This window comes from Pinus tabuliformis, chromosome 1_2 (assembly GCF_031772625.1).
Source record: "Pinus tabuliformis cultivar Carrire ecotype Pingquan chromosome 1_2, CPIR1, whole genome shotgun sequence".
Classification (NCBI taxonomy): domain Eukaryota; kingdom Viridiplantae; phylum Streptophyta; class Pinopsida; order Pinales; family Pinaceae; genus Pinus; species Pinus tabuliformis.
The window spans coordinates 726,073,651-726,145,739 of record NC_142298.1 but is presented as its reverse complement, the minus strand read 5'-3'; the positions used below and the strand labels follow the sequence as shown (position 1 = coordinate 726,145,739).

General features: G+C 35.3%; 1 pseudogene; it reads left to right on the top strand.

The window, feature by feature from the left end:
- The first annotated feature begins 25,176 nt into the window (after positions 1-25,176).
- On the top strand, positions 25,177-31,235 carry LOC149207811 (adenine/guanine permease AZG1 pseudogene; annotated as a pseudogene).
- Positions 31,236-72,089: the final 40,854 nt, after the last annotated feature.

The following is a 72,089-nucleotide window of genomic DNA, read 5'->3' as shown; positions in this document are numbered from 1 at the left end:
GTAGAATCTTTAAAAAGACCCACCCCCACAGTCTCATAAGGAGCATCAATGTGCTTGACATATGGAACATTGCCATCTAAGGAGGAAGAGGAAAATAAGGACAACTGGTCGACACTGACGATTTTCCCTTGATGGGGAAAACAAATCAAGTGAAATAGGGAGTAGGCTATAGCATGCATGGCATGGGTCCAGATTCGTCCGAGTAGAAGATTATAATTGAGATTAGCATCAATAATCTCTACCTTGACTTGTACTATCTTTCCCTCCAAAGTAATGGCAAGGTTAGGTAAGACACCAAAGGGTCGCGAATCACGCCCGTTGAAAGCTTCCAAAATGTTCGTGGATTGGTTCAAGTTAGGAGAACCAATGGCTTTCCTGTAGGCGATTGACATGATGCAGGTAGAAACACTTTCATCGATGACAATCCTATGAATGGTTTTCTCATTGATGATTACCTGAATGAGAAAGGAAATCTGATGAGGCAGGCATGGAACATGGTTCTCTAGATCAAAACATATCAAATTGGAATCGGTAGGATCAATACCCCCAATAGCTGACAACAAAGATTTCCGCTGAGACAGACAACTTTGGAGCACCTCGAGAGCCGACATAGCTGATGGCGCCTGAGCCAAATCCTCAACAATATTATAGTGCTGAGTGGCTCAAGCATTGGGATTGTACGAGGATTTCCTTAGCACACCTCGAGAGGGTGGCCGAATAGCAGAATCTGGGTTAGGGTGCTCAATATGAAGAGGGCTAGAACTCGAGGTAGAAGAAGAAGGGGTGGCCTCTTTCTCTTTCCCGGCTGTTGGAGCAAGAGTTTGGTAATATTTTGATCTAGTAGCCACATTAATAGGCATACTCATCATGAACAGTTGAGATCCTAAGGAAGCAGATGATTGAGGTTGGTTTACCATTTGAGTCTGTTGAGACGGAAACAACTGTTTTAGGACAGGTGGGGTCTTTTTTAGAAAATGACTAACTTCAGACCATCGGTGACAATCCTTGGTATAGTGGTCCTCCTAGCAAATGAGGCACAAATACCTAGGCTTCCTTTGTGAAGAATCACTAGCAGACGATTTAGGAGGACCCTGTTTTGAGGCATCGACTTTAACATTGACTTTGCCTTTCTTCTTACCTTTCAAGGATTTGTCCGCTACGATAGAGTTGCCAATGTGGACCTCTAAGGTTTTACTAGGGCTAGGTGGATTCTGCTAGGAACTATTGGAAGTGGTGTTTGAGACTGACTTCTATTTGGAAGAAGATTTAGCAGGGGTCTGGGACATTGAACCAATTACTCCATCAACAGGAGGTGTAGCATGTGACTTCGATGTCATGGGATCGCATGATGGCCGCAGAGCATCGGGTAATAACTCATACAAGGTCCCAAACTGAGAATAAACGAGATCTAAGTATTGGGCACCAGCAATGGCTTGTTCTTCAGTAACACATCGACCCATAGCTATATCGCGAGAAATCGGAGAGATGAATGACTTAGTGAACCATTTGGTGAGAAACTAATCAACAATCTTGAATTTGATCAGGCAACGTCTACATCTCCATTCTTTGATGTGAACAAAGATGTATGTCACAGTATCTTTATTAAGCGATGTGAGAAATTAGGTGCCAATTTCATAGTGAATCGGCAACTGGAAATGTGTGAGAAAAGCCATGGCTAAAGAGTTGAAGTCATGGTAAGTACCTCGAGGAAGCTCGAGGTACCACTTGGCTGCAACACCTTTGAGGGTTTTTTGGAAAAGACAAAGATGAATAGAATCATCAACGTACAAATTCAAAGCTCACCAGAGGTGATATGTCATCACATGGGTTTGAGGATCTTCTTTTTCTTTTCCATCAAACATAGGAAAATCGCTCGAGATCTTGGATGGAATTGGAGGCTAGTATGGCGAATGAAGAATTGGGCCATTCTTAAGGAGAGACACATCTGAGAACTCTAGTGTGGCCAAGAATGGAAATTGAGTATTAAAAGGCATTGGAGGTTGATAAGCGGGTCCAACCGGAGGAGCCCATCCCTGCTGGTAAGGATTTTGGCCCCATAGTGGGGGATTTTGGCCATATGGCATTTGATTTTCCCCCATTGTGGGTTACCTTGGCCATAGGGAGGATTTTGACCTTGGACACCTTGGAATTGTCCGGTCATAGGTTGTTGATAAGCAACATACGGGTTGATAGGTTGTTGAGCCTATTGACCTTGGACATATGGATATTGTACCTGTTGTCCCTGAGCATATGGGTTTTAAATCTGTTTCCCTTGAACAAGAGGATTTTGGACTTGCTCTCCTAAGACATAAGGATTGTACACTTGCTACCCTTGGACATAGGGATTATGCACCTGCTGAGCTTGGGTAAAAGGATTCTGTACCTGTTGACCTAGCACATTACAAGTTTGGGCCTGCTATTGCAGGACTTGACCCTGCCCTTGTCCTTAGAAGGGTTGACCCTGTTGATATGTATGTAAGGGTTGTTGCTGCCTGGGTTGGCTCTGTTGCTGCAAGGGTTGACCTTGCAGCTACAAAATCTGTCCCTGGGGCTGTAGAGATTGGCCCTGCGAAGACATAGGTTGGGAGGTTTGCGAAGCATATTGCATCTTCTGTTGCATAGTTTGCTGCAACTGTTGCAAGGGTTGCCCCTGAGGTTGTTACAATTTTCCTTGCTACGGTATCACCTACCCATGTTGTTGCATTGGTGACCTTTACTGCAATAAAGGTTTCCCTTGTTGCTACAGAGGCTATTTTTACTGTTGCAAGGGTACTTGAAGAGTGCCTCGAAAATTTTCGAGCTGAATCTGGTGATAGCCACCCTGAAAAGTGGATGAGCTAGGATGAATGTACTACCCATATTGAAGGACGTTAGGTGGATTGACCATTCCTAGGGAACCATAGGGAACGTAAGGGGTTTGGTACTGAACCTGAGCCTCATAAGGCTGCTCATACTAGAAATTGCTTGACCCATATGGACCAACAGGATTTTAAACCTGTTGGTACTGGACATTGCTTGATCCAGCATGACCAACAAGGTTTTGAACAACGGGAGAAGAAGGTTGGTTCATGCCAACCATGTGAGCCTATGATCTACTCACATTGGTGGTGCTTGACACCATAGAAACACTCAGATTCTTCCCCCTAGATGATGGTACATCGTGGTCACTTACTTGAGGGAGCAAAGAACTGACAGTAACATTCTTCAAGACTGCCACTTGAACCGAACGGGTGACTGTAACAGACGATACAAGAGTGTTCAGAATAGTGGGTTGCACTGGGACTGAGGTAATGTCCTGTTGGGAGGTTGGGTTCGAAATGAATGGACCTGTAGTAGGCATGGTGCCAGACACCCAAACAGGTTTATGGTAAAGTGATGACGAACTAGGTGTATCTGAAACGAATTATGCCAAAGTCACATAATTAGGTGACAGTTCCCAATACACACTAATAGGAATTCTCCCTGTATAGGGGAAACCTTTAAGAGGAAATTGATGTTCTTCTTCCGTGACAGTGTGTGGAGTAGAAACTTCTGACTCATCCTAGGAGGTAAGTGGAGCATCGCCTTTGTGTTCCATAGCTCAGAACAAACAATGATGAACGACCGAAGAAGTACGAGGGGATAATTCCAAAGAAACACCCGGCTGATCATACAGATTGTACGGACGTTGTGGTGATATCACAACAGGGTCGAAAATAGGATTCATAGGATACATAACTACTCCAAGCTGACCGTGAGTAGTCAACGAACTCTCAGGAGTTTGGATGGGAGTGTCCGAAGATTTCGGGCCAATATCAGCAGGTGACCCAGTATATGAAGTAGGAGGAGGATGAGATGACAAAGGTTGAATGCTCAGAATGATTCTGAGTTCAACACCTTGGTCCTCGTGTGAATCTGGTAGTTCAAGAAAAGGCTCCTCAGACAATCTTTCAGAGGGAGGAGAGGAAGAGGAACTAGGTGAACTAGATGGTTCAGCCAAGATGACATTGTCTTAGTTAACCGGAAAAGAGAGATAAACTTCAAGGCTTTAAAATTTTCTTTAGGGAAAACTCACAATCTGGTCTAGAAAAGACTAACAGGATGTTATGAGATCATGGGCAATCAATTTTTTAAGATGCATAAATAAACTGGTGCTCTTTCATATTTTAAGAGTCGAGAAAGAAACGAAGATGACTCTATCACTATTGTTTGGAAACGAGCTCGAAAGGACAACTGCTCGATTGATATTTTAAGTTTAATGAGCCAAAAAGATTAAATGACTACTCTGGATGATCTAGGTAAAAAGGATTACCAAGCAACCATGAATTGCATAATACCTCTGGAGAAATTGAGAAGTACTGGCAGACGATCTCCCCGAATGTTGTGTTCGGTGTATCACGTTTGCAAGGCAGCTGACTCGGCTTCCTATGGATAAAGGATTGCAGCCTAGAGGGCTCTCCCATGATATACTCAATGGTACAATGAGCGCAAATACGTACTAGCATTGTCTAGTGCCGAAGATAACAACAACTGCTAGGTTTAAAGATGCTCGAACACGTCTCTAGCCTAGACCTTCTAGATGTGATCGTTATGTTTCAAATGCACCTTAGGTTAATTGAGTTCATTTTAATGTTTATCTTGAGTTATGTCTCAGTTTTCAGGCCTTAGCAATGTGACTCAAAAAACCCTAAATGCATCTAAATGAGACAGTACCCTTTCAATTCGATGAATTGTCTACATTAGAGAGGGTAGAAAACACACAATCATATGAAGATAAGCAAGCAACCAAAAACAAAATGCTTTTTCACTAATTGACTTTTTGAGAAAATAAACTAATGAAAAATACATTCCAATTCCTAATTTCCTGACAAGTATGCTCTAACAGTCCTTTCAAAGCCAAAGAGAATTATTTTTCTTTTGAAATGCCAATGCAATTTTAGTCTTCAATGATGCTAACTACCATAACATATGGTTGCAACAAACTAGAATTTTATACTTTTCATGAAATGACAAAATGAATTTTCTCATAAAACACTTCAACGAAATTTTTTTCGAGATAATTAAATCTCAAGCAAATGAAAACACAAAAAAAGGATCTCTTTCAAACTAATTAAACAACGAATTCATCAAAAAATAAGATAAGCAATGTGATCTATGCCAGAAAAGAAATGTTTAGAGATGCAAATGAAAATTTTTCAAACTCGTGTAATGGAGGTCAAAGCCGTAGAAGGACCATAAACGAAACACGATTAAACACACCAAGAACTTGACTTACTGAGTTCACCATCAACCAAACAGATGACAATCTAGATGTCCTAGTGCCACTAACCATCCAATGACCCATGAAATCAAGCGAAAATATGACAAATCAACAAGCAAACAAACCAAATGAAAAGCAACTTTCTAGTCAGGGAGAAGATGGTCTAAAAAACTTACAGGATCAAAATCATGAGGGAAAAACACACTGGCCAAGATTTGGGGAAAACCCTAATATTCACTTACAGGAATTTGCACGACTTCCTAACAGGAAACAAGCGCCAGAAGGGGGTTAGTGTGACTGTTTCTCAGGATATCATGCGGATTAGTGCAAATGTTAGCAAATTAAGTGCATTGAGAGAGGATGCTAAGAAAAAAATAAAAATTTTCAAAAGTTGGGACCATACTTTCTACTATGAATTTGAAACCCAGATGAGTGAGAAAAAGAAAACAAAAAGAACTAAAGGGAACTGGTGAAACTAGAAAATTTCACACAAAACCATGGAATTCCAAGCAAATAAACAGAAGGATTAGTTCCCTAGCGGAGTCATCGATTTATGGTGAAGTAAAATTATGAGTGCAGACACAAACAATTCCTTTAGCCCGATAATGGGTCTAGCCACAACCGATACATTTTATGGAAGATTCCCTTAGCGTAGAACCAATTAAGAGGGACTACCTCTTAGTATGCTTATCCCGTTTGGTGATGACCTTGCTTTCTCACTTCAACTATCTCCTATTTTCTTCTTCGAACACCTGAAACAAGTAAACAACACCAAACAACAACTCTGATAATAGATGAATTGTAATTCAACCTACTTAACAAGTCAAGAATCATTAAGCCATAAACATGTGAGATGACACATTATGTAGGAAATCAATCAATAGTTGCATATATATTGAATCAATATTATATTACAACCATTGTCTTGACGTTGTTGTTCTCCTCCAACAAAACCAGGTTCCCACACACTTCTGTTAGCATTCCATGATGGCCTCAACAATGATATTTTTAAGGCTCTTCCCTTTAGGCTTCACACTAAACCAAATTCACACTTCTCCCTCACACACAACTAGAGAGCTACAACTATGAATAGCTTGTTGTTTACTCCAAACTTAATTAACACTACCACACCAACATTAACACTTCAACACTGGCTTGTGCTTGCGAAAAATGGAGGTTTATATAGCATGAATGGATGGGAGATGGTTCCTCTTATCAAAGCAGAAGGTCTTATCTCTTGAGGTAGTTCCATCCTTATAGGGGAAAGGGGCCCAAATTGATCTCCTCAACTCCATCTGGCCTAACCATTTACTAGACTTTCGTTACGAAGCTTCTAGAGTTGGAAGCTTCGTCTCCTTATTTAAAAAACTTTCCAAAAGAGGATCGGCGTGACTAAACCAAAGCTCAATCGCCCCAGTCGGTGCTAGGGATAGTGTTAATCCCTACATATCAGCGTGATGAGGACAAAGGTCATTAGCGCCGGTCTTGTAAACTAGGAAAAACAGAATATTTGTGGGAAATGGTGCAAAATGGAATTGTTCTACTCATGAAAAGGGACACAATGGGAGTTTCTTCATGAAGGGAAGGCATGTAGGGTTCACTGTAGCGATCCTCCAGGATCAAGGTACAGGGACAGTGAAAAAATGTTGTGTAACACTCATAGCAAGACAATGCTTCTGGGAATCTAAAAAATTGACATCAAAACTGCTTTTTTCCACTGTAACTATTTATATAAAATATGAATATGATCCTACATATATTTTTTTTTTGAGCATGACAAGCTACAGGATTTTATTCAAGGCATCCTTACTTATTTTACATCAAATTACAACAAACCATAACTAGGTTGTTGGCTGTCAAACATATCCTTATCTCACATAATAAAAATAAAATATGGTTTCTATAATAAACCTTCAAATATCCATGAAAGTATATCCAATGGATTGCACAAGAGTTGTATGGCACCAAATAGAAAATTAGATAATTTACTTCTAATGCATGCTACAGGAAATACAACTCCACCACAAAATATATTCAAATATAGCATGTAGCACAAGGAAAGAATGGATTAGGATTTCAATGCAACCCAACCAAATATAGAAAATGAGTAGACTAATGGACATTTCCAATGACTTAACCATATGCTCAATAATTCCTCTACTCAACAGATTTCATCCTACATGTGGCCATTCAAATTGATATTGGCAATGACAGAGATCCGAAGGAATTTCATGCCAAGCATATAAACTTAATCAATAACCCATTTCCACCATACTTCAACAAACAACACAGGCTCATATAAATCCTTGTCATAGCCCCCAAGTTACGACCAACGCCAAGTTCCACCATGATAGTTCTTTAGAAGTATTCCTAGCCAACTAGATATATACATATACAAACATAGAAGCTACAACCAATACAATAATCACTCCATCACCCTCAAAGTGCAAGAATAAAAATGGTTCACATGGCTTCCAGAGCGTTCAAGACGTGGGTATGGAAAATACAACCATATAAAGGTTATTTCCCCATTGCCATCCAAAGCACGGGTGAAATAAAATGGTTAAAGGTTGCCAGCAATCTCAAGGTTGTGGTATGTGCATGGACCAAAGGATAAGTCAACAGTTCGAATGGTAAGTGGAAGAGGGTTTCCCAAGTAAAAAAAAAGGCAAATAGAAAAGTCTAGGGAACAATCAATTTCCACATATGGTTTGACCAACGGATGCCAAATTTTCATGCAAGAAAATGGATGCTATACTCATCATATAATTCCCATGCAAGATGGTTAGGTATAGGCCTTTACATGGCTTGGATCATGGGTTTGCAAATATACTTTAATAAAGTGATAAGAGGTCAAATTTGTAGAAGAAGAGTTGAGAATAAACAAGCTGACTGAGGGAAACAACACACCCATAAAACACTTCAAAGTCATGCAGCAAAGAATTCAAAATGCAAGAGATAAATGCCATTTTAAGAGATGGAGAGCCTACCTTCTTTTCTTTCGGAGGTGACTGGACTGCTTTCCCCTTCTTTGATGAGTTTTCCATGGTGTCCACTACCTTCAATCATGAAATTGATACCCGAAGTGGTTGTGTTTATATGTGTTAAATCATACCTCAAATAACTTCTGGTTTTGGGATAAAACAAGAGAGGGCCGAGCTAAACAAATAAAATATAGCCTCTTCTCTTCACAACTAACACCTTCCCCCAAATGGAGCTATGCCTAAAACAACCACCACGAAAATGGGTATCAAATTTCTGCTCTCCTCTTTCTTCAAGTGTTCTCCTCTTTGTTCAATTGTTGCTTTTTACCATCAATATTTAGTTCCTCTCATGAAAATGAAAGAAGATACAATGCATAATATAAGACATGAAAGACCATGAATACTTGAATATAAAATAAAGTAGACTATAACATATTTCTATGACATATACCTCAACATTGGATAGTGGCCACTATGCAGCTAGATGACCTATATAAACAAAGCAACCAAAACGTCACCATAAAAAATAACACCTTAGGAACTTAGTATTCAACCTTCAACACAACCTTAGGAACAATAATACCAACTAAGTTACATGTTAAAAATCTCAAGCAATAGATAACTTGTGAAAGCAATAGAAAAAAAGATCAGTGTAAAAAATATCCTTATTTCTTGTTCTAAAAGAGTCATGTTCCTTAAATTTGGATATTCTTCTACCCATAGTAAAACTTCCTCGCTATTATGACCTATGTTTTTAGGATCAAGAGATTGATCCAACATCATATTGGATTGTGGAGGCAAAATGATTGAACTTTCCAAGATGAGTACCTCACTTGGTTGAATGAAGGTTCTAGTTGTGAGTAGTGACAAAACCCTAGGGAAGCAGAACACTAAGGCCTATGAAAATATATCACCACTTGTCCATTGAAAGAAAAAATTTCAATCCCACAATTGCCTATGGGAGTAGATTTTGTTGGATGTTTATCACACTCTGAGATATGATTGTCTAATACAATGAGAGTTGTACATATATTGTCATAGTGCCTATCACAGTTAGACCCTATAGTTGTGTCCTATAATATTAATTATATTATAGTATTTAATTTTAAATTATGACCATCAATTAATTATTAGTTTGAATAATTAGTCTGAAATTGTGTTTTAAGTATTTATGTACACATGAAAATATTAAGAAAAAAGGGTACTTTTTGTGACTAGTTAGTTTCGAGTGAATCTAAACACAAAAGAAATTATGGTGCCTTGGTGTTTCTCTAGCATTTATTTTCTCATTGTACCAATTGCTACCATGTCCTCTACTACTTTTGGTGAATTCCTGTTTGATGATTTCCAATGCCAATGTAATGGACATTTAAACTCGATGTTTTTTCTGAGCCAAAGGGAAGCCCCACAAGTATCAACCAAAAAGTAGCCTCAAATATATTATTGGGGACCAAAATGAAATAATTATATGACAAGCCAAGAAACAATGCACATTAATCATATTCCATTTAATATTAATTAATAATTTCTTTGGATGATCATGTAATACTAAAGTGTCAGGTAGGGACATTTAAAGTTAATCATCTATCGATATCACCTATGAGAGATCTTAGTAATTAATACTTCCTATTACACACATAGTAGATCACCAACTTCAAGGATAGCAATATAAACACAACAAAAATGAAATTAAAAGAAATGCTATGAAGTCAAATGTGACTAATCTTGAGTCAATAAAATACCAAGCCCTTCACATTATCAAGGAATTCTTAGGCAATAAAACATAAAATCCTTCCATTGCATCATTTTCACCTTTTCTTTAATTTCTTTAATTGAGAACATAAGTTTCAGAGAATATATATATATATATATATATATATATATATATATATATATATATATAGAGAGAGAGAGAGAGAGAGATATAATAATAATAGTAATTCAAAAAGGTCTCAAAATCCTAACAAATGCTCAAGTGATTATTGTATCAATTAAATAGAAAGGTAATTGTTCGATATGCTTTTAACTTGTCGAATATATTGAAGAATATGAATCTTTCACATCTCTTACTCCTAATCAAATTTTAATCCATGGGTTCCAATCAAGTAATCAATTTCTCTCCAAGATAGTTAAGAAATCACTTTGGAGGACTTCTAGAAGCATTGGGATAGTAGAAATGGAATTAACTAGGAGGAAAACGAAGCATTTTAATGGGTGCTCCAAGAAATAGAATTAACTAGGAGGAAAATGAAGCACTTTAATGGGTGCTCCAAAATATTTGAACACATCTGAAAATGATTTTATACTCCCTCCACACATTTTAAGACAGACACCATTCAGTTGCATCTCATTTATTTTCCACCTTTCTGTAATATGTAATTCTTTGAGCAAGAATAGAGAATTCATAAATATTGTCATGAAAGAGGTCCCTTCATAATCCTAATAATTTGGGCTCTAAAAAATAAACAATTTCATGTAGTGAGTAAATCTTACATTGTAGATTTCAATTATTAAAATGACAACTTTATTCTTAATCTCATTACAACAAAAATAAATTCAACCGTAACTAGTTGGGATCTAACAAATCAAGAATTTCATGTAGTAAAGTAAACTTACATGGTAGGTCCCAATTATTTGCAATAACAACTTTATTCTTGATCTTATTACACCATATATAAACTCAAGAGTACATACATATTTCCTTATCTGAGACAAAATTTGAACACATTTCGAGATTTCATAGAAATATAATAATACGATTTACCTATAGGATATGAGAAAGTTATCTACATCTAGCACCTGTCACTGGAAAATAATGTTATTGAGACACCATCTCATGGCATTAGAATCATGTAGATAGATAGTGTTATAGAGATACCTTGCAACACCTGTGCAATGCCACCTTCAAGCTTCAAATTCATTAATTCATTTACTTTAGTAGCAAATTCTAGTGGGATTTCACTAAATACAACCTGGAAAAAACCATTTATGATAGTTGTCATTGCGTTCTCTAGATCTGTCCCCCTCTAGAAATATAATAATTGATATTCCTCAAATTTTTAGGTACTTGCTTCATGTTCAACATGGAATATTGGGTTCTTCACATGGAAAAGGTTGTAAATACTAGATGTATAACGGAAACAACCATGCAATTCAAGGTTTCTCCTAAAGTCTCTTGGGTGAATTATAAAACATGATCTACTTAAAACATGATATATGATAGTAACAAAAACCTACCCAAGATCCCACTTCAGAATTCAAAATGTTACAAATAGGATATGTCTTAAACTATATCAACCATTTAACTGCATAATCACACTAAAATAGACAAATCTTTAAAATGTTGAAAAGTCTGAAAAAAATGGAGTTGGAGTATTACAATTATGTCAGGGTAGATATAGCTATGTAAAATGTAACTTCTATCTAAAACAGGTAAATGTAACTTCTATAGCTACACGAAATGTAACTTATATATTAAAAAATGGAGTTGGAATATTATAGTTACGTCAAGGTAGATATAACTGGGAATGTAACTTCTATATAACATTCTAAATATCGTTTTAGCATTGAATTGGTTCCTCACCAACCAAGGGGAAATTTTAAACTTGTGTGAAAATTCTTACTCATTCCCCTGCCATATTTCAGATATTTTATTTGTGTGCAGATTTAAGTTAGTGTAATGTAACTTCTACATATTTGACAATTTAAATGTAAAAAATTACCCAGATTGAAGTTATACAATTGACATATGCACAATAAGATACAATATGATATGACATTTACATGTTATATCAAGGCAAACATTTTCTCATCTCATTAACTCTTATCTTATAGTTGGTGATGGATATAGCCTTTAAAATTATGAGTTATCCTTGTCATATCTTATATTTAATGATGGGTATAGATTTTAAAAGCGTCAACCTTGTTTGTTATTTTATGCACGGCTAATTTAAATGGAAGTGCTCATAATTTCATTCAATATTATCTTGTACAACTGAAAATAAAATGATGTGGGGGTGGTGTTTCTAGTGATTTTCAAACTTGTTTTAATTACCTAAATTTGGCCTATTTAAAATAAACCTATTTAAAATAAACAAGGGTGGTGTTTCTAGTGATTTTAAAACTTTTTCTAATTACCTAAACTTAGCTTATTTAAATTAAATAGTTGCACTGACCTGTTCAAAATGCAACAAGATGATGGAGCTTAGTGGAAAGGAGTCGCCTTCACTACGTGGGCCCGCAGGCTATTTTTGGCGCAAAGTCTATTTTTAGACATATGGATCATGGTCTATGAGTTGCAGGATGCTGTTTATGGATGATTGGTCATGTTGGGAAAAATAGATGGACTTCTATTTTTGGTTCACAACGGTGTGATCAGAGTCTATTTTTAGACTACCAGGCTAAAAATAGAAACAGTCAAATATTATTAGCCCTTAGTAATATTTAGACTATAAACATTATCTTATTCTCTTGGAGCACTTTAGTTCAAGCTACGGATGTGGCACATGCAACTGACAGAAGGAATCATGTGGTTTCTTATGTGTTAGTTGAGCTATTGAATGGAGGACTTCAGTTAGAACTCACGCATGTGAGTTCTGTGGAGTTGGATGTGGAGTTGATGGAGTTGTGTTCAGTTTGACTTAGTTGAACTAGTTGTATTTAGTCTAACTAAAGAATACACTAGTGATGAGTTGTGTGAATTGATTGTTAATTAATTCACTAATTATTAACTCATAAAGCAACTAAAGAATACATCAGTTAACTCAGTGCATGGACAATTCAGCAGAGACAGGTGTTAGACGTAAGTGAAAGGGTGAGTTGTGACTATTAGTTGTGCACGAGATTTGCACATGCATGGGATTGAGTTATGCCAATGAGGACTGTGCAGTGTGGGCCAATTTCAAGGCAATTGTAGCCTGTGCTCACATGATTTTCACTTGGCATTGTACAGTGGATGCAGGCAAAGTAGCGGAGGAGATTTGAACCTATGACTTGTTCGGATCTAAGCTAGTTTTGTGTGTAACAGGTGGAGATAGTATTGAGTACTTGCGAGGACTATAGTACTATGTATTGTTACATGTTCTCAATCATTATAATATACAGATAGTGTGGGGTTTTCAGCTATAAGCTTTCCCCGGGATACATACTGTGTTAATGTGTGCATGCGATTGATGTTTCATTGTTTTTAGTGCTGCTAAATTATTGATCAACGTAGAGGAGGTTATGTATTATTCATGTATTCTGCAATAGTGTATAATCGGGATAATCTCTGCGAATAAGTGTCATATTATTCAAAATTTCTACATGGTATTGGCGCTGGTTGATTTGTAGAAAAAGTTCTACAGGCTTATCAAAGCGAGGATTGATCATCAGATCTATTATTCAGAAAGTGTTTACATTTTATTTCTTCAGGCAGAGTCTGTAATCGGGCCAGGTAGCTTCTGAATTCATCCTTCTTTTGGAAGGTGAGATATCCGGTGAATACCCATACAGTCGATCTCTGTACAAGAAATACTTTGTTCTCACGAATTCTAGATCGGAGGCGGTTGAGTTTGGAGCTGGTGGAATTCGAATTTGAAACAGTGTTTTCTTGGTATCAACATGGCAATGTCTTTCAATGCATTGCGATTGGAGTATGCTCTTGAGGGCAGCTCGAACTATATTGCATGGAAGGACAGGATGGAGGCATTGTTAGATGATAACAGGCTGAAGGAGTTCATAGAGGCTGAGGTCCCAAAGCCTACTGATACTGCGCAGGTTGATGCTTGGAAAAAGAAGACAGCAAAGTGTCGAAGGATTCTGTTGGAGGGCGTGAAGGATCACATTGTGTCCAACCTGCATGGAAAGGATTCTCCATACTTGATGTGGAAAGTGTTGACAAATCTACTCCAAAGCAAGAGCGATCAAAGGAAGCTGGTGCTCAAGGATAAACTCAGAAACATCAAATGTGAGAAGGGAGACAGTATGCCCAAGTATCTCACGAAGTTCACCAAGTGCAAGGATGAGTTGGGAAGTGTGGGGGTAACTATTGATGATGAGAACTTGGTGAGCTTGGCTCTACTTGGTCTTCCAAAGAGTTGGCATTCCTATCAGAACTCTATCAATGGTCAGGAGAAATTGCCAAGATGGGAGAAACTTTGGTCGGATCTTGTGCAAGAGGAGATCAGACGGAGCACCAGAGACAGTTCTTCATCCATGCATGATGAGGATAACTGTGCCTTAGCGAGTAAGGTGAAGAAGGGGAAGGAGAAGGGTTTTCTTTCTGAATCCAGTTCTTCCAATGATGGGAAGAAGGTTGACAAGTCGAAGGTGAGATGATTTTGTTGTCATGAGTTGGGCCATTATGCTACTAATTACGCAAAGAAGAAGTCCAAGGAGGGATCTAGGGAAGGATCTGAAGGTGAGGCACTTGCTTCACAATTTGAGTTGGATTTCACACTATTCGCATGCATGGTTTCATCCATGGTGGGAAGTGGTTGGTTTCTTGACAATGGAGCTTCTTTCCTTGTGACCGGCGACAAGAGTTGGTTCAGTACTTTGGAGGAGAAAGATCTCCAGATACTCATAGCGATGTGTAATGATGAGAAGTATAATGTCTCAGGTGTATGCATGGTTATTTTTCAGAGGGAGCATTGAGCTCACCTTACCTTGACCAATGTCAAGTATGTACCAGGTCTGAAGAGAAACTTGGTGTCGATCGCGATGCTGGAAGACAGAGGCTGTGATGTAGTCTTCAGTAAGGGAAAGTTTTTCCTTATACACATCATCACTAGATAGGTGAAGCAAATTGGTTCACAGGTCAAGAACTTGTATGCTCTTGAGGTTCAAGATGGATGCGAAGCCTTGAGAAGCGAGGCAACTGATGGAGACTTGGTGGTTGAGAGGGAGCGTATATTACCTCTCAACATGCAGATCTAGAAGAAGTCTTAGACGATTGTGGAGGAGCCACGATTGGTGCAGCAACTTCAAGAGGTTGTGGAGCAGCCACAACAAGGGAAGCTGAGAGGAGATCGAGTAGAGACATCTACTCATGCAGAGACCTCTAGTAGGGGGAAACTTCGAGCCAAGTGGGCTGAAGGATCGCATGCAGCCATACCTCCAGGTAGGAGGTGGGGTGATGTGGATTGATCGTCCTAAGGAGGAGTGGAAGGATCCTTGAGGTACCCAACCTCTTGGATGAGACCTTGCTACGGGAGCCCCGATGTGGATTAGCAGGAACTAACTAATTGGGTAGAGATAGATGCGGATGGAGCGGAAGAGAGAGAGACAGTGTAGGGAATCCCACGACAGCGCATAACTAGCAGGCTGCAACAATGCGAGAGGCACAAGTGTTTTGCATAGTGCTAAGTGGTATAGAGAGGTGTGCAATGGTGCGAGATGCATGAAGATGTTGCAATAGCGCAGATGTCAGAGAGGGAGCACTTGCTAGCGGCAGGTAGAGCTTCAGCATCAGAGTATGTTCCTAGCCCAACATAGTGGTCAGTTGGGAGTGTTTTTGTTCCAAGTGTTGTTAGAGCAAGTGGACCGGGAAAATGTGTTGCATGCAGATCATTCCAGAGTTGTAGGATACGGGTTGTAGATAATCCATATCTTGTTGAGAGGGAGTGCTGAAAATGCAACAAGATGATGGAGCTTAGTGGAAAGGAGTCGCCTTCACTAAGTGGGCCCGCAGGCTATTTTTGGTGCAAAGTATATTTTTAGACTATGTCTATTTTTAGACATATGGATCATGGTCTATGAGTTGCAGGATGTTGTTTATGGATGATTGGTCATGTTGGGAAAAATAGATGGACTTCTATTTTTGGTTCACAGAGGTGTGATCAGAGTCTATTTTTAGACTGCCAGGCTAAAAATAGAAACAATCAAATATTATTAGCCCTTAGTAATATTTAGACTATAAACATTATCTTATTCTCTTGGAGCACTTCAGTTCGAGCTACGGATGTGGCACATGCAGCTGACAGAAGGAATCATGTGGTTTCTTATGTGTTAGTTGAGCTATTGCATGGAGGACTTCAGTTAGAACTCATGCATGTGAGTTCTATGGAGTTGGATGTGGAGTTGATGGAGTTGTGTTCAGTTTGACTTAGTTGAACTAGTTGTATTTAGTCTAACTAAAGAATACACTAGTGATGAGTTGTGTGAATTGATTGTTAATTAATTCACCAATTATTAACTCATAAAGCAACTAAAAAATACATCAGTTCACTCAGTGCATGGACAGTTCAACAGAGACACGTGTTAGAGGTAAGTGAAAGGGTGAGTTGTGACTATCAGTTGTGCATGAGATTTGCACATGCATGGGATTGAGTTATGCCAATGAGGACTGCGTAGTGTGGGCCAATATCAAGGCAATTGTAGCCTGTGCTCACGTGATTTTCACTTGGCATTGTGCAGTGGAGGCAGGCAAAGCAGTGGAGGAGATTTGAACCTGTGACTTGTTCGGATCTGAGCTAGTTTTGTGTGTAACAGGTGGAGATAGTATTGAGTACTTGCGAGGAGTATTGTACTATGTATTGTTACATTTTCTCAATCATCATAATATACAGATAGTGTGGGTTTTTCAGCTCTAAGCTTTCCCCAGGATACATACTGTGTTAATGTGTGCATGCGATTGATGTTTCATTGTTTTTAGTGCTGCTAAATTGTTGATCAACGTAGAGGAGGTTATGTATTATGCATGTATTCCGCAATAGTGTATAATCGGATAATCTCTGTGAATAAGTGTCATATTATTCAAAATTTCTACATCACCATCTTATCTTCAAGTCAGTGGCTTTTCTTGAGGGCATCTTCATGACATCCACCATCTCTGAAAATTATGAAATATTAGTAGTATCTTGCACTAAAAATTCAATGTTTCCATAAAGTATTTTATTGTGCTTTTTTACTTTGGGTCACAAATTTATTGATATTTTATGATTCATGGTTTTTATTTCCATGCTAAGGTTGAATTCATCATGCTTGTTAGGATTTTTAGTTGTTCACACATCATATTTATCACTTCTAATTGCATGAAAAACAAAGAGTATGCACAATGACATGTAGTAACATGTGGGTGTCTATTTTACTCAATGATATGCTTGGTTTTTTAACCCATTCCAATCCCATCAAAATGAAATTAACAAAGACAAGGACACAAGAAGGACTACCAATAAATGAAAATAGAGACTTTAGAATGCAACTCAAATTGTACCTGAATGTAATGATAAGTATTTCCAGTTGCCTGGTTACTAATCAGTATCGAATCACACTGTGAAAAATTCCTTGCATTATGAGAATTTGGTTTCACTTGCACTAATAGTTCCTTGACTTGCCTATAGATGTAAATTTAGAAACAATTTGACTCCTGAAATTATTCCCTATATCGATCATCTTTGTCCCCCCTATTGATAGTTATTTTTCAAGGCAATAGAATAGAACTCTCCAATTGCATCGTTGCCTTTCAAAATAATGTTTAAGTATTTCTAGGTGATTATCAAACTAGTCTCTACTCAGGTCCATGAAATCCATGATTTGTCTCCATTGCACAAACCTCTTTTCGTAATAAAATTATAAATCCCACGTCTGCATTCCTTGTCATGACATACAAATTCTTTACAGTGGAATACTTTATCATTTCTCCCTCAGTGCAATAGAGATCCACTACCATGGCATCGAGATGATTGGTGTCATAAAATAGTGTAATACATCCTGTAATATATGTCACATAACTCCTCTCACCTCACATAACTCCTCTCGAACTGCCTAGTCTCCATCTCATTCATCCTGAAATAAGTGGATATTTCCATGGGTGACAAAGTTTGCTTGGGGATTTAATATAAAAATCTATCACTAAAAAAAATTACAATGCAGCATAATAGTTATCAGTACGAGGAAAAACCCTGCCAAGCTACTTCCTAACTATATCAATATACTACATAATTACCTCTTATAACAAACAAAAGGTAACCTCAACTACCTATAGAGTCTACTATGCATGGTAGCAATGAAAACACTGTCAAAAACAACATCTACAACAACTTTGATCAATCTCTTCTTCTAGTCAAGGGCATGCCCAACTTTTGAAAAGCATCAAGAAGGTCAGGGTCCACCTCAACTAGGCTCCTCTTCTTCTTCTACTGTCTTTGTTTAGGTTTAGAATAATAACAAAGGCCTTGGAAATGTATGGGTGGGTAAAAGTTATCAGACCATTTGGGTTTTTCCATTTGTAATTAGTGTTTGTAAGCATTGAGTTTAAATTGCAAAATCCATGCAAGTTCCTTCTTTTTAGATAAAATTAAGCTAAGCTTTGGAGAGTTCTAAGGTTTAACGGATCTAAGTATATTCTACTTAAAATATAGTAACATGGTTTAAAGTTGTAGCCATTGAGATTAGATTCTAAGGATGAAACATAAAAGATTTTATGTTCATGATTACAATAAATTTTAATTTCACGTAACAAAGTCTGAGGAAGGTCTATTATTTTCATCCTACTAGACAAATTGCTTGCATCACTTGAGCCCTTTGAATTTGAGGATGGTAGATTCCATTGCAAAAACAATCAACCACTAAAAAAAGGTGAAAATGAAAGATAAAAATTTCATGCATTCTAACCCTAGAAAAGTTAGGGAGGAGCAAACTGATTTGTACAATAAGGACATGCAAAATGCTTACTTGTCCATTATATTTTGACGAATTATTGGCTACAGTCAATATCTTAATTATCATAATCATTAAACCCTTTGCACAATAAATACATGAAAATGCTTACCTGTGCATTTTATTTTGATGAATTGTTGGCGCAATCAAGATTTGCATTATCATAATCATTAAACCCTCAACTCTAAATGAAATTTATGATTTGACCATATAAACCATCGAAATCGTTTACCCATATGAACAAAATCCATCTTTAGTAAAAAGGAAAAACTCTCCAGAGTCCAAATTCATACCCATGTACAAATGGCCAAAATCTCCACACCCAATGACCTTGTCCTTCCTCCATCTAATCGTTGATGCTATCCTAACATGTATCCCATGCAAACTCCATCTAGGGTTCGAATCCCATATCTGGGGTTCGAATCCCATGAAATCCATAAATCTCGTTGATGGTCTTCCTTCTTCTCGCATTTCCATGTAGATATTAACAAGGAAAATACAATGTTACAATGTGATGTTGTAATTTGTGAATATTTTATTTGAACCTAGGGCTAAACTGGAGATGAAAAGGAAAAGAAATATTTATAATATAAAATAAAATATATAAATTTCAATTGGGTTAAATGATTTACTTTTAATAAGAATTTGTCATTTTTGCGTCACTAAATTAAAAAGAAAATAAGAAGTTAAAAATGATATTGGGATGAGCGTAAACATTTAAATGTGGCCTCAATTAGTAATAAAATGTTAAATTAATAAAAATAATCAAATTGAATTTGTTATATTTTTATTCTGTTATTAACTTGTGAATAGGCTTTGTAACAATACCATGGGCCAATACCAAGGCTTATCAATACTACAAGTCCAAAAACCATAACTTATTTCAAAACCAAAATATTTTATAACAACATGACAACATTCTTAACTGTATATATTCACCCCCACTTTATGGTAGATATTATTAACTTGTAAATAATAGATTTTGTTACAATACCAAGGGTCAATACCATGGATTATCAATACCACATGCCCAAAAAACCTAAATTATTTCAGAATCAAAATATTTTATAACAATATGAAAAGATTGTTAACCATGGATATTCAATCTCACTTTACCATGGATATTAACTTGTAAATCGGCTTTGTTCAATTGAATCTAAAAGGGAAAATGTTACGAAATTAAATTAAGGTTTTAATAAAATTAAAATAAGATTGGTCTATGCAGTTTCTCTCTCTCTCTCTCTCTCTCTCTCTGTGTGTGTGTGTGTGGATCTATGTTGGTTCTTTATATATATATAAAGAACCAACATAGATCCATCTTAGCTAAGGATCTAAGGGATGAGAGCAATCAAATTGAATAATTATAATAGATTAAATATACTGCATGATTTTTTAAAGCTTTTCATTATTTTATTTTCATTGACATGATTAATCCAAAATATAGGTTTAATATTTTACAACCAATTAAGTTTTTTAATTTAGATAATTTCTTAAACACAATACAATGTGATCAAATTTAAGACGTTGGGGAGGGGGTGGAGAGAGGGAGGCAGATAGTGAAAAATTTGGAGGGCAGAGAGAGAGAAAGTGAGAGTGATGGGGGGGAGAGGGAGTGAGGTGGGAGAGAGGGAGCAAGAAGAAGGAAGAGAGAGAGAGAGAGAGATGGAGTTCAAGTGGGAGAGAGAGGCAGGAAAGAACGAAGACATAGAGAGATAGAGGTGGAGAGAGAGGACTCAGAATGGAGAGATGGAGAGAGAGTGAGGGAGAGAGGATAGGAGGGAAGAGAAAGAAGAGGAGAGGATAAAGATATGGAGAGAAGGGGAGGGGAGAGAGATGGAGACATATTGATGGAGAAGGATAGGGAGGGAGGAGATAGTGATAGAGTTGGGTGGAAGAGAGAGAGAGAGGGAGAGTGATTTGGGGTGGGAAAGATAGAGGGAGGTGGGAGATAAGGGATAGAGAGGAAGGGAGATATAGATGAGGAGAGAGAGATGGAATTGGAGGGGGCAGGAGAGGGAGGGAACAAGAAAAACATAGAGGGAGAAAGGTGGAGAGAGAGTGGGGTGACAAGGGAGTCATTGAGAGAGAGTGAGGGAGAGAGGAGAGCAAGAGGGAATAGAGAGAAGGATATAGATAGAGAGGGAGAGAAGGGGACGAGAAAGATATAGAGAGAGGAGGGGAAGACAGGGAGAGAGATTGTGTGTATGTTTGGGGGGTGAGATAGAGAGAGGGAATAACAAAGAGACATAAATAAAAATATAGATATTATATAGCATTATGCAACCAACCTACATCCATATTAACCCTATAAATATCAAGTGTTGATAGGGATCCAATCTCTTGAGGTGCAAGCCTTTCCTCAAGTTTTGCACTATAAAAAAATTTTGCAGCTGCAGAGATTGGATCCCTCTCGACACTTGATAGATCCGAGGTTAAGATGGATCTAGGTTGGTTAATATGAATTAAGTAGTTTTTATTTGATATTATAGTCTTAAAACATAAAATTTCTCTTCAAATTAATTTCAAATTGGAACTAGATCCAGCTAGTTTCAATGAGTAGAATTTTAAAAAATAAATAAAATAATTTTTTATTAAAAAATATATTTTTAAAATTACAAATTATTAGAGATAAATAATGCAAAGTTGACTCACATATACACCATGTGAGGATGAAGAAGTGTTTAAGGAAGGATAACCTTTCAACCAATCTTTAACAACCTTTCAATCCCCTATCACTTGTAAGTTTAGATTGCTTGAAACAATTAAGATGACTAATATAAAAATTTGATTCATATTATTGTAGTACTTGTTAGGTAGTTGTATTTTTGTTCTTAGACTAAATTAGTCATTCATGTTAGTCATTTTTAGTTGTATTATTTATTATCTAGTCACATATTTTAACCCGCAACTAAATTAGTGATTTATGTTAGTCATTTTTAGTTCAGTCACTTAACATTGCTCATTTTTCAATTGGAAAAGTTGCGGTGACTAACTTTTTTAGTCACCTAGTCACTAATTTCCCATTTTCTACTAGTGTCTAAAGTGAGCCTCTAAAAGAGAACTAGTAGGACTACTCTAATGGAGACACATGCGAAATAAAAAGGCTCATCTAACATCAAGAGAAATATTTCACAAGGATGTGATGATCATTATAAAGGAAGAGTCAATCTCCATGAAGCTCTAGATCTATTATGGGTTATTCATTTCTAGTTAAAATTAAGCATGATGACCCTTATACATTGAGAACTATGCTTGAAACCTCTTAAAAAACTAAATTATGAGAAGAAGCAAGGATTAAAGCCAAAACCAATAATAAACAAAAAAATTACTCAAGGGGGGAAGAAACACCTGCTCCGATACCATGTAGAAGTAGCATACCTTACTCAAATATAAAATAAATAAATAATTCTTCCATATATAGCAATGGAAGAGACCCAATGTTAGTTAAATATAGTTGTGACAATTAGGTAGACAAGAAGTCCTATGTGAACTTACAACTCATATCAGTTGGCTTACTAGAAAAAGGAGCATTGGAATATACCAACACTATCAATCCCAATTGTAGCTAGCATAACCATCATCCATTTTTATTACACTATTATGATGTTCTTATGGTGAGGTGTATGTATGATCTTCACAAGCAACTAAAAGTTATCAAATATTTGTGTTGGAGTACAAGTATGTCTATTAGTAGTAACTTGAAGGTAGTGGTTTTGTATAAATAATTGGTCTTCATCACAAACTTAACTAGAACAATAACATTGAGAAAATGATAAATGGAAGATGAAAATTTTATTATGGACCTGAAAAAAATACCAAACCAATGAACCTTTGACTATTGAATATGAATAAATTTATACTTCAGACTCTTTTGATTCTTGTTATCTCATATGGTTTTGAAGTTTGAGGTTGCACTATCTCTAGGGAATTATGGAGACAAGTAGAGAAAATATAAAAAAAAAAATTGTAACATATAATCTCAAAATTAAACAAAAAATATTATATCCTAACCTCCTCATAAAAGAAAGTCTTTCCCTTGTTAAGAGTATGTCTTTGACTAGGTGCCTAATGTACAAGCAAAAGATAAATAACATGAAAGACAAACGAATTTATATGATTCCTTCAAACTCTAATCAAAGTCACTTGCAATGGCTCACATAAAGATAGATAGTCTGGACTAAATCATTAGGGTTAAATGAAGAGGTGTCTCTATAGAATAATGATACTATTTAAAATATTTTACATATAAATCTAAGAAGAAATTGTGGTGGAACAAGGAAATAGAAAATAAAAGAAAATGAAAATCTCTAATCTAAATGATCAAAAAAATTTGATCATTTAAGCTAACTTAAGGAATAAAAAGAAACATTGCTAAAATGAAAAAAAATTACAAACAACATAATGAAATAAAGCTAATCCCTAAAACATCTATGTGAAAAATATTTATCATTTTTATAATATTAAAACTATCCAAAAAAAAAAAAACTATTCTTAACTTATGAAAACTATAATAATTTAAGAACACTTACTAAACTTTCACATAAAATAACATTAAAATGAAAACTAATTCCAAAATCATCTCTTTGAAATTTTTTTATTATTTTTATAATATTAAAACTATTCTTAATTTACTAAATTAATATTTTGATTTCAATAATTTAAATTTGATTTTAATAGACATTAGTCATCTCTCCTTTCTTATAACATATTAAATCAAATACACTCTTTTGTAAATCACAATATGTTAAATTAAATAAAATATTGTGCAAGTGAGGGGGATAGTTAAGCTTTCTATTCCAATCTAGAAGGCTTGTAGGAGGATGATTCAAACCTTCTCTTACCCTCTCCTAGCTTCTAAGAAGGGTAATGAGTGGGTTAAGAATCTTGCAACCTAAAAGGTCTATCGGGCAATTTCCTATTCTCTTAGGAAGACCTTGGATATTTTGTAAATCACAGCAAATATAATGGCCGTGGATCTGGTTCATATTAAACAATTTAAAAAGGAGTAAATACATTTATAACACAAATTAATCCACAGAAATGTCAACTTTTTAACACACCTTTATATGCATCAATTTAGAATTTTAATCAAATATTTTGATCATTCCCAAAACAGAAATCACGACCAAAACAAAATTCAATCGACTAACGCAGTACTAAGATATTTAAAAAATGCAAATGTTTTATTTATCTTATTAGAATAAAGTTCAAACATCAAATGCACTTAATAAATATGTCGTTTAAAGTCTGTCTAACAGTATTTTGTCTAATTATATATGTTGGGGAAGTCCAAGGGTCTGTCTAACAGTATTTTGTCTAATTATTTATGTTCGGCAAGTCCAAGTGGACACTTTCTCCTTTTATATAAAGGGGCATACGTGCCCTTGATTGCTTGCGATGAATGTATGTTTACAGAAAATTAAAGGAATGAATACTCCCGCACTTGTGGTTACTGGAAGCAATCAAAATCAGCCAATGTCGTAACAGTCCCGTGGTTTTGGGTGGCTATGTTGAAAAGTTGTCTTCCATTCCTCTGAGGTGAAACGACAATTTATTAAAGCGCAGGACCGACTCAGACATAATATTAAGATCCAATTTCCTTTGAAGAGGAGTCTTAGCATTAAAAATATAAGATAAGGCCTTTAGTGATGGAGGAAAATTAAGAAGCCGCTGTTATTTATAAAATAAATTCATGGAAACATTAATTTTGAATAGATTTTAAGGTACAGAACATGACCACGAGGTATGTGCGGGTAGGGAACCTACTTCCAATCTTCATAAGGGAATACGATTTTTTTATTTTGACTACTGATAAAATAAATTCAAGGGAACCTATCAAAACGATGGCAGAGAAGACATAATTTATTCAGAATAGATATGACATAATTTATTCAGAATAGATATGAAAGGGTCCGAAACATGGCCATAATCAGTTCACATATAAGCAAGTTCCAATCTCCCCAGGGTAGTCCTTTCAAGTTGTCAATGGCGGGGACCTGTAAATTTCTGTTATAAACAACAGATGCTTTCATTCAATAAATCTGCAAGGGTGTTTGCTGCTCCTTCTTTCTGACAATGGTGGTCGTATTCTTGTGCAGTAATTCAATTATTTCCTTTTAAAGTCACGCTTCTCCAGCCTCATACAAAGGGTACATGTTTGGTTAAGGCATTGAAAACGTGAGCTCAGTTTACGTTATCAGCAACTAACCATTCTTTGAAGCTTCGGTGTTAAAGCTTTCACTGGTTTAATGAAGATGTTGAACTGTATCGGAAGTTTGTGGTAAAAATGGGAGCATGCAGACGCCAAACTGAATGATAGAATCAATCAGAATTGGATTAGAAGGTACTGCTAGTTTCCTTACCATGGCACATATTTTAGCAGTGAACGCGAGTATTTTGACTCACTCTGGGGTAACATGCACTGTTGCCAACTGTACAGAGGTATGCAATGTTCCTGCTGTATCCCCCCTTGACTGCCATGCTACATTCAAGGGTTCCAGAGGAAATTCGCTTACTGAACTAAAGCTAGTGAAGCCTGGACCTGACTGTAAGTTTCCTCCACTGAATCGAGGCTATGAACACAATGTTTACAACGTATTAAGAGAGACGTCATAGTGGCCACCTCTGTTTCGTCCCTCATAGGGTGTCTCATAATGGGTCTCTTTGTCAATCTGCCCTTTGGACTTCCACCAGGAATGGGAGCTAACGCCTATTTCGCCTACAATGTTCTAGGGTTCCATGGCTCAGGGAATGTTTCATATAAAAGTGCCCTTGCTTTCTGTTTTTCATCATTTCAGCTCTTGGCTTCAGAGCAAAGCTCGCAAAGAAGATTGCAAGACCAGTTCGCTTGTCATCTGCAGCAGGGATCGGACTGTTTCTTGCCTTCATAGGCCTTCAATCCCACCAACGGATTGGTCTCGTGGGTTTCAGCCCTTCAACTCTTCTCACAAGCTCTGCATGTCCAAGCCAACATAGCAGCCAGGTACTAATCCCCGGTGCAGCTGCTTCTGCTGACATACTCTGTACGAGCCATCGCATGCGAAGCCCTACGTTGTGGCTAGGAATAGTGGGATTCGTTATCATAAGTTATTGTTTGATGAAGGAAATAAAAGGAGCCATGATTTATGGGATTCTTTTCGTGACCGTCGTGTCCTGGATTAGAGGTACTCAGGTGACCTATTTCCCATACACTGCCCAAGGAAACCAGTCATTCGAATACTTTAAGAAGATCGCCGATGTTCATAGAATTGAAAGCACTGCAGGAGCGTTCAGCTTCGCAGATTTTAGAAAAAATGAGCTCTGGGTTGCTCTTGTCACATTTCTCTACGTTGATTTGTTGGACACAACTGGAACGCTATATTCCATGGCGAAATTTGCAGGATTTGTGGATGAGAAAGGTGAGTTTGAAGGCCAATATTTTGCGTACATGACGGATGCGGCTGCCATTGTTGTTGGGTCAGCTCTTGGGACGTCTCCTGTGAGTCCTCGACTGGTATTCGCGACGGTGGTCGTACGGGATCGACAGCTGTAAGTGTGGGATTTTATTTCTTTCTGGCACTGTTTTTCACTCTTCTTCGAGCAGCCATCTCACCTTGGGCCGTTGGCCTCCCCTCATTCTCGTGGGTGTGTTGATGATGAAGGAGGTTATGGATATTGAGTGGGAGAAGATTAAGGAAGCGATCCCTGCTTTCATGACGATGCTCTTAATGCCTCTTACGTACTCCATTTCTTATGGATTGATTGCCGGCATTGGGACTTGCATCGTTCTCCATTCCTGGGACCTGGTTGTATATGGGCTAACACATCTCAGGAAATATATCGTTCTCCATTCCTGGGACCTGGTTGTATGTGGACTAACACATGTCAGGAAATATATGGAAAATTCACATAAAGCTATCTCAGCTCTTCCACTCAGCTGTGTCCGGCATTGTTTGATGTATGATAATTCGCAATTTCGCCTGGAGAATGCCTCTTTTTTCGGACCTAGATTATGTAGTTTGTACTTATGATAGTTTTCTTTTCTTGTAGTTTGTACCATGTCTCTTCATAGTATCTTCGCATTATTAATAAAAAAAAGGCGGCACATTTCTTAAAACTTTTATCGGATATAGTAACTTTTGGATAATTGTTCGATTAAAACGCTCTGGTTGTGTCCGTTCCTTTTACGCCATTCTTAACGAAAACGGACTAAAATTGAAGTCATGATTATCTAGCAAGAGCCTTTCAATATATATTTTTTAATATTAAAATTGAAATTATATTGTAATTTTTATTTTTAAATTCCTGAAAATTTTACAATAGGTTATTTTTATAGTATTTTTTTAATTATTAATAATTTTAGTCAAAATGGTTTGAATCTTAATTAATTTGTAATTTTAAAAAAATTATTTCTAATATTTATTAAAATTTTGGTAAAATTAAATATCAAATTTATTTATTTGTTTTTTAGAAATTGAAAATTATTTTTAAATATTTCAAAATTATTTCAAAATTTTATTAAAGTTTTGGTAAAATTAAATATTAAACTTATTAAATTTGGAGTTTTAATTTTTTTATTGATAGATGGCTAATTTTATTGGTTTAAAATCAAAATTTTAGATTTAGAAATTGTTTAAAAAAAAAAATTATGAAGTATCCATAAATTGTTTAGCCAGAAATTTTCTAATATATAAATTTTTCCATAATTAATATTTTCTTTTCCAAAAAAATTCAAATATATAGATTTTTCCATAATATATATTTTCTTTCCATTTATTGTCATATTTAACAATAAATATTTATAAACCTATAATCATTTTTTGTTTGTTTTTTATTAATGGTTGTATTCTCTGTTTTTTTAAAGAACAATGGTTTTTTTAATTGTTTAATTATTTAATGGTTGTGGACCTTTTTCATAAAACTATGTTATCATGTACCAAAAGATTATTAGCAATTCCATTCCCCTCTAGCAAAATTGTGTTGCTTAAATCATACACTTATATCATCAGATTCACCTCAAAATGATTCTCTTCTTTTTACATAAAAGCCTTGCTAAACAACAACAGTACTTGTTCAACTATAAAAAAGAATGTTTGACATTTTTCTCTCTACCATGCCACACTTCAAGAAAATAATTAATTATAATTTTTATTTAACACAATCAAACCTTACTCATATATGGAGGTTATGGTTATGGGTGAATTCTATTCTTGTCGTTCACTCAATGAAGATTGAATCAACCTTTATTTTTCATTTTTTCCTTACTAAATTTACCAAAATCATTTTAAAATTTAGATGTACCCTGATTTAATTCATTTTGATTTCATCTATGTGACTTTTATTTATAAATGAGGTTATATAATTTTTTTAAAATTATATCATATGTAAGTTGATTTATATCACCAAGTGATAATCCTTAACAAGTATGTCTAGATTTCTTGGAATGCTAACTTATGATTTCTTGTACTTCTTCCTGTGAAATATGACTTACTTAAATTCAATATTAATTAACTCAATAATAATAATTAGATAAAAAGACTCAATTGTCGATTATGAGTGTATCACATATTTAATAGGAAATTTGAAATTTAATCATAGTTTACACTGAATTTTAATAGATTGATGCTTCCATCTTATTTGAAAATTCTCCCTTTTTTTAGGATTTTCCAATCAATTCATTACTATACTTAAAATTGCTTTAGAATATTTCAAGGCTTTTGTCTATTAAGTAATCATATTCCCCTCTTTGTTAGTATCAAGTAGAAAACATCCCAATCTTAAGAGATAGATTGATTTTCAGCTAGCTTGAGCTACGTGCTAGTTGTGAAATATTTTTGTCCATTAAATAACTCTATCCCCTTTGTTAGTATTAGGCAGCAAACATTCCAATCTTAAGAGATATATTGATTTTCAGGTGGCTTGAGCGAGATGCTAGTTGTGAAAGAGGATTCTCTAGTTTGAATAGTATAAAAATGATCATAGATATTTGTTTTGTCTAAAAAATTAGATATTTTGATATTGATGTTGTCAAAATTACATCAAATATGATAGATATACTTTTGTAAGATTGATTTTCGGCTGGCTTGAGCGAAATGCTAGTTGTGAAAGAGGATTCTCCAAGTTGAATAGTATAAAAATGATGATAGATATTTATTTTGTCAAAAATCATTAGATATTTTGATGTTGTCAAAAATTATATCAAGTAAAAAATATGATAGATATAATCTGATGTGTTCAAGAATTACATCATGTAGATTGGAACATAGTTGATGAAACATAGAAAAACAGGAAGACCTCAACTACATGAAATAAATTTACATGGCATGATACATCTAAATAAGTATTTTATATAATATATATACTTATTATCTTCATATTTATTCAGTTAAATATAATTAAATTTATTTGTAATTATTTAAATCTAATTTGATAATTAAAAAATATATATATTTTTTGAAAATGGTTTTGATAAATATTTTCTAATTAATAAATTATAAAATAATTATTTGATATATGAAATTTTTAATTAGTTTTTAACTACATAAAAAAATTAAATTTCTTTAACCATTCAATTTGAAATTTAACTTAAGTTATTCTCTAAAAAAAAAATATAATATTACTACATATTACTAATAAATTTTTAATAATTATTGTCAATTTTTAAATATTAATATATTTATAAATATAAATATATATATAAAAACGTTAATATTATCAATTTATAATATCTAATCAAATAATTAATCAAATTAATATATACACATAATTATTCCTTTTCAATTTTTTATCATTTTATATATATATATATATTCAAATTTAATCTTATATAATTCCAATAATTTATTAAAAATCTTTTATATATCATTTTTTTAACCAACTAAACTACCACCAGCAAAACTTGAAACTTGAATTAGGGCTTTTACTACGTGATGAACTTCGTTTACAAATTTATCTAAATCCATTTTTTTTATTACTCTCTATTCCTTGCTGAAAGCTTTACAACAAATGCTCAACAACGGTCGATGGCCCAAGAATCACAAGATTAAGCGCTAGCGGAGGACTATTAGGCCTATCCATTGAATACCTAAACATTGAATATGAAAATCTAAATAGAGTTTGCCCGGCGTGCTTTATCCATGAAAAAAAATTGGGAATCATTGGAGAAGGTTTGCATTGACAAATCGCCATGCAAATTAAACAAAGAAGTTCTACTCTAGCTACCCGTACCTAAGAATCGAGGATAAATCTTACTCTACAATCCATTCTAAATGGAAATCAAAATCGAATGGCATATGTGGCCATAGCATGTTTTAATTTAAAAATTATAAATGAAAACAAATAAAAGAAAGACTTCTATAATTAGGATTAGATTTTAATGTCATTTTCTTATTTATGAATATAGCCCATAATATAGTCTTTTAATTAGATCTCACTCGTCTAACTTATTTTTAGTCCTTGCCATCTGGCAATGGCTAGGGACTATAGTAATCCAAAAGCGTTGCTATAGCATTAGTTCCAATCCGTTCAACTATGTTATACGGTGATTAGACCAAAGTTTTCAACTGCGCCGTGTTTGCTATTGCCGGGATAAACCAAAGTCTTCGAATTTAATCTGGTTTGCCATCTTATTTGGCCTCTTCCCGAGGCGGAAGAGGCTGGAGCATAGCCTATTTTGCTTTAGCCTGTTTATTATTACTAACCGTCAACGGCTTCGTTTAGCAGTATGAAATGCTAGCAGAATTACAGAGTTTGGAAGTGTCAAACTGAACTAAAACTAATTTCTAAGTGGCTGAAGTTGCCACTTCTTGCCATCGGTTACTGCATGTTGCATGCTTCGGTGTCTGCATGTTCATAATTGTGTTACAACTCTTATACTATCTCTATCATAGCGGAAAGAAGAAAGAGCGTGTACGGTTAGTCTTATCTGATACGGTCTGGTGACCTGAGGAGTCAGGACGAGAGCGGCGAGTCAGTACTCAATACTGCGTGGAAGAGGATCATACAGTGCGCAAGAAGATCATACATCGTACAGTGAGTTGGTGGTACTTCAGTTGCTCTTAGTATTTACGCTGGCTTCTCTGGCTTCTTTATGCAAGTAGGTCTGGATTCTTTCTGCTGGTAGGTTCTTCCTCGCCCAGAGACGCACAGAGAAGAGAAAAGGATTCAGTGATGATATTACTAAATACAAACAACTATTATGTCTATCATGTATTAGCACCGGAACTCTGGCGGCTAGCACTTCGACCGTGAAAACGAGCGCCAACAGAAGGACAGGAGAAGCAAAGAAGAGTGAAGGCGAAGTGCACCTGATCCTGCCAGCTCCAACACAGCAGGTCCAAGCAATAGGCCGAAGCCCTCTCGTTCGGACCCTCTGCGGATTCCCTCCCAGTTAGCCCAGCAACAGCAGCCGCAGCAGCAATTGGAAGAGAAAAAGAGAAGAGTATTCACTCCGCTGCCCTACCGGCTTAGCTTCTTGGCATGGTGAGCTTTAAATCAATTCTTGCAAATCATTCGCAGAATAGTGCGGTAGATAGCCAAGAGCTTCCAATAGACAACCTCTGAAGAATTCAATGCGCTATAAAAGCCAGTCAGTTGAATATCTTACAATAAAATACCTACAAAACAATAAAGATATATGTTGCAGAAGGAAACCTAGGTATAACACACAATCCCAATTTGGCCCTGCAAATAAGTATGCATCCGCGGACTCAACTATTTCAGCACAGAATGAAGTACTGATTGCACCCCAGTAAGTCCCTATGAAATGTGGATGAGTCTCTGGAAACTGCCCCTTAGCAGAGGGCATAATAGCCACGGGATAACCCGATGCATCTGCTAATTCCACAAATGCACTTTTTGCCTTAGCAACCCTCATCTTTGGACCACCTACCAACACTGGCTTCACCGCTGCATTTAGAAATTCTGTTGTTACTTCCACCGTAGCTTCCAAACTTTTTGGATTGCTTAGCCTACAATTGATTACAAAGGAAGCCATGTCAAAAAAAATTGGGATTAGCTTAAGATTAATGCTTAATACTAGAAATTCATTATTTCAAATCTAAAGCCATAATTAGTTTTGGAAATTAACAAAATATAATTAGCTTCAAACTTGCTTGTACATAGAATGACCCAGTTCAAGTACTGGCTAGAGCAATAGAACACCACTGCAAACAGAAAATGCAAAATATCCACAGTATCGTGTAGCAAGATCTGGACTAACCCAGATTGAAGCACATGAAAACAAATTAAGAAAATCTCAAGATCAATATAATATATCCCATGCAAATACTTGTGGCCACGACATTTAAATTTTGCAAGAAACAATTGGGCAGATACGGTGAATGTGAATGCAGACAGACATCTTGACAATTAACCGAAAACGGAGGCATAGATCCTTTAGAAGGGCGGGACCAGATATCTTCAGGAATACCGTATCTGATGAGTTCTTCATTTTAGAACTTATCAATGAGCATTACCTGTACTTGCATTACCTGAGCTTTACCTGATCTTTGCTCCATGGCACTGAAAGTTCTTCAGCTGAGACCTGCGAGCAACCTGAACGCAGAGTTGTGGCCCTCAGCCTCCATATTCCATGATAATGACGTTGATTGAACTCTCTAACTGTATTTTTTTTGTTCATCACGAATTTATTGCAGAGAATATCAACTAATCTGCAAAAATAGGGTTGCATCTCCACAAACAAAGGAGCACCAGAATAAGCTTTTCTCTCGCTCTCCTTAGAGCATAAGCAGATTGGGTTGTTTACAGTGAAGGCGATAATGACAATGCTTACAGATTGGGTTGCTTATAGCGAAGGCCATAATGACAATGGTTACAGCGAAGGCGATAATGGCAATGCCACAGACAACTCGTTAGTCTTGCTGAAGCCGATACCTGGGCATAGCAATGACGGAGTTAAAGCGAATTTGACATGTTACATTAACCATGCATGCAGCCAATGATTTATGTGCACGGTGTTATGCTCTGGAAAAACATGCGGCCAATGAATTATGTGCACAGGTGTTATGCTTTGGAAGAACATGATAATTTGAGGTCGAGCTTCTTGCGAATCTTTGTGCTAGTATGTTGTAATTATTCTAAGATCTCACATTGAATGTCGGCTATCTTTTTTCTTTGACCTTCAAATCGATGAAAAGACTTATTTATGATTTCTTTGTGTAATTTAAATATACATGTACAACAATGAGTCCTATTTGATTTTATGCTTAATGAAGTTTGACGCTGGGTTTTAAGCCAAGTCTCAATCACTAAATAGAGATTATTCCCAAAGATTTCTTTTCCGCTCAAGTTCACATGAAAAAAAGCAGCAGCTTTAATTTTTAAAAAGAGAAAAGCAGGTTCAACGAAGCCTTCTTGTGCGTCGCAATTATACAAACATATATATATATATATATATATATATATATATATATATATATATATATATATATATATATGCAAAAATTGTAGTTTTTACTTCATTCATTATTTGATTTTATGCTAAATGAAGTTTGAAGCTGGGGTTTTAGCCAAGTCTTAATCACTAAATTAGAGATTATTCCCAAAGATTGCTTTTCCACTCAAATTCAGATAACAAAAAAGATTGCTTTTCAATCGATAACTGGGTGATCACTTCGGGGCTTGGCTTTTTGATCACATTTTCTTCTATTTATACGTCTGCAATGAAAGGCAGGCCCATCATACCCTTATTTGACCATCTTTATTACCGAGCACTCTTTTAGGACTTTAAAGCGTAATTACGTATATAAATAATGACCAACGGATACGGCTATAAAGTCGAGGGGCCGCCATCGAGAGGGAGAGGTGCCACAACACCAAGGGCAAGGGAAGCAACACGAGTAGTTCAAGATGCAGTGAAAGATGAAGAGCATAAACAGTTGCATAGACAGTTGAAGAACCAGCAGTTTCACTCGAAATGAACACGCACTTGGTTGAATACACGACTGAATACATGCACTTGGCTGAATACAAGCACTTGGATAAGTCGTAAGGTTAAGCAGGTGGAAAGTGAATTGTAAAGGTAAAGGGAGGTAGCTCATTGCATTGACGCACTCCACAAAATAACGACTTCCCGCCCTAAAGACCGGTTCGGGACTGGTCTATAGCTGTACCTGACCTCCTAAGAAGATGAATGAATCCAAGCAAGCGGTCTAGGTTTCAAACATATATATTGGAATACATGCAAAAAATTGTAGTTTTTTCATTCTTCAGAAGATCTTGGCTATCTACCGCACTATCCTGCGAATGATTTGGAAGAATTGATTGAAAGCTCACCATGCCAAGAATTTAAAGCTCACTAAAGTTGCCCTTATCGCTGCTTATTAGTAGTTTGCAATTAGTTGGCTCAACTTAGTCTCCTTTACGCACAACTTAGTTTCCTTTATGCACAGGAGACTCACTTGTTTTCAACAGATTCTCTGCTCTACTACTGAAGTTTCCTATGACTGTATTAAAGCTTAGATGCTTTTGCTTGAGCACAAGTAACTAGTTTTAACTTGATGCAGGGACTTGCTGCCTTGCAGCTTCCCTTGTTTAATTTAAAATGCAAAAATTTAGGAAGCTACTCATGTAAGAGCACCATTTTGATCTCTATAGAGATGAGTCTGTTTATTTCAAATGTTATGAAATGTAACATGTTTATTACGTTTATAATTGGAAGAGTTGAATAGTTTTAGAAATATTTAAGAAATTAAATTTGATTCTTTTAGAATAGAGGTTAGCAACTATTTTTTTTTATGGCTCAAGTAAATTTCTTTCGGCAGTGGAGGGACTATAACATTCATTTAAAATTGATACAGGGACTATAGCGTTCATTTAAAGTTGATACAGTATTTGTTTCTTTTGACTTACCATTGTATTTCATGTTTTAAATAATCTTTCAACAAAACTACTTTATCAAATGAACTTTTATGCGAGTTTCAGTTTTGACGTCTTATTGCAGGGAAGACTGCATGATTTTTGTGACTTCGATTAAAACTTAGCATAAACAGTTTTGTACTTCTATTCGATGTTATTTTAATGCTAGTTTCAACTTAGTATTAGTTGAGAAACATTTAATGTTCTAAATGCTTTCAATTAAAACATAAATTGAACTTCTAACCCGAACCCAAATACCTAACTATTGGCATGTTGGCCATCTTTGAGGTTGCAACAAACTCAGGAATTGGTTACCTTAACCCTCTGTCTCCTCTAAAGGGTAGACTCTGAAGGCCACTCATCCTTATGAGTGCACCAGACTAGAGTAGAAGAACTCTCAAGGAGGTGTTGTCTCCTCTGAAGGCCAAACTCATTCTTATGAGTGCACCGAACTGGAGTAGAATAAATCTCAAGGCTATGTCTAGGCTATGTCTATGAGTGCACCGAACTGGAATAGAAGAACTCTCAAGGCTATATCTCCTCTGAAGTCTAGACTCATCCTTATGAGACCAGATTGAAGTAGAAGAAAGATGAAGGACCGAAGTAGCAAAAAATGCAGTGCATCGGACTGGGGTAGAAGAAAGGTGAAGGACCTCATGAGTGCACCGGACTAAGAGTCTTATAGTCCAATGAGGAAGAACAATGGAGCAACAAGTCCTGTAAGTCAGGAATTATTGCATTCTCTATCAGAAACTACTGCATTCTCTGTTATACATCTGTTATACATATGGTTTTAGGTAATGCTTACAGTGTAATTCTTGTTGTATTACTAAAATAATGTATATTGGTTGTCTATCCTCAAATGGCTTTCCTCCTCAATTAAAAAATTATTAGAAACAACTTGTATTTTGTTACTTAATAAAAGCCAGCTTGTAATTTTATCAAAAACAACTTGTAATTTGTTACTTCATATGAAGCACTTGAATTAATGCCTTCTGTTAGAATTTAATTATTTACTTTGATTTACGTAAAGACAATACTTTTGAAATATTAAAACACTTCTAAAATAAAATGAAAAGTGAAAGTAAAAGAAAAAGGGAGAAATTTTGTGAAACCTTGACAAAGGCAAGAGTTTAGAGGAAGACTTGTGGAATAATAAATTTCAAAATTAATTCTTATACTAAGTTGCACTCGCAAAGGTTGTCTAATTGTCTACTACACTTTTGTTCCCCAGAATATTAATGTTGTCCATTCCATCTCTAACTATTGTTATGAACGCCTTCTCTGATGGTACTACCACATTTTTTTCTACTCAGGGGCTGTATCTATCACTGCTTGAACTTTCCTGTATTGTCTGGTATGGTCGTTGGCCACAATCACCACAATCACATTCGACATTACATTAGTATTTTGAGTAATCTTTCGATCTCCGACAGACATGTTGGAAATATAGAGGAGACAATACACAATTCACACATAAAAGATGAGCTACTACTCTTCTATTGATCACACAAAACATGATGATTACAATGAACCCAGTGAAGGGTATTTAAACCTTTTCCAACTAGCTAACTGCCTAAAATATCTTGACATGCAACCTCATGTAATCACACACTCAAAGTTGTCTATCACTTAACTCGACTTGACTCAACACTCAAAAACTCAATGATGCAATCACTCAGTTAACTGACTCTCTATTTTTAGCTAACTCCTCATGCAGGAGTAATTATCTTATTTTAACACTCCCCCTTAATTGCGACTGTTAAACTAAAACATGAATCATAACAACTCAAACATGCCTGCTGGTCTATGTCTCAACTAGGCTTACAACACCCAAGTTTCTTCTATGAAACTCAAACACATATTGTGCTAATGAATTAGTAAATATATCAGCCAATTGATCACTAGATTTACAAGGCTTCAAGTTAACTTCTCCATTGCTCACAAGTTCTCTAATAAAGTGATATCTAGTATCAATATGCTTGCTCTTCTGATGAAACACATTATTCTTGGATAGTGCAATCGCTGAGGTGTTGTCACAATATATTGTTGTTGATGCTTGTTGTTTCTACTTGAGTCCATCAAGTACTTTTCTTAACCACACTGCTTGACATGTTGCCGATGTTGCTGCTACATATTCTTCTTCTCCTGACGAAAGTGTCACAATGGGCTGCTTCTTAGATGCTCATGAAATCACACCTGAACCAAGGTGGAACACAAAACCATAAGTGCTCTTCCATCATCCAAACTGCCTGCAAAACCGCTATCTGTGTATCTAATCAAATCCTTCTTTTTTGTGCTTGAATACATAATACCGCAATCTCTAGTTCTTGCTATGTATCTCAGAATTCGTTTTCCTGCACTCCAATGTGTGTCTTTGGAGCCTCCATAAATCTGGAAATCAAACTCACTCCTTGCATGATATCTGGTCTTGTAGCTGTACCAAACAATCTTTTGAATAAAGTTGGATTGACATTTGATCCTTCATCATCCTTACTTAACTTTGTACCTGTTGCAACTGGTGTAGGAACAGGTTTTCAATTTTCCATCCCGAATCTTTTCAACAAATATTTGGAATATTTATTTTGACAAATAAAAATTCATTTTTCAGATTGCTCAACTTCTATGCCAAGAAAATATTCGATGAGACCAAGATTTGCCATCTCAAATTCTTTCATCATGGCTGCTTTAAATTCATCTATGTCAAAATTACCTATAAAAATCATGTCATCAACATATAAGAAAACAATCAAAATCCATCCATGCTCATATACCTTTGTGTACAAGGTAGGCTCAATGTTGCTTCTGCAAAATCCATTCTTGATCATGTAATTGTCAATTCTACTATTCCAAGCTCTAGGTGCTTGCTTCAGTCCATAGAGTGCTTTCTTCAACCTGTAAACTTTGTCTTCGTTACTTTCAACTTCATATCCCGGAGTTTGCTGCACATAGATTTCTTCCTCTAGAATTCCATTCAAGAAGGCTAATTTCACATCCATCTGATATACTTTCCACTTGTTCTGAGCTGCTGTGGCTAGAGCTGTTCTTATAGTATCCAATCTGGATACCAGAGAAAACGTTTCTACAAAGTCTATTCCCGGTTGTTGCGAGAATCCTTTTCCTACAAGTCTTGCTTTAAATCTGTCAATTTCACCTTTCTCATTCAACTTTGTCTTGTACACCCACTTCACATCAATGAGATTTTTGTCCTTTGGAAAATCAACCAAATCCCATGTGTCTTTCTTTTAAATAGCTTCAATTTCTTCATCCATGGCTTGTACCCAATTTTCATCTTTGATTGCTTCTTCAAACGAAAAAGGTTGGAATGACAACAATGCAAAATTTGAACTAACATCCAAATCATCATAAATATCTTTCAAACTTCTCATCTTTCTCTTCCGATTGCTTGATTCATCACATGATTGATTGCTGGGAGAATCTTTATCTATTGATTTGCTTGAGGATCCATGCTGCTCTGGAAATCTTGGAGTCCTTGTTGGTGTGTCTCTGTTTTGTGTCTTCACCTGTGATTCTTGTTGCTTCTTTTTTGCTACATCATCTTCTTCCATCAGTGGCAGTTGTTCATCAACTATTTTGTCTACAATTCCATTCCATGACTCTTGTTCCTTGAAGACAACATCTCTGCTAATTATGGTCTTCTTTGTGACAGGGTTATACAATTTTGAAGCTTTTGACTGCTCACTATAACCAATGAATATGCATTTTTCACTTTTATCACCCAATTTTCCTCTTTGGTCCTTAGGCACATGTGCATAACCTACACATCCAAATACTCTGAGATGAGATACACTGCAATACATACCTGACCATGCTTGTTCTGGTACTTTGTTCATCACACTCTTTGTAGGAGATCTGCTGATCACATAAATATCACTTGCAACTGCTTCTGCCCAATACTCATTAGATAAGTTTTTGCCTTTCAACATGCTTCTTACCATGTTCATAATTGTCCTGTTCTCTCTTTGTTACACCATTCTGTTGTGGTGTGTACCTGGTTGTAAACTGTCTTCTGATCCCATGTTGTTTGCAGTAATCATGGAATGCCTTTGAGTCATATTCTCCACCACAATCTGACCTCAATACCTTGATCTGTCGATCACTTTTGTTCTCTGCTAAGGTTTTGAATTCTTTGAACTTTGCAACAGTTTCAGACTTCTACTTCAAAAAGTAAACCCAAGTCCTTCTGTTGTAGTCATCAATGAAAGTGGGGAAGTAGCAACTTCCACCAATCGATTGTGTCCTAATAGGTTCACACAAGTCTCTATGCACTATCTCAAGATGTTGCTTTGCTCTGTATGTAACATCCTTTGGAAAACTTTCACAGTGTTGTTTTCCCAAGATGCAACACTCACAAGTACTAGAAGGCTCTTTGACGGGAGGTAATCCTCTCACCATCTATTTTTGCTGCAACAATTTTAAACCAGAAAAATGCAAGTGTCCAAATGGAATGTGCCACCAATAATCATCAGAACATGCAACTGTAAAAGAACTCATCTGACCACTGTAATTCAAAATGAGAGGAAAGAGTTTGTTCCTCGTCATCTGCACCTTTTCTATTAGCTGCTTGCTTAGGGGCTTGTCATATATAACAACTTCTTGACCTTGAAAGATAACTATGTATTCTTTCTGTGTCAATTAACCAACACTTAACAAATTATGTTTGAGACTAGGAATATAATGTACCTCTGAGATTGTCTTCGGCTCCCCTTGCTTGGTGAAAATGTTGATCACTCCTTTGCCATCTACTTCCACAGTGTTGTCAGTCCCCAACTTTACCTCTGTTTTCGTAGATTGATTGAAATTTGCAACCAAATCCTTGTTGCCTATCATGTGATTATTGCAACCATTGTCTAACAGCCACACACTAACAGAAGGTTCATGCATGGTATGACAAGCTAGGAACATGGATTTAGTACTCTCTGTAGTGACGTTAGGTCTCTAGTTCCCTTGATCAGCTATTTTCTTCCTGCAATCATGAGCATCATGACCAAATTTATTGCAATAATAACATCTCACCTTTGATTTGTCATTTCTTTGATTATTGTTGAAGCTCTTGTAGTTTCTTCCACTTGCATGTTCATACTCTTCTCGGTCATCTCTCTGACCACCATATCTTTCACTTTGTCCTCTGCCTCTCGTTCTACTTCTCCCTCGACCTCTATCTCTTGAAATAAAAACTTGACTTTTGAAGGCGGTCTCTAAAGTGGAATCCTTATTTCTGTCTATCCTTGCATGATGCGATAGAAGTGATCCCATCAGCTCATCAACTGTCAATGATGCCAAACCCTTGGTTTCTTCTGTGGTTGCTACCACAACATCAAATTTGGTAAACAAGGATTGGAGGACCTTTTCAACCACTCTTTGATTGTTTATATCTTCACCATAAATCCTTAACTGATTTATGACAGTTATGACCCGATTCATGAAAGAATCGATGTCCTTTGTCTCCTTCATCTGCAGACTTTCAAAATCTCTCCTAGTATTTTGCAACTTAACAATATTGATTTTGGCCATACCTTTATAGCTTGTTGGCAAAGTATTCCATGCTACTTTTGCTGAATACGTGGTCATAATCTTTTGGAACACTGCTAGGTCCATTCCCCGTTGAATAAGCTGCAACGCATGTGCATTCTTGTTCTTGTCATGTTTCCTTTGTTCCCTCTCTGTATCACTGAGAGCTTGTTCTTCTTCTTCGTTCTTAGGTCCTGAAAACCCAAACTTCACATAATCCCAAACATCATGTGCCTACAACGTGGTTGCCATATTAATGGCCCACACATCATAATCTTTCCCTTATAGCCACACATCGTAATCTTTCCCTTTAAACAGTGAGAACTGGGCTGGAAATTTGAAAAAGCCATTTTTCTTTTAAAAAACAATTTTTTTTTTTTTTATTATAAACTTTGCAAAGCTCTTTTTTTTTTTTTTTTTAAAAAAAACCTCTTTTAATAAAACCCATTTTTATTTTAGGCCAACAAAAAGAAGAAAAAAGAAACTTTTGAAAAAACCCTTTCCACAAAAACCTCACTTCATGATAGAGTTTATAAAAAATCCTTCTTAAAGTACCATTGATATATTTTCAAACGACCTTTCATATATTCCACCCTCAAGTTTATGTGAAATATTTAAAAATAAAATCGAAACTTTTAGGAACTTTGACGTTGCTTACGTCCCATGAAAGGTAGTGAGAGCGTTTGGTAACGCTGTCCACGGTGATCAAAACACGTGTCAGTGTTCTAACGCTCTTGGCGGAGCAAAAAAAAACCTGGGTGCACAAAACCCTTAACCTGCGTGCACAAAAACCTTCTACGACAAATCAGTATTGCACGCAATCAGTGGCTATTCAGCGGCTAAATATAGCGGGCGGCTGTGCAATTTGTTGTTCACTCGTTCGAGAGCACAGGGTTACGGGTGTTCACTGCAGCTGCGGCTGCTTTTTCAAAACAGATGAGTTTTCTACGCTGTCTGCGGACAAAACGAGCTCGGCCACAGAAAATTTTGATTCTCTTTTAACTCACACAATGCCGCTCTTAAAGCTGCAGTTGCAAATTATTTCTGTCTCAAACCTCCAATCTGTGGGTTATGGGAAAATCATCATCGAATAATTGCAACTCATCCTCAAGATCAAATAATAGGTGTCACGTAGGGAAAGCACGGATCTTGAGTGAACTGAGCATGACAGAAATTCCCTTAACAATGGCTTGAGAATTACTTGCAATCTCAGAAAATTGTTCACTGGGATTTCCTACAAGCGGCTTGCACAAATCTTGTCCTGTGTGAAAGAAAGCTCATTTCGCTTGTTGCATATGCATAGGGGTCGATCTGGTCAAGCACGTCTGTTGTTACTTTGGGGCAATGATGCAGAGGCAAGCGCATTTGAATCAGCTTCCTCGTAAGCCCATAGCAACACCTTTCTTGTACAAAATCGATTCAGGTCCAAACCGATTTGATGCACTCCATGCGAATGAACGAATGACCTAGGTTGGATGCTTGGCTAAATGAGGGTGGGGGCAGAGGCAGGGGCAGCGGCAGGTGGGCTACATGCAAGCCAAGCGTGCCTATCCTACATATTCTTTTATTTTCATTTTATTTTATGTTTATTGTTGCTGACTGACGTGGGTTAGATGATTGGTTAAATGGGGGTGGGGGCAGGTGAGCTAAATGCAGCCTTGCGTGCCTATCTTACACGTTCTTTTATTTTTATTTTATTTTATGTTTATTGTTTCTTTCCTGCATCGCATCATTTTGAATGTTATTGTTCGAATTGAGAAAATAGAAAAGTAGTCGGGTAAATAGAAAAGTTGATAACACACACGTTGAATAAAGGGAAGTATAAAAAAAGTACTAGAAATCAATGCTTTGCCCACACCTTTCTGTGCCCCACTACTTTGTTGCCCATTGTTCGTATTCTTGCAACTACCGAAGGCTCATTGTATGCATAATTGGAAAGCAAATTCCATTTCTCTGCAACTAATTATCATGTGTTTCTTACTTTTTCTGAACTATCTGATTGCTTTAGGATTGATGATTGTGTTGGTGGGGTAATCTGAGCCTTGAATATCTGATTCTCACTAACAAAAAAAGCAAAATATCTAATTATATTCTTGCGTGTTTTGAATACACACAAGAACACAAAGTTTCATAAAGATTTTGACTACACACAGACCGAAGATATACATAATGGTTATTAAAATCCCCCTTTCATTGGAATCAATAAACCATTCTCGAAGTTCGTCACTTCCGTTTCATGGCTCCAAATATCTAAACTTACATTATTACACTTGTCGGTACTCTAGAAAGCGCAGAGAAAAGGAAGATTGAAGCATTGTTTACCAGTGCAAATATGTTGTTGAAAATCAATGTAAGTATTGTAGTCTTTCTGTATTAGTTTCTACATCCATTGTCTGCTCTAAGATATGCAATATGGAAAACTGTGTAGAAAGTACACTGAGGCAGATCATAGTCAAAAATCAAACAAATAGATTGTTGTTCATCTTTGCAGATGGAAACGCTGGTATGAAAGTTGGAACGTGTACAAATTGTGTCTAGTGACGAGCCATCGTCAAGTAACAATAGAATTACAGTAATGAGTTATCTTTTCACTAAATCGGAGGCGTTAATGGATAATTGACGAGGATTAAATTAGTGACAGAGTTGTGATCAACTAATAACAACAATGTATGGTATGCAACGACACTATGGGGACCTGCAAGTGCATAGGATCATTATTATTTGGCTGAGTAGAGGAATCAGCAACCTAGTAATACAATGTTTATTCCCGCTCTTATCATTATAGATTTTAGGTTTGTTTCTTCAAACAGAGGAATTAGAAGTTGGGTAAGACCTACTATTATCATTGTAACAGTTACGCTATTTTGTTTTACTAAAAGAATGGGTAATTGGATTTGTTTCTTATCCTAAGGCTATTCAGATTCTTATCACTATAATTTAACTTTTATGTGGTTAGTTTGTTATGAATAAATATGCAAATTTAACTTTTATGTGGTAGTTGTTATGAATAAATATCCAAGAGATTTGAATATGAGAATATAGATTATATATTCATATTTATTTTAATTTTTAAAAAATAAGAATTTATTTTATTAAAATTGTTATTTAAAAATTTTAATATTCTAAATATAAAATTGTGAAAATTTTAAAAATATTAAATATATTAATTAAAATTTCCATATGAATCTATCTTATCTAAATTTTCAAATATACCCAACTACATGAAATATGGATGACATACCCCTAACACCAAAAAAGTTAAAGAATTTAGGCTTCTGTGATCCATATCAATATGAATCTTTGGCGAAAATCACATAGAGATATTTGTTGCTGACGCATTTCGAACCAACCAGTGTGGTTCATCGCCAGGACAAGTTGAATGAGCAGATCTTGCTATGTATTATAAATAGATAAGGCAGAATGTTCAATGACCAAATTTCCAGATCAGGAAACGGCTAAAATGATAATAGCTAGATTGACCAGGGAACGGCTATTTAGACTATGAAGGGCATAATTTATTTAATTAAGTTCAGTTATTAATTTCTTAATAAATGGACCATTTTTATAATGGCAAATATATGTTAGAATAAGCGAGTTAATATATTATAATTATAAAATAAATCAAGTCATAGAGAATAGTTGATTATATTTTAATAAATATAAGTTAATTATATTTTAACTAAAATATAAGTTAAGGGACATTTAAATCTTAATTTAAATTAAGAAAATAAATGAATAAATTAATTAGTTATCAAAGATGTTTATAAATATTAGTTAGTTGAATAAGTTAAAAATAGAATAATATATAATTATTTCTATTTTAAAATAAAAGCTAAAGGACCTATATTTATGAATATATATTAAAATAAATAGACTAGTATCATATTTGTAGTCAAAGAGTATCCCTATAAAAATATTAGAGAGATTACAACATTAATTAATAGATTATTAAGGGTAAAAATAGTTTAAAAATAAATAAATAAGTAAAAAATAAATAAATAAAAAATAAAATAAAATAAAATAAACATAAAAATAAATAAATAAATAAAAATAAAAATATAAAATAAAAATAAAAATAAAAATAAAAGTTTAATAGTCAAAAATAAATATTAGAGAATTCAAGTATTCCAAAAAAAAGAATAAATAAAATAAATAAATAAATAAAAATAATAAATAAATAAATAAATCAAATCAAATCAAATCAAATCAAATAAAAATATTAATATTAGTTTAAAAGTCAAAGAGTTTAAATATATAAATATTAGAGAAATCAAGTATTCGAAAAAATTACCAAAAAAAAAAATACTAAAGGGAGAAAATGACTAGGAGGAGAGGGCTGGGACCCAACAACTACTAATCTTCCAGCCATCCTCTCTATTGAGATTGTTCGGCCTTTTTTCAATCTCAAGGGCTTCCCTAAATTTCCGGTGATGAAATTGCGACACTCTAGCAATCACACTAGCTTCTTCGATGCAGACATGATGATTGGTTTTCTCCACATGCTCTGCTAAAGTGGAAGACTTGGTTCTCATATGCTTGAGGTCAGCTGCGTGCTCACTAATCCTTTGGTTAATGGAGCGACCAGTCTCACCGATATAGGGGGTCCCACAAGAACAAGGAATAATATAAACACCTTTCATGTCCTTAGGGTTGATAGGATCCTTCACAGGTCTGAGGGACTTACGAATGATGCTAATAGGTCTAAAGGTTGCAGAGACATTATGCTTCTTAAGAATCCTCGCAATCCTATCCGTGGTCCCTTGGACATAAGGAAGATGTACACCAGGAATTCGATCCTTAGGTTCTTTTCTGGATAACGAATTCTTAGTTGCTTTGAGGAAAGCCTTTTGTCCCAAATGTCTGCTATAACCATTCTCAACAAAGACATTAAGGAGATGGGACTTCTCCTCCTCGAAGCTCCTTTCATCAGAGATCCTTAAGGCACGAGTCGCTAGGGTCTTGAGAACACCCAACTTCTGGGATGGGAAATGGTGGGGACTAGCGTGAAGATACTACTCTGTATAAGTTTTCTTGCGAAACACTCGGTGGGAGAGGGAACCATTGACATTCTTCGAAATAAGAATATCAAGGAACGGGAGGCAACCATCGACTTCTTATTCCTTAGTGAACTTGATGGCTGAGGATTGATTATTGAGATGATCGAAGAAGAGATCTAACTCCTTTTGGCCGTGAGCCCAGATGACATTAGTGTCATCCACATATCGCTTCCAAAGCTTGGGCAGAACACGGGCTGAGTTCAAAGACTTAGATTCAAAATCCTCCATAAAAAGATTAGCAACAATAGGGGATAAGGGTGAGCCCATGGCAACTCCACAGGTTTGCTCAAAGAACTCACCTTCAAAACTGAAAAAGGTCGAAGTGAGGCAGATCTCAACTAACCGAGCGGTATCAGGATCAGTTAGATGGTTGATTACTTCCGTGGCCTCATTTATAGGGATGCATGTGAAGATGGAAACAACATCAAAACTCACAAGAATGTCCCCAGAGTCTAGCTCGATGTCCTTGAACTCCTCAATAAAGGAAACCGAGTCTTTAACGAAGGACCCTGTATGACCAACTAAGGGTTTAATATTCAAGGCAAGGAACTTAGCAAGAAGATAGGAAATTTGGTCATTGAACATTCTGCCCGATCTATTTATAATGCATAGAAAGATCTACTCATTCAACTTGTCCTGACGATGAACCACACTGGTTGGTTCGAAATGCGCCGGCAAAAAATATCTCTATGTGATTTTCGCCGAAGATTCTTCTCAAAACCAATAAAGTTGGAAAGTGTGCACAGTCACGAGCCTTGAATACAACAAGAAGATGAATATTTATGGAAAATTAATTTAGCGATAACCCAAATTTACCTGAAGCTTGGAAGGACAATTCTTCTCAATTATCGAGCATGTTAATTGTGTCTTACAAGGCTTTTGGTAAAACATCAGCTAACTTTCCCACTGTAGAGTTCTATAAGATCTATACCTAGTTGATTTAAATGTTTGTTACGAGGCTTTTGGTAAAAGATTAGCTAACATTCCCGCTTTAGAGTTATATAAAGTCTGTACCTAGTTGATTAAGCTCTAAATATCATGCAAATAATTGAATTTCCGCTTATCCTTTAGTCTTCAATAATCTTGGATTAGGCCTCAAAGATCAATAGTAACTAACATTTTCAACGCACTGTTATTTATTGCAGAGAAGCAATGGCGGGGTGCATCAAAACCTGTAGATAAACTTAATAGTGAACTTGTTTGTACGTGTGACGCACTGTTATTTATTGCAGAGAAGTGACCGGGTGCATCAAAACCTATAGATAAACTCAATAGTGAACTTGTTTGTGCATGTGCCTATATAGGCACAAGTTTTTGTTTTTACAAATGATAAAAGTCAATTTAGTTTATGTTGTTTCTCCTTTATTAATAAACTGAAACGTTGCAAAATTTTGTAAATGAACAAGCTATCAATTCTCAATTTTTTTGTTTGAGTTGCTTGGGTTACATTCTGAAACATATATATGCCATAAATATGCATTAAAGAAAATGTAAAAATGTGATATCAAATCAGCGTGGACTACCATTATATGCAATCCTTGTTTAGTATAAAGGTGGGAAATAATAATAACTCAATTATGCAATGTAACAGGTTTGCTATTTCTAAGCTCAGTGAATGCATCTGAAAATTTTTATGTGTATAAGTGTTTTTTCTCCTTTTCTTTCAATAAATACTATTTTTTTAATATAAATACATTTAAAAAAAATGAATAGACATAATATCACATACAATTATTTAGAAGTCTAAAACATATAATTGTTTAGGAGTCAGAACAAATATAAAGAGAGAAGTGAAATATGAATCGTGACATGGGTTTCCGTTAGTCTCAAGGGTGTAGCGCTCGTGTGTAACGATTGTGTAAGGATTGATTATGTAGAGTGCAAAATATGATTAGTTCTTTCCAACTGATGAAGAAAGTTCTGGATTCATTCCATGATTGCTAGTAACCCATCATTGGATTGTTGGATTTCAGATCGCATTAGAGTGTTGATGAAAAGTGTCAATTCTTGGCTTCGACATGTATATGATTATTGAATGGGTGACTACTTTAGGTTTGTTTTGATAATTTTTGACAGAGGTAAGACAAATCACCTGAGGATTGATTCCAACTTGTAGAGTTTAACAGAGAACTTGCAAAATGCACCTTGTGGTCATGGGCTAATTCGAATGGTGGTGGATGGAGATCCATGTGTGTTGACCATAGGTAGAAACATCAAGCTTCCTAGGCTACATGCGTCAATTTTTCGCTACACTAGAGGATATTGTACTTTAGGTTGGATACAGAATAAATAAAAGCAATCATTGAATCAATAGTAGTGGACTCAAAGGTGGTGAGCAGTAGAGGCTCCTAAAAGGAGTTTGTTTGACACAACTAGATTTATGAATGATGGGTTATCAAAGAGAATGATGTTGACCCGTAATTAAAAGTGGTGTGCCATTTTGGAGGGAATTGATCGGGGAAGACCAATAAGCCAAGTGATTAGTGAGTAGCAGTGTGACTTGACTAGTTTGAGGTCAACTATGTTAAGTGTGAAGCCAAAATTCATGCAGGATTCTAGATCCTTCTACACTGCCATTAGTTTTTAGATCGCCATCTAAAGCACATGCAGGATTTTAGATTCTTCTACACTGCCATTAGTTTCTAGATCTCCATCTAAATCACATGCAGGATTCTAGATCCTTCTTCAGCCTTCATAAATTTGTAATTTCTCTGGCGAAGGAATGCAAGCCAAGGTCCAGGCCTGTTACGTAATGCAAAGTGATTTCTATTCTCTAGTGATTGTTTTATCTATTCCCCTATTTCTAATTGAGTAATCTTGTTGTTTCTCCATTTTTCTGTCTTTGAAATTATTCTTTTCTATTGATGTCTAAGTTTCTGAGTATAAATCTGTTGTGTATTATGTATGTTCTGAACTAACAACTAGTATCAGAGCTAGGGTCGAATATCCACCGTGCAAGCTTCTCATTGCCATTGGCTTATTCTACTAGTGTTCATTAAAATGTTGATTGTTACATCTGGAGCTGTTGAAGGATATGTCCAGGAAATCAGAAATTGCTGCAAAGAAGAGAGTCCAGGAAAATGATCTTTTCAGGAAATAGCTGAGGAACTAGCTAAGTAATGTTAAGACAATTGTTGTAAGAAATAAAAAGGTTGTGGGGATATGGTGAAACGTGCCATGAAGCCTAAAACGTTGAGTGCATAAGTGCTTTACATGGAGTTCGTAATTTTTTTTTATCAAGCTTGCACGTGTACAAACCAACATATGTATGTGTGAAATGTGAAAAGGTTAAAACATTATATATGTTTTTATATTTATATAATTATATGTTGGAATTTTGAAAAGTATATTTTAAAAAGGAGTAGGAATTTTGAAAAGAGTATTTTAAAATGAGGAAGGTCATTATTACTAAATTTTAAAGAGTAGTAATTAAAGTTTTATTTTTAAATGGAGTTTTTGTTTCTGGGCATCAATATATTGAAAATGGAGACAACAGTTACAGATAAGCAGAAGTTGAGCGGGGATAATTTTTCCCTATGGAAATCACAGATGGAGGATATACTAATTTTGAAGGATCAGTATTTTCCGATTGAGGGCTCAACAAAGAAACCCTCATCAATGAAAAATGAAGAATGGAATAAGCTAGATAGAAAGGCGATTGCAACAATTTGCCAATATCTAGCAAAGAATGTGTATTTCAATGTGTCCGGAGAAAAGAAGGCTAAAGGATTATGGAAGAAGCTCCATGATCTATATGAGAATAACACGGCATCAAACAAAGTGTTCTTGATGAAGAAACTTTATAATCTCAAAATGAAGGAGGGTGCTTCAGTTGTTGAGCACTTGAATGCATTTAATATTATTACTAATCAGCTTGCCTCTGTTAAAATCATTTTAGATGATGAAATTAGAGCTATTTTGCTAATTTGTTCTATGCCAGACAACAGGGAAAATTTAATTGTAGCTATGAGCACTTCAACAACTATAGGGACCCTGAAGTTTGATGATGTCAACAACAGTTTAATAAATGAGGAACTGTGATGCAAGTCAATTGCGGAAAACCAGGGAGGAGGAGCTCTAGCTCTAGTTGATTGTGGTAGGAGAATGGATCGAGGTTGGCAAGGGTGATCAACATCAAGAGGCCGATCAAAATCAAGGAGAGGTAGGATCATCTGTTCTAATTGTTGCAAACCTGGGCACATGAAGAAAGAATGTCGATTTTGGAAGAAAGGAAAAAAGGATTAGAGACCATATAATACAAATCACAAGTCAGCCAACACAAATGAAGGTCAGACTACCGCTGTAACCACAGATGGTGATGTGTTGTTTACTGTTTTAGTAGAGGATGCATGTGTATATACATCTAGAAGTAGCTTTGATTGGATCCTTGACTCTTGGGCATCTCACCATGTAACCCCATGCAAAGATAGTTTTGTTTCATATAATCCTGGTGATTATGGTAGAGTGCATTTGGGGAATAATCATTTTTGTAGTATTGTTGGAGTGGGAGATGTCTAGATCAAGATGAAAGAAAGGCAAGATATATTGTTGAAATAGGTCACGCACGTACGAGAAATGTGCATGAGTTTAATCTCTATGGGACGACTAGATGATAAAGGCTATTCCACAAGCTTTGGAAAAGGAGGCTAGAAAATTAGCAAAGGAGCATTGGTCATGGCCAAAGGACCCAAGATAATAACATTATACACATTGAAGACACTGATAGGAAAATTAGATTTGGCTGCTATCACAAGGAAATTCAACAGATTTGTGGCATAAGCATTTGGGTCACATGAGTAACAAGGGCGTAAAAATCCTTGTGGATAAAAATTTATTGCTAGGTTTGAAATCCTACAATATTGATCTTTGTGAGCATTGTATATATGGTAGAAAAAAAGGGTTTCATTCCTTGGAGGTGACCATGATAGAAAGAAAAATGTGTTAGAATTGGTACACTCAGATGTGTTTGGGCCTGTTAACATCAAATCATTAGGAGGAGCATCATATTTTGTAGCATTTATAGATGATGCATCCAGAAAGGTTTGGGCATATCCTATGAAAAGTGAAAGTGAAGTGTTTAGAATATTTCAAAAATTTCATCTTGTTGTTGAAAGAGAGACTAACGAATTGCTCAAGTGTTTAAGAATAGATAATGGCGGAAAATATTGCTCAAATGCATTTAAGGAATATTGTAACAGGTTTGACATAAAGCATGAGAAGACTGTGCCTAGTACTCCTCAATAGAATGGTGTCGCAGAAAGGATGAATCACACCATTATGGAAAAGGTGTGAAGTATGTTGTCCAATTCCGGTTTGGAGAAGAATTTTTGGGTTGAAGCAGTTAGGACCACTTTCTACCTCATAAATAGATCTCCAACTACAGCCTTGGATGGTGGTATCCCTAAAGAAGTTTGGACTGGTAAGAATTTGAATTATTCTCACTTGAAAATCTTTGGATGTGAAGCATTTGTACATATTCCCAAAGAAAATAGAACTAAGCTAGATGATAAATTTATGAAATGCATTTTTATGGGATATGCGGATGAAGATTTTGGTTATTGTCTATGGGATCCAGTCAAACATAAAATTATTAGAAGCAGGGATGCTATATTTAATGAGTCAAAAATGTTTAAGAGGACTATAGGTGAGTTGGAGCTCAAGAAGGTTATTGACAGGTTTGAAGAGCAGTGGGAAAACATACCACCAATACAAGAAAATGAACAACAAATTTAGGAGCATGAAGAACAATAAGTTGAAAATGATGAAGAACAAGAAGAAGGAATCTTGCAGGAACCTTTACAAGAGATTCACCACATTTGGTTCACAGATCTTTTAGGCCTCATAAGCCTTCACAAAGGTATCCTCCTTCAAACTATATTTTGTTGACTGATGAAGGTGAGCCTAATTGTTTTCAAGAATCCTATAAAGTTGAGCACAGTGAAGAATGGAAGAAAGCAATGGAAGAAGAAATGAACTCTTTGCTGGAAAATAAAACTTGGGAGTTGGTAAACCTCCCAAAAGGTAGAAAGGCTCTACAAAACAAATGGGTTTACAGGATTAAGCATGAAGGTGACAAAAAGAAGGAGAGGTATAAAGCAAGGCTAGTGGTGAAAGGTTTTTCCCAAAAAGAAGGTATTGACTTCACTGAAATTTTCTCACTTGTTGTTAAAATGTCATCCATTAGAGTCATTCTTGGTCTAGTTGCTGCTTTAGAGTTAGAGTGTGAACAGTTAGATGTAAAACCTACTTTCCTTCATGGTGAATTAGAGGAAGAAATTTGTATGGAGCAGCAAGAAGGATTCATAGAAAAAGGCAAAGAAGGCCTTGTTTGTATGTTGAAGAAGAGTCTCTATGGGTTGAAATAGGCACCTCGCCAATGGTACAAGAAATTTGATTCATTCATGTTCGAACATGGTTTTCAGAGGTTGGACACTGACCATTGTGTCTATATCAAGAGGTATGATCAAGGAAAGTATATCATATTATTGTTACATGTGGATGACATGTTGATTGTTGGGCATGCTAAGAATAAGATCAATAGGTTGAAGAAAGATTTGGGTAGCAAATTTGCAATGAAGCATTTGGGACCAGCACAACAGATATTGGGTATGCAGATTATGCATGACAGGAAAAACAAAAGGTTGTGGCTGTCACAAGAAAAATATATCAAGAAGGTGCTTGACAGGTTTAATATGAAGGATGCCAAGCCAGTTGGTACACCGCTTGCAACCCAATTCAAGCTGAGTACTGAATTATGTCCTAGTGATGACAAGGAGAAAGAATAGATGAGAAAGATTGCTTATGCTTCAATAGTTGGCAGCTTTATGTATGCCATGGTATGCACATGACCAGACATTGCATATTCAGTGGGAGTAGTGAGTAGGTTCCTTGCCAATCCATGTAAACAACATTGGCAAGCAGTAAAATGGATTTTGAGGTAACTCAAGGGTACTAGTCATTATTGTTTATGTTTTGGTCATGATGAGACTGTGCTTGAAGGATTTACAAATGCAAATATGGTTGGAGATATGGATACCAGAAAGTCCACTACATGTTATTTGTATACAATTGCAGGTGCAACAATATCTTGAGTGTCAAGGCTACAAAGAATAGTAGTCCTCTCTACAATAGAAGAAGAGTACATAGCTGCAAGAGAAGCTTGTAAAGAGATGTTGTGGATGCAACAATTCCTAGGAGAGATAGGAATAAAGCAGGACAAGTATGTTTTATATTGTGATAGTCAGAGTGCCATTCACTTGGTGAAAAACCCAACATTTCATTCAAAAACCAAGCACATTGAATTAAGGTACCATTGGATCCAGCATGTGTTGGAGGAAGAACAGTTATCCTTGGAAAAGATCCATACAGATAGGAACCCTGCTGATATGCTCACTAAGATTCTACCATGAAACAAACATGAGTTGCGTAGAGGCATGGTAGGACTCAGTGTGATTTGATTCATGATTCTTATTTGGCTTCGAGTGGGAGAATGTTAAGTGTGAAGCCAAATTCATGTAGGATTCTAGATCCTTCTACACCGCCATTAGTTTCTAGATCTCCATCTAAATCACATGAAAGATTCTAGATCCTTCTACATCGCCATCAATTTCTAGATCTCCATCTAAATCACATGCAGGATTATAGATCCTGCTTCAGCCTCTATAAATTTGTAATTTCTCTAGACAAGGAATGCAAGCCAAGGTCCAGGCCTATTATATAATGCAAAGTGATTTCTGTTCTCCAATGATTGTTTTATCTTTCTGCTATTTCTGATTGAGTAATCTTGTTGCTTCTCCATTTGTCTGTCTCTGAAATAATTCCTTGCTATTGCCGTCTAAGTCTCTAAGTATAAATCTACTGTGTGTTATGTATGCTCTGAACTAACAAACTAGCAAAAAGAAAACTCTCGGCAAAGAACATTTATTTGTTGCGCATATTTGAATGGTCCTGGATCCAAGTGATTAATACACCAATCCTTTTTATCATAAAATTATATGGACCATTAATGTAGTGGGACAGAATAAAAATCCTTCTCTTGTCAAATTTTTGGAGAGACAAAGTCCATAGTGCATAACAACCAAAAGCAAGAGTAGTCATGTTATGATTTGTTTTCAGATAAAAGTAATTAAATAATTTGTGTTACAAGTTAAAAAAGTGCGCATAGCTAGCATTCCCTGCCGCTTAGTTTAGTTATTAACTTTGAAAGGTATAAAATAACTTACACATTTGAACAAGGGTTACATTTTAGATACTCTTGCTTAGTTTAAGCATCGTTAAGTTAGTGTCAAAGACATACATGAATGGGCAAACAAAGGGTTTTCAATAGCCCTACAATAATGCTAATGACCTAGGACTAGGAATAGTACCTCTAACGACTAGAGTGGTGTAGATCAGAAATAATACATATAACAACTAGAGTAGCGTGGAAAAATTAACAATAACTAGAAACTCTTAATCATTTTGACCTTGGACAATTCACCTGGTAACTTATTTCCTTATAAGGAAAAAAGACTAACTCAAAAGGTTAACTCTAACTCCATGACCTAATACTTAATCATCTAACGAATACTTAGATCTGGTAATGGGCTAACAAAAACAACTATGATTCTAAACATGGAGCAGGTAGATACACTACTGAAGTAAATGGCAGCCAAGTTGTATAATTTTTTTGTGCAGATTATGCTTTATGTCCCATAAGGTCATGGATTTCCATGAAGTAAACAAAAATACTCTACTGTATCTAAGATGCATAGGTAAAAGATGGATATTGTGAAGTAGGAAAGTTTTCCCTCTGTGGATAGAGGCAACCCCTCTAGCCCTAGAGTGGGTCTAGTCACAACAAAGACAAAACAATAATTGATTCCCTTAAATAGTCATCGTTGGAGGCCTACCTCAAACTGGTGGTTGATGAAGTTCCGTTGTGCTACTCTAGCTTCCGTTTCCTTCTCCTCAATGAGTGATCAACCTGAAACACCACAAGAAAACAACAGAGCATGTAACCGAGAACAACAATGATCTATTTACTCATAAAGTCAAGAATTCATGAGCTATCAAGTAAATTACATACAAGACATAGGAAATCATCATTGATTGTATTAATAATAAATCAAAAGCAAAGCTTACAACTAAGTCTTGACGTCACAAGCCTTCTCGGAGGGTCCAGCTAGTATGTTTCTTCAAGCATTCACTCTCAAGGATGGGTCTCCCAAATAAATAATATCTCTTTCTCACTCACAAGCTTTAATACAAGGTTAAGGGCACTCCACAACCTCTTGCAAACTATTTAGCAATCCCACACTTGTCAGACTCACACCAAAGCTATCTACCAAACTCGAATGCACCAGCAACACTATACAACCAAAAGAACTAAAATAGTTGAAAGAGCTAGCAGATCGTAACAATGATGAGTGATTTTATATGAGAAGGAGTCTCCATGAAATGAGGGAGAGGGGGATTATCCTCCAAGAAGGTAGCACAAAAGATGGAACTACCATCCCAGAGGGGGAAAGGTGACCCAAATTGACCCAAAAACCAGGTCTAGAGACATCCAGAAGGTTTACTGTTGGAACAAATTCGCCCAATCTAGATCATCATTAGTCGTGAACTAAGTCTCAGTGACGACATTGCTAGGAGGCAATGCATGCAGACCGATCGTTGCAATACATAGTTAATAGCCTCGCGTCGGGACTTGAAATTCGACCGTCACGGGAAATAGGTGTACACCTGCAACGGGGTCGCGATGAGACCATTTATGACAGAGGACCATCGTGTATATTAAGGTTTCACTCGCGACGAGGCAAAAACTTAGGGAATGAGGGTCAATTTGCAGCACTAGAGAGCATTTTGCTTAATCTTCTTACATTGGCAGGAAGATATGAACATGTTTATTTGACACATGACACAATAGAGGGACTGAGATGAGGATAATGAAAAATTATTGTGTAACAGATGCCCCCTAATGCATGAAGCTCGAGAGAGTGGGAGGGGTGAAATGCTTTATGAAATTGTTTGAACTGGAATACCACCTGGAAGAACCTGCAGGCATAAGTACAACTGATATCTCTGATAGTGAAATACATGTAGTCTAGGCATGGGCGTAGCCATCCATAAGACACATGAAACATGGTTTGTGGTATGGACGCAGTCACCCAATTGATAAGACTAGGAGAATGATAAAGGTATGGTCGCAACCATCCATGAAGACTCAGGTATGGTCGCAACCATCCATCAAAGAGTCATCTATGTAATCAGAAACCAATTCACGCAGCTCGAACATATGTGAGCTCAGTTCGGGGTCTTGAAACCCAACCAATCATAGTACAAATTCTAGCATGCGAACAGATGTGCTAAAGTCGAGCATGATAGAAATTCACTTGAGTACTAGTCAATGATGAAAACTGTTAACAAGTGCGAGAGAAACCACCAGTAATGCTAATGGCTCTCAAGTTACTGTCCAGTACAATCCACTAAGTGTGAAAAATGAGCTAAAGTCGAACACTCGTGGAATCACCCAATCGAAGACCAATGATGAGAGTCTATCGTTAGGCACGAAGAACTTGCCATTAAGGCATGCAAGCTCCAAGGTACCAAAAGGGATCTCTAGATCAATCTCTTGGATAATGAGCTGATGCCGAATAAACTGGGTTGGAAGTAATATTGAATCAAATTTACAAGAGGGGTGAGTGTTAGCTCTACGGCTAATGTCCAATTTCCCTTTTATCATACATTTTTGAAAAAGTTTTGCAGTAAACCTACTACTACAATAGGGACAACAAGCTACTCTTGCCTTAGTAGAAGTCTACTTATCATCAAAGATGTAAGTTGTTTCTCAAGTACTGATCTATTATGAATCTCGGATCACTACCAGCAATGCTCTGAAATGAATCTCTGTAGATACAGTAGTAAAGAAACATATGGAAAAACACAAACAGTTACAACAATAATTAATATATGTTTCGGAGTGCTTCTTAGATGCAGAAACAGTCTTTGTCACTGCATCTAAGAAGCACTATTGAACATATAATACCTCTTGCTGTAACTGTTTCTGTCTCTGCATATGTTTCTTTACTTCTGTGTCTGTGCAAGATAGACCATATACAAAAAAAACCAAAATCCCAACACAGGCAAGAATCTATTGCACAGACATAGTAGTAAAGAAGTGGGTCTCTGTTTTGTATTTTACATAAGCAAGTTTAACCTTATATAAATAATCCTAGCTACACTCATTGACAATAATCTTAATAAAATTACTATTTTCAAAACTGGAATAAGTCTTACCATTTTGAAAATTGTAATAGCATGCCCCTTAAGCTTTGCATTCTTTTCGATTGGGACGTCAGTATCATGTAAAAACGAGAATAGCCGTTTGGCTGAAGGCGCAATCTCAAACACTCTGTAACCAAATAAACGTTTTGCATAACTCAATGACTTTTTATGGTTTTATGGAAGAATATTTGTTGAAGGGAACAAATAGATTTCCACGATTGCTAATACAAAATTACCTTAGAAAGAACTTAAACCCTAGTTCAACAGCATTTGATTTCATGGCATTCCATGATTTCTTAACTAGGGCTTCCTACTCCTCTGTAAAAGCCCTCAGCTGTACGTTTGTAATTCTGCTTCTCCTTCCGATATGGATGTTACTACCTACATTCAACCAATATGGATGTTTTGTTGACAAAATTCGGCCAATAGAAATGTGTTATCGAAGAAATAATTACAGATTCCAGAAATCTAGTTGCAGCCAATGATGTATTCTTGAGAAATAATTACAGAATCGAGATAAGGAAATAATGGGAGAACTAGCCCTCTTACCATCCCCATCGTCCCCAATCACTATTGCAGGCAAACCCAGATCTTTAACTGTATCCCATAGCTCTGGGATAGTTATTATGAGTTTGGCTTTCGAATCTTGGACCTGTTTGGCTACTTCCATGACGGTATACACCGGATTGACAGTGGTTGCCACCGCCCCAATTGAAACAATCCCAAAGAAACACAGGGGGAAATAAATAGAATTGGGAGAAAACAAAAGCACCACGTCTCCTTTTCTAATACCCAATTGACTCAATCCACTGCCCACCGCACTTACCTTGTCTTTGAATTCCCTGAAACTCAGTTTCTCACCGAAATATTCATCTGCCAGTGCTAATCTGTGAGCGTAGGATGATGAATCTCTGAACATAAAATAGACAATTTCAGTGTTCTTGTCCTTTGGAAGATTTAAGGGTGGCCTCATGGACATGAATATTCCATCCTTCCCATAACCAGATTGGGTCAAGCTTCTCCACTGCAGGCCTGCATTTTCCTTCAGTCTTCAAGCCCTTCATTGGGAAGAATCTCTCAACAATAATATTGTTGACGGTTGTTCACAGTTGAAGGTAGGAAACCCAGCTGACAATCAAACCTATAATTGAGATAATGCAGGGCCATACTACATTCTATGTAATAGTCACATAGTATGTGTTCTGGTAGGCTGAAGCTGGTCATTATTAACATAGTCTTAGCTTTGTTCAAATCTGGTTCATGTTCCGTTAAGTGCTATTGTTTACAACTAGGTTATTGTAGTTTCTTTGGGATTATTCTTGTAAATATATGTACTCCAAAACTTGAGTCTTGTGAAAGTCTTCAATTATTTACATAGGCCTGAAATAAGAATCTTCACCTCTGTATGTTGCAGCATGTTACCAGAAACGAGAAACGGGAAACGAAACGAGAAACGAAAACGGTACGAGAAACGGAGTTTGGAGGTTTCACACTCAAGAAACGAGGAGAGAGAAAATGAAAATAAAAATAAAAAATACAGCGTTAGTTTCAATTTTCAATATAGTTTCAACTAAATTTCCAGCCTAAATTTTATTAAAAACCTAAATAATTTAAATAAGAAACTGATGCTTAACCAATTGACTATTAAATATATACATTCTTATGCCTCCTAATCAATTAAGTGTATACATTTTTATGCATTTTGCGCCTTCAGGGAATTATTGTTTCCTTAAAAAAAAATCCAAATAATTAGATATATATATATAAACAATAAATAGAATTTGCAATTAAATGTGAATTTCTTGAGCCACATATAGAATAGTGTTATACTATGAATTTTAACAATATATATGTTAAAGGAAAACAAATCAACTTAAAAAAGGGACAATAGTACAGAAATGATCAACTTTCTACCTCTAGGTTATTGAATGAATACATGAATGAAATCTACAATAAAGAGTGAAAATACAGGGTTGAGAATGACATGCAAAAGAGCGAACTACCACCGGTAAAAAATTTCCCATAAAATATATGCACCCATTAGCTAAGTTTCCGTCCGGTTTCCGTTTCTTACACGTTTTTTACGGGGAACGGTGGCAACCATCCCGTTTCTGGTAACTCATGTTTTATATACAGGATGACATAAAATATTAGATAATGGGGTAGTCGTATACTGTTGCAAACATTGCACAATTGTGTGAATAATTGCCAATAGCTGACAAAAATCCCTGAACAGAGAGCACATGCACTGTACTTCTTTTAGTGAATTGGATGGCTTTGTTTTTATCCGCCAGACTATTTCTTTCTCTTCACAGTTCACTGATGGCACCTCAGCCATCTTTTCAAACAGATATTTTTCCAAATTTGATATTGGACCCCAGCTCATTAATGGAGGAAGCTTGCATGCCATGATGATGACTGGGAAAGGGAGGGTTGGATAACTAAAGATACAAATTTCCAATGATTGTGCAGGTTGGGGAAGCCATGGGCGAAGAGGAAGCTTGCTTTGAATGGAGTCCTGATGGTCTTACTGACACTTGTGAGATTAAGGATCATAGCCAAGTAAGTCGTATGATTTCTCTTTTGTGTGTTTTGCTTTTGGAGGAAATGATAAATAGAAAGGTAACTGAGTGTAAAACCCACCAAGTTGTTGAGGTCCCAACTCCCAGACAAGGGGGGATCCTTGTATGGCTTGGGTTTCATGTGCACCCCAAATGTATTCATGGGTTTCACATGGACCATAAATGTCTTCATGGGTTTTGAACCTGTGATTAGCTCTAGGAACCTAAGAATCTAACCACACAAGATTCAACAATTTGACCAATTCATTGAAGGGACTCTCGGTATGTCCTCAATGGATGCAGGTGAAAATCATATCAGCTTTAGTTTTTGGAAACTGGTTTCTAGTTTTGTAGGCCTTGTCCATTTTATGTATTCTGGTGTCACTTCACTTCAAGTAGTTGTGGATCTAGGACAGAATCTAGATATCTTATGCTAATCTATGCACATTTACATATTATATTCATACTTGATACTGCATCTTTACATTGACAAATCTACATCTGAAAGTGGCTTCAGTTACAAACTTTACATTACAGTTGTTCTTATGTAGCAGTTTACTTTAATCTCAATTGCATAAGTTTGATTGTTAGACTCATATGAATTTATGTCAGCTGCGTATGTTAGTTTTGATGTAATTGTATTCAACAATCAATCACAGGTGGAAGCTTCTCCTAAGTGTTTGGTGGATGGTTCGGTATCCTTTGGAAGATTCTCACTTGATACATTATCATGGGAGAAATGGTCAGCATTTTCATAGAACAGGTATCTGGAAGAGGTGGAGAAATGTTCGACTCCAGGTTCAGTTGCTAAAAAGGCGGCATACTTTGATGCCCATTACAAAAAGATTGCCGCTCAAAGAGCTTTGCTACAACAGTCCCTAACAGAAGAAGAGAACAACTCGTACAAGGATATGGATGCCCTAGCTCCTGAAGTGCACAATGAACAAGTGTCTAATGGTGATCCTGCATTGTATATTGACAATAATGCATGCCATGGATCCAACATAGAGGGTGGGGTTCATGACATGAATAAAGATGAAGAGTCTAACGAGGAAGTAATCCAGGATACACCTTCTTTACAAATAGATGAAGCTCACAATGAAGAAATACCTCTAGAGGTAGAGGTATCTTCTTTAACTGCTAAAACTAATGTACCTTCACAAAATGATGAAGTCCACCATGAAGAAGTACCTATGGAGGCAGTATCTCCAATTGCTGAGGCCAAATTAGACATTAATAGTGTCCCAGAGGATCTGAATATGAATGGAGCAGAGAAGCTTGCTTTGCCTAAACAAGATAGTACCCTTGCAAAGGTGGAAACCGTTCCCAAAGGCCTAGAAGCGGGTGCAATGGGAAAAAAGAAATCTTTGAAGCATGCAAAAGAAGAACCCAGCGAATTCAAACAAAAGAAAAATCTCCCTTCTAAGGTGATCTTTCATCACGTTGTCTGTGAAATGTTATGTCTTTTCTTAACATCCCTATTTTTTTACTGCACTGGATCTCTTCTGCCTAAAACGAAAACCTTGGGTGTAATAATTTACTTAAGTACTATGTATTTCTCTTCTATGAATCTATTACAGTAGTTCATATTGATCGAGGAATGAATGCAATCAAGCTATGGGTTTTGCAGTGGATCTCTTACATTATAAAAGTCTTATTTTGTTCTTCGTCTTATTGTGTTTATCTTTGTTCAGGAGACTGTTGCTTCAAACGGACACGTTTTAAAGCCAAAATTCTTGTTAAAGTTAATCAAACACAGAAATTTACTCTGTGCCCTCCCACACCCGAGCTCAATCATGGCAGATAGAAAGGGAAAAGCTTATGTCATTGGATTGAATTCTCTGTAAGTAATATTCCTCCATTGATGATAATATTCACTAACAATTCCAATACAAAATTAACGTGATTTTCGTGACTGCTAATACAAAATTACCTTAGAAAGAACTTAAACCCTAGTTCAATAGCATCTGATTTCATGTCATTCCATGATTATTAACTAGGGCTTCCTGCTCCTCTGTAAAAGCCCTCGGCTGTATGTTTGTAATTTCTTCTGCTTCTCATATGGATGTTACTACCTACATTCAACCAATATGGATGTTTTGTTGACAAAATTCAGCCAATAGAAATGTGTTATCAAAGAAATAATTACAGATTTTGGAAATCTAGTTGCAGCGAATGATGTATTCACGAGAAATAATTGCAGAATCGAGATAAGGAAATAATGGGAGAACTAGCCCTCCTAACATCACCATCTCGAATCACTATTGCAGGCAAACCCAGATCTTTCACTGTATCCCATAGCTCTGGGACAACTATTATGAGTTTGGCTTTCAAATTTTGGACCTGGTTGGCTACTTCGATGATGATATACATGGGATTGGCAGTGGTTTCCACCGCCCCAATTGAAACAATCCCAAAGAAATACAGGGGAAATAAATAGAATTGGAAGAAAAAAACACCATGTCTCCTTTTTTAATACCCAATTGACTCAATCCACTGCCCACCGTGCTTACCTTGTCTTTGAATTCCCTGAAACTTAGTTTCTCACCAAAATATGCATCTGCCAGTGCTAATCTGTGAGTGTAGGATGATGAATCTCTGAACATAAAAGAGACAATGTCGGTGTTTTTTGTCCTTTGGAAGCTTCAAGGGTGGCCTCACGGACCTGAATATTCCATCCTTCCCATAACCAGATTTCTCCATATCAATTATGTTTGGTTGTATGAGAGATTGTGCCTAGTAATTGGCACTGAGGTTACTGTTAATTGAAGATCTCAGTTCAAGGATATGATATGAGATTTCTATGGGAGAATTTGCTACTAGTTTTACATTTCCAGGCATTGGGTTCCCTATTTTAGTTTCTGGGTCTATAATTTAAAACCCCTTGAGAATTCCCATTTTATGAATTCTGATCATACGTTTATGAGAATCCCAAAGCATGATTCCACTCCGAGAAAACGTTAGGTGGTTTTAGCTAACCTGTGAGCAAATAGCAATAGTACAGGTCTATCTTTTTGTTGAAAATCTATTACGTGCAGAGCGATCAAATCGGTGAAGAAGACTTGCTATCAGTGTTTTCTTCGGATAAACATCAAAATGCATTCATGAAACGAGAGAACATTAATTGCAGTGATTGAAACACTGGTGGTAGTACCAGTCCTATCAATGTAACTGGCGTCGAGAAGTATAATTATACAATAAGACCCCAAAAGACATAACTAATCAGAAACTTAGAAAATAAATTAAAAAAAAAATTGTTTTATAAATTTAACATTATAACAGGTTGTTTAATTTTTGGTCAGCCTCCAACTAATTGAATTTAAATGCATTTTTGAATGCGTATATCCACTGCTGTGATAGGGATAATAAAGCTAAGGTCAAGTTAAGATTATGGGAATTTAATTCATAGGTTGAAATTAAAGCAGTAATTCAAGATTCAACTCAAGTATTCTTGGCCACTAATTATGGCGACTTGCAAGTTCAAATGTGAGTTGAAATATTTGACTATGTAATGAAAGTCTTATTAGACTATCATGGAGTCTGACTATCAAATTTCATTGACCATGCATTATTCTGCATTATAATTTTAACTAAAGTTCTGGGAAAATGCTAAATTTTTCTATTTTTACATGTTCAAAAATAATGTTCTAATTTTCGGGAAATTTCTAATTTCTGACTGGCCTAGAAACTTATGATGGAACATAATTCCACTGGTGGAGAGTGTGTTATCTTTGGTATTTGTTGATGTCTGACAAAAATAAATAAATTCCTAAGTGACCATTCTATTGGTGAGTGCTCTAACATTAACATTATCACTGAAACCTTTATATTACTACTCCTCCCCATAATGACAGAGTTGATGTGGTTGTGGGTCCTTTGCAGGGGTGGGGGCGGGCGGTGCTACACAAGTTGTTGTGTGGAGATACTTTCACAAATTTCCATATCATATATCATATGAATGTTTATGGAAGACAAGGTATGTGTGGGAGAACATAAATATTATTATATTTTGTTGTGTGGAGTTTTTACTATGTGGAGTATGAAGTATCAAGTATGTATGGGAGAGCAGTTGCGTAGATATTTTGATTTTCGAGCTATGAATATTTGCAGAATGATTAATATTCTTAATTTCTATTGTGGGTGGTGCATAGGGTATTTTTAAACTATTAATGCTAGTCTCTGAATTTTTTTACACAAAATGGATTTACTTTGAAATTGTTTGTAAAACAAGTTATGTGCGCAGGAATGGTGGGTTGTATGTCTCTACACTCAGAAATAACCAATGTTTTGATTTTCTCAAGAAATGCATCCTTGATATGCCTTATTAAATTTGCATTAGGTAGCCCCTATTGATCCCTTTCTAGTTCAAACAATGAATGAAGCTTATGACTAAAAGTTAATAGGTCATTTTCTATGAAGCATGTGCAAAGGTGGTTGTGTGGAGGATGATTGTACAAAGGTGGTTGTGAGGAGGAAGAATGTGGTTGTTCCAAGGTCTTTATGTGAAGGAAACATGCATTGAATAAGTGCGTGTGGAGTATGTGAAGGAAAACGGAGAATATTATTTTGTTTCGATATGCATATATTTTACTCTGTGGAGTATGAAGTGTGTGTGGGAGAGCAATTGCGTAGATATTTGATTTTAGAACTATGAATATTTGTAGAGGATGGGGTATGTGTAAGAGAACATAATCATTAATGTTGTTATTTTCATTATGTGTGGTTTTTATTGTGGGTTTTTGTGGGAGAATGGGTGGTGCATAATGCAATTTTGTAATTCTACCTCTTTTCCATATGCAATAATGCAGAACCACTTGCGTACAAATTGCTCCGTACTCAATAACCCTTTATAAATACTCATTTATAATTGACTAATAGAGATTTTATGACTTAATATAAGATTTAATATGGCTTTCACAAAAGAAAAATCTCTGAGCAATAAAGGTGTTTCTATCTTCAATAGGACTTTTTAAAATATTTATTTTCTTTAAGTAAGTGAATTGTATATGTATATGAGAAGATTGCTTAGAAAAAATTGTATAGACTTGATCATTGCAAAATGAAATATGGAGTTTTCTCACAATTCTTTGAATTACGTGAGTGCTCTAACATTGTGTTATTCCTCTGAATGAGACATTTCATTGTGTGAAGGTTTCACTGTGTTGAGTTTTTATGTTGGAAACTTTATTCTGTAGGGACAAAATTAATGGGGTTTTTTTTTGGTTGAGAATGGAGTGCATAAAGAAGATAAGATTAAAATATTATTATGTTTTGTTATGCGAGCTTTTAATATGTGAAGTAGGAAGTATGTGCGGGAGAGCAATTGTGTAGAGATTCGATTTTAGAAGTATGATTCTTTGAGGAGGACGGGGTATGTGCGAGAGAACATAATCATTAATGTTGTTAATTTTCATTGTGCGTGGTTTTTACTTTGGGTTTGTGCAGGAGAACAGGTGGTTCATAATGCAATTTTGTAATTTTTCCTCTTTTCGATATGCAATAATGCATAACCAATTGCACATAGCTAGTTCCGTACTCATTAATGCATTACAAATACTCATTTGCAATTGACTACTGTAACTTTTATGACTTACAATATACGTTTTAATATGGGTTTCACACAAAAAAATAGCTTCTTGTAATAAAACAAGTTTCTATCTTTAGTGGAACTTTTTTAAATACTTATTTACTTTAACTAAACAAAATATATATGTCTATAAGCAAATTGCTTACAAAAACTTATTTGCACTTTATCATTGAAAAACGAAATATGGATTTTTTTCACCATGTTTTGAATTACACTAGTGCTCTAACAGTGTGTTATTTCTCTGAATGACATGTTTCATTGTGTGGATCTTTTACTTTGTTGAGATTTTATATTAGAAAATTCATTCGATAGAGACAAAATTACAATGGGGTTTTTTCGAGAGAATGGGCAGTGCATAAAGAAATTAATGTTAATTTGTTGTTAGTATTGTTTTTCATTGTACGTAGCTTTTACTGTGTGGAAGATGGCGATACAGATTAATGTGATACATGGAAATTAACTATTATTTTTGAATTTAGTCACAATTAAAAAATTCAAATAAATATTGAAATTTTTCACGATTGGGTTGTAGAAGCTATTCTAAATTGAATTTTTTTATTAAAAGGGAAAAAAGGCTAACAACTGTGTAAAGTAGTACATATCTTCGATATCAGAGGCGACTTGGGCTTCAGTAGCTTCTAGCTAAAGTTGAAAAGAGGGGCAACACTAATTAATGTCCATGATATCATCATTTCTTTCATTGGCGTCCTCTTTCGCATCAATTTTCTCTTCCTGGGCCAAATTATCCAAACGTAAACTCAATGTTTTTTTTCCAATTGTAGTCACTCTATCTCCAATTCCAGTATTTCCATTTTATCATTTATAAATCTGAAAATGGACCCATGCTTCATATTTAATCATTTCATTATTCTTTAAAACCAAATCAATTTGAAATTCTAGAGCATCGACTATTCTAATTAATGAAGCAGTGAGCTCTTGTTCTACAACTCAAGAATCATGTTCTATAGAATTCAGTATGTGTTACAGTTTCTAATAAACTTGTCCAATTATAGTTCTAATCCTTGATTCTGTGTTTGCAGAGGTTCTCTAGAAATGTAAATATATCATTTGTGTAAATTTTCTTGATTTTTACTATCTGTCTTTGCTATTAATTTCAGCTTTGATTATGTGTAGTGTAAATGCTCATTTCCAATATGAGATGTGGTGAAGGGCATACAAGACAGAAAACAAAGGTGCAAAATGAAATTGATGTCGTCGATACATAATTAATTTTACTAAGAACAAATTTCGAATTAGTATTATTCTGTTTTATTTTTCGAAGTCTTCGTTGTGTGAAGCATTTATTATGTGGAGGATGGGTAATGTACGTGAGAATGAGGTGTAGATGGAAAATTAATTTCAAAATATTTTTCATTTAAAACTTTTATAGATTTAACTATGATGAGATTTAAATCTTTTGCAGATTAGATAAGTTCAAGAGAATGCAAGTGCAAAGGGAACTTTATAACTTTAATTCATAGTGTAATGATATTTCACATTTACATATTACATATATACAAATTTTCTTAACATAAGGATTTTTAAGTTTTCGTTTTTTGTGATTAAATATTTTGAGAGATTTCATTTTGTGGAGTTTTTTCGTGTAGTTGGTACACCGTTTAGTAAATTATTTAGCAATGTTTAGAATTAAATGTATTTTTTATAATCTTTGTGATTAAAAAACGTGTTTTTGAGTGGAAGTGTGTATAAATTATGAAGATGGTCTGTGATTGAGTCGAGTGAGCTTGAAATTTTCTTCGGTAGAATAGATTTCCTTCGCATTTCTACAAATATGCCTATTTACACAAAGCTATCCATAGATAGAGCTTTCACTATGTGGAGAGCACAACCTTTAATCAATTGATTAAAAAAGTGTAATAAAAATGAAATACGAAACGTTACTATTTCATTGTAACTAACAAAAAAATGAATTAATCATTAATAACGTTCAATTCATGAAGCTTACTTGCATTTCACTAATGTGATGTACCATTGACAATTTTTTTCATTTTTCAAGTGAAAAAAAATAACATATCTTTCATTAATTAAAGGTATGTCACATTTTCTTGTTAAGCTTCATGGCCCTGGCTTCATTTTGTTGGTGGAACATTCACCAAATTATTCATTTTTTTCAATTATAATGCTATGTTCTGAGGATATGGGGATATGAAATCACCATTAATGAAAATTGCATCATTTTTGGTTTGTTGGCATTGCATCATATGCCCATATTCTCAAAACAAAATAATGTGAATGAGTAGGGGCTCCTGGAAATTGTATGGCTTATCTTCGGATCATTTTGGTGAATTTACATCATAGCACATTGAAAAGAGTATAAGTTCTTATTCATTTTAGATATCCCTTTAACTATTCTACGAATTAATAACATGACATTATCTATTATTGGTGCGATTTTTGTGCTACTTGGTTATTTTGCTAGGTTTGTTCTATTTGCGATATTTTTATAGTTGTAATAGATTCATAGGACTTGTAGTTATTAAACTTCCTTCATCATTAGTAATTGCAGATCAAGATTGTTACACTTATGTGTGAAAAGTACATGAAATATTTTTTAGTTTTGTTTGAAAAGGATAACTTACATGTGTCATTTCTCAAATTTATAGCAATTGATTCAATAATAATGTCAGTTATTTTATTTCAATTCAATTGTGATTATTATATAAATTATGGTAATTATTTTGTATTGAGATACAAATTGTATGATATTTCTTACCGTTAGTTTCGTTAAATGTTCACTGTCAACATTTCATTGAAGTTGTTGGGAAGATTAAAAATCTAGGCTAGATAACAATGTATCTAGTTAAAGATGAGGATGATTAAACTGCGATTAGGAAATAACGTCCATTGCTTTCTTTCTATTCAATTGTCATTATCATTATTATTATAGTAATTATGTTAATTCATTTGTATTTAGATATGGATTATGTTAAATTTCTTACTATCACTTCCCCTAGTTGTATGATGTCAATATTCCATTGAAGGCATTGGGGTGATAAACTATATAGATAAAATTGTATCTAGATAATGATGAAGACGATTAAATTTATGAAAATTCTACTAATTATTGAATGAAAATTGTTGCTAATTGATTGATTCGGGTTTCATAAAGTTTTTGACAGAGTAGAAGCTACGTTCACCATCAATATTGCATTGATGACATTGGGACAATTAAAAATCTAGATAACAGTTTATCTAGATAACGACCCAACATCCAAAAATATAAAACACATATGCTTTCAATATAATACAAATGTATATGTGCCCCATTTCATAGATTAATATTAATAGTTTAATAATACCCTATGCACCACTCCACACAATGGAAATTAATAATATTGACCATTTTGTTCTCCTAGACATATCCGATCTTTCACAAAGATTCATATCTTTAAAATAAAAGCTCTAGACAATTGTTTTCCCGCACATATTACATACTCTAGATAGTAAAATCTTCGCACAAAGAAACATAATGCCGATTAAAAATGTAGCTGTAAATATGTCATTATGTTTCTTTAACTACAAACGTATCAATTTTTCATTTTGCATTTTCAACAATTGGTTATCCTTTTTTTCCTTATACTAAACTATGCAAATGAAAAAATGTGCATTTCGTTTTTTTCCGGACATACTCTGTGTTTGGCACATTTTTAATTGTGGATATAAAAAGATTGTCCTTAGGTACATAAATTGTTTTTGCATATAGATATATCTGAAAAATTTCTATATGAGAAATATTTTAGTAATTATCCAACAAAACACTTTTTCCTAGTGCGTAAAAAGGTTGTGTTTCCACACAACTATTGGCAAATTCATGCGTGGACAAGTTTTTCTATTCGAGGAGAAACAATCATGGTCGATTGAACACTTGCTATTTTCCAGATTAATAATATGTTCCAAAATATATTTTACATTTTCAATTGATCCTAGATGACATCTCCAATCTATGTTTGTGTCTAATGTGATATTTAAAAGTTCCAATCAGACAAGTGAAACCTGAAGTTGTGCTCATCTATGCTTTGGCATCCTACGCAAATTCCCTATTATGCATAGATTCTAAGCTCTAGTGTACATCTATGCTTTAACGTCGTACAAAAATCCTCTATTTTTCATAGATTCAGAGCTCTATGCAATTATTTTTCTAGGTATGTGTTGTAAGGTTTCTCTACTAGTAACATCGTGCATTCTCAATGTCATCTAGCTCTATATTTTTTATTTCCATATATAATGACTACGTGTAACTATTTTTTGTGTGACACATAGATGTACGAAGTTAAATAAATATGAAATCATGTGATACATTATTCCAAATGATTGGGTTTAAGTGGATTTTTTTGTTTAAAAATTAGTATTATGTGGAAGGAATGTGTGTGGGAGAATTTTTCCGAAGGGAAAGTGGATGCAGAAGTACAAAGCTTTTCCGTGAATTTGGCATACTAGTTCTTTATCGTAAATCATAAAACAAATAGTTTAAGTTTTATGAAACTTATGTGACATAATAATAATAATAACATCATGTTAGTGTTTTTTTCTCCTTACCCTAAGAATAATAAATCAAATGTTCTAATATTTATAAAGCTCTTGTGGTGTAATTTTACTATGTAATGTGTTGGTAATTGCATTGGCCATTTGTTGATCATTGATTTTTTTTTGGTTTGTTTTGTAAATTCATGTTGCTAATGCATATTGGTATATTTCATAGTTCTATGCAAGTGGAGGCTTCTTACGAATGGTTTTATTCTAGTTTTCATAGTCGAAACTCTGTTTTGAGAATTGTGCGTTTTGCTTGTTAGCACAAGAATTGTACACAATATCCATTTTCAAAAATAGATACAGATTTTATGATATCGATATTAGCTAGTTGCGGTTCATTTGTTTTGTGGCTCTATATCTCATTCACAGACAAGCGTTTTACGCGAATCGGTTGTATCTATATCATTTTACTTGTTTTCCCTATACATTGTTTATGTTATTCTTTCCATTGAGCAATAGTTCATAGTGAAATTAGTTCTTTTCTCTCTATTTTTTTTTTATTTTTTTGAGATGTAATTGATAAAGTATCAATGAATCACTCTTGTGCAAGAAAAATGTTGAATAGGAATTGACCATGAACCTATAACAAATATAACAAGATACAAATAAACAAAAAATGGATGGTTGCAAATAGAAAAAAGCATGAGAAGACATATGGTTAGGATATTTTATGGGTTCAAAATTACTTATGGTGAAACTTATTTTGAAAAATTATGTCAATTGATGATGAATGAGTATGATGTTTCCTATTTATGACGCATAACTGCACACACATTTTGCAACGCAATGATGCATAATGATTCATTTGCATTAAATTGTATGGAAAAATACATGAACAAAGATGCAGTTAAGCGATTTCTTGGAATAGTAGATTAGCCAGAATAAATCATACAATTAGCAATGCCATATGAAAAAGGGAAGATAGAGATTGATATTTTTGTTTAAGACTTTTACGATATACTTGAACATAACTATATGCATGTGGTCTGCTGAAAACTTGGTCATTATGTCGGAATTCCATAGATTCGAGAAAGACATAACGATATTTCATGTTATTCCTATTAAAAAAATATTACAAGAAAAACAAATTTGACTTGCTATTGAAACAATTAATGAAACACAACTTATAGAATAGTTCAATAAAAGACATAGTGGCATTAATACATTTGACTTCAAAACCATGGTTGTAAGGCTGTGAAGATAGACTGTAACGATAAATTTGTTTATTCACTATTCTGCAGAGTCCAAAATGAATAGGAAATTAAACTAAATGTTACAAGGAAATAACAATTTAATATTTGTTAATTGTATTATATAGCTCAATCTAATTAGTAATTTCACAATTCCATAATGTAGAAGTGTTGTTGTCTTTTTTTCATCTCCATTTCTCCGTACATCGTGGCGCGTTTTCATATATTCTTTGCATATACCCATTCTATGTGACAGTTTTCCCCTGTGTTAATGAACTTTTGAAAAAAAAGGCACTAATTTTTGAAGCAACATTTATTTAGTTTAATAGATAAAAGAGCGAAGCAATTTGCAACAATTGGTTAAGCTATATGAGTTTCTTAGTTTTTTCAGATCTATGTGTCATGTTATTCATAATTCCAAGCAATGAGAATTAGTATCAATAATATGTGATCTATTTGGCATTATTGTAAATAATTTATAGCCATAGAGAAACAAGATGCATAATAAATGGATGAGATGGTTTTGTAGTTTCGAGTTCTATTTGCACCTTTTTTTGCAAACGTTAGATTTGGTATCTTTAATTACTATTTATTAACAAATGCTCTATGTAATAGATTTCTTAGTTGCAATAGTCGGACATGATTTTGCATTTGCAAAATTAAGATCTTGTGAATATGTATAGAATAAAAAAAAATGTGCATTCATTAGTGTTGAGAACACTATTGATTCAAAAGGTGTTGTCAGCTATGAAACGAATATGCTTAGTAGGAAAAACAAAGAATTTATTTGCACTGAAACCTTTAATTAACTTGGTCATGTTTATGAGAACTTACACTGGTCAATTGCATATGAGCGTTATGCTAATTTTCAAATGGAAGAGAAGAGCGATAAAAATATTTGGGCTAGTGGATTAGAGAATATTGCATGTGTACTAGCAACATTTTTTCAGAGAAATTGTTCATTTTTGTACGATTTTTTTTTATTCAGAAACAACAAAGAGAATACTTTTGAATGCGAAGACATTTAGACTATTATTGAAGTTACCAGAGGCTAGTATTTGCTTACAATTGTATGAAGAAAAAATTTCACGATCTTAGAAGTAGGTGAATCTAATTTTATTACAGATTTCCTTTTGCCAAGTCACTAAGTTCCTTACGATCTATTTGTTCTAGAAATATGTTTGTTTAAATAGTGGTTTAGAGACTTTTGTTGGCTTTGTTCATGTGTCATGGGCTAAGAAACTACAACAAGAGTTCCAAAATTCATTGTTAATATTCTTTATCACAAATACAAAAAAGATGGTGTAATCAACTAGAATGATATTATTTTCTAATGAATTAGCTTCTTAGTTAACCAATTTATCTGAGACCTAAAGGTACTCCATGATGATTTATCTCATAATAGCTTTGATTTCAATTCATAGCATTAGTGGTTTTCCATGTAATCCTAAATTAAATGTGAATCGATAACTAATGAAATTTTGTTATCCTATACTATGGAAGAACAATGATTTCTTAAACTTTTGCCTAATTCAATATTTTTTTATAACTCAACTATATAATAACTAGACAAGAGCCTCAATGTGTGTCTATACAGGCACAAGTTTTCCTATAAGGCAGAGGTATG